The following is a 72,089-nucleotide window of genomic DNA, read 5'->3' as shown; positions in this document are numbered from 1 at the left end:
ATTTTGATCCCTAGAATACGATTTTCACAGAGCAATGAGCGATTTTTAAATCGACCCGCCCTAATGTATATATGTATATGTATCTATAAATATGGTAAATGTGCATAAATATGAACATATGTAAGCCGATACGTATAGTTTATATACATATTAGGGATATCACTATTTTTGTAGAGTTTCTTCGTATATTCATGGCGGCTGGCGGTACTCAACTGGTTTAGTGCGACTCTGCTGCTCAATATGGTCAGGAAAAAGTTTTTTCTAAATGGCTGGACTGGCACTCCTCAAGTAGCACTGAAGCCGTTTTGATACCATTATGCGACCTCCAACAGGCAGATATCTACAGCCATCTAAAGCTGTTGATATAATGGAGAAGATTGATGGGATTTAGGTTGGCGCACTGCCCCATGCTGTCGAAGAATGGAGGACCCAGTGATCCTAATCGTCTAGCTGCCAAGCCCGGACATTTTCTTTTCTGAAAGGTCCCCACAGCTTCTGTTATGGTGTTAGATGGTAAACCTAACTTTTCCGCGAGTTTGCCGATCGTCCAGTGACCGCTAAACACAGCAATGAGTTTGGAAATTGAATGGCGTGGAGTCCAGGCCTTTGCATCCTCCCAATTTTAGTGATATTATAGCCTTTCCTTTCAGAGCTTTCCACCAAATTAGGCATCCATACGTTAAAATTGGCAAAATTACTGTGTTGTACATCCACAGCACGACCTGTGGCTTCAGTCCCCATTTTTTACCGAACATATGTAGATTTACATCAGTAGAAGGCCATACTGGTCTTCTTTACCCGATTTTCAATTTGTAGCTTTCAATGGAACTTGGAGTCAAGTATCACTCCAAGATACCTAACTTCCGATGAAAGCGGGAGAAAGTGGTTGTTTAGTGTGGGAAGTCAAAAGGGTGGACGTTTATATTTTCTGGTAAATAGCACCAGCTCCCTTTTGTCAGAGTTGACTCGGAGCACGCATCTGATAGCGCAGCGACTGAGTGCAGACTGAGTGACCTTTCCAAATCTCAGTCATGACTGAGGGAAACGGTCCCTATACCATTAGGACCAAGTTATCGGCATATGAAAATACCTTAACCCCACCCTTATTTAGCATTATCAGAACTTCGTCAATAGCAACTAGTCAAAGTAGGGGCGAAAGAACACCAACCTGCGACGTCCCCCTGTGAACGAATCTAGTGACTTTAGTCCCTCTTGCCACCGCATTAACTTCCCTGCAGCCAAGTAGGAACGAGTTCCAGAGACAGATAGGTATTTCCTCCTCTAGTCTATCTAACGCAGTGACAATTGACTCCGTCCTGATGTTATTAAAAGCACCCTCTATATCTATGAAGGCATCCAAAGTGAATTGTTTGCCTTCTAGAGATTTTTCCACAGTCCCTACCACGTGTAAAGCTGATTCCATGGATTTCCCTCTCAGGTAACATTGTTGCACGGGAGATAATTTGGATTCGATGTGCTCTCGGATATGATAATCAATCAATCTTTCAAACACCCTTGAATAAATGAAGTAAGCCTTATAGGCCTAAAGTCCTTGGCCGAGTCGTGGCCCCTCCTCCCTGCCTTGGATATGAAAGCAACCTTCGTTTTCTTCCAGTTGGCGGGGACGTAATTAAGAGCGATACACGCCTAGTAGATTTCTTGCAGGACAGGAACCACCGAGGTACTTGTTTTCTGAAGCATCACAGGCAAGACATCCTCGGAACCAGGAAATTTAAAGCGGGAAAAACTATTAATTGCCCACGTGATTCTGTCAGGATAGATTTCAGCGAAACATCTAAGTAAATCTTTGCACTTTTAACGAAGTGAAGAATATCCTTTAGTGATCCTCTATGACTCCGTTAAGAGTTTGTACAAGGTTTGCCATTTAAATTAAAAAAAAAATATATTGATTAATTTGCCGATAAACCATCCATTTATCATTTAGAAATTTTGCTGCATATCGTAGTACTTGTAGATAAATGTATGCCTGCTTTTGCTTCAGAATAATTTGTGTAGTGCTGCCATATGATTTTAAATAACTTATTGATTAATTTGTTATAAAACGTTCACGGTTAATAAATAATTTTTCTCCATGCAAGATGATAGATAAATGTATGGCCGGTTTTACTACAAAACAAAAGGGTACAGGGATGCCATATGATATTAAGAAAGATTATATTTGATTGTATCATTATTTAATAGTACATTCGTTATTTTAAAATTTCACTAAAATTTTTAAGCAAAAATATGCTTGGAATATTTCACAAAGATAAAAAGCAGATATTTTAAAAAGTAAAAAAAAAGTTTTAAAAGTAAAAAAAAGTGAAGTAAGAAGTTAAGATATTTGACTTAAAAAAGCTGCATACCAAAATTTTCAACATAGAATAAATCTTCAAACAATTTTTTTTCAAAATTTTTTTGAATTTACTTTTTATTATACTCAAGCCTACTAATAAACCAAGTTTCAGAAAACTATCTTCGGAACCTCCGGACCCCTTGACATTGAATTACTTATATTTTATGCTTGATTTTATAGAAATTGACTTTTACAGAGTTGCCATGGAATTTAAAAAACTTATTAACTACTCTAAAATATTCATTATAAATCGGTAATTATTCTACATGCGAAAAACTACTAGACAGACATATGCCTACTTTTACGATAGAAATCTAATAAAGAGGGTTGCCAAATTACCTTAAATTCACCATTAGTAAATGTGAAGGTTCTTAAATAAGTTAAATAAAAAATATTTGCAGCGGCAAATAAATTTTTGCCAGCTTTTGCCTTCAAATAATTTGCTCACAGGGTTGCCAAATGGTTTTACATAAATAATAACAATTATAATAGTCAATAATTCCTTCCAAGCCTTCACTGTAAATTAGCAATGATGCTACATGCGAAACATGATTAGAAAATCTATAGCTGCTTTTACTTACAGGGATGCCACAGGGATTTAAACAAATAAATAACTATATTATTTAATTTATAAATGTGTTATAAGGCAAAAATACTAGTGGATAATTTTGTTTCTGATTTTTTGTAGAATAATATTGTACAGGGTTGCCATGTATGTTTAAATAAAAATTAATTTTTTTAAATAATTATTTTATTTTTAAATTAAATTTTTATTAAATTTACATTTTGAAGCACTTTGGCTTACACTTTTTAACACAAGGTTGCCACATGGGTTTAAATAACTAATTGTTTATTCCGAAATGTTTACTATAAATCAGTAATTATCTTAAAAGCAAAACATAAGCGGAAAATCAACGTCTCTTTTATATCAAAATAATATTAAACAGGGTTGCCACATTAATTGAAATAAAGCCAATATTAGTTTGGTGCTGCTTAATTAATTAATTCATTCATTTGTTTAAAAATGCCAAAAATTACACTCTTTAATAATCATAACTAAAGAATTATGTTGCACAGGATTGCCATATATGTTTAAATAGAAAATTTATTTTTATTATGAATAAGTAGTGTTACACATTTTGAATACTATCGAATAAACTTTGGCTTGTTCTTAATACGAACTAATATTGTATAGGGTTGCCATAACATTTTGAACAATCGCGAGGCCTTAAAAATGCAATTTAGTAGATAGAATGGCTTAAATGTGTAGTCAACTGCAATATTTTTTTTATTATTTTTTTTTATTTTTTGCAAAGCGTTGCCACGTGATTTATTTCGTGAAATATTTGAGTAAATAACTTGTTTAGTCAAATACAATAACATCCAATGCTTCTTTTGAAAAATTGTATTACCTTATTCAAATAGAGACTCTGAATAAACTTATCAGCGCCGCCATAAAATTTAACATTAAAAAAAAAAAATTGAGCATTTTTTAACATAGATGTTATATAAAAATTACTAGGTGTACATATATTGTACATACCAAAACAAGCATGAAACAAAAAAACAAAAACTAGCGACACTTTGGGAAATAACCCTAAAAATAAAATTTGCCGTTTTATAATCATAAAAAAATCAGTTTCAGTGCCATAAAATCATTTATAATCTATCATTGATCCATCGAATAACCTAATACTACTTCCATTCCACTTAAATTTACGCGATGTACCCGCGTTCCCCATTTCCCGTCCAGCAATTGAATACCTACAAAATTATGCGCGCCGTGGCAAACTTCACTGGTGTCAAATAGCGCGTTTCCATCGCACTCGCATGCATGCCTTGCATGATGGCTTCACGTCTTACATCTTAATGCGCTTTATCACTGCACCTTTTGTGCCTTTTATTTACACTGTGGTGTATAATTTCGGGCGCTTGCACCTTTCTGTGCGCCAATCCATGCGAGAGTGTGTGAGAGTGCGGGTTAGTGCACGCCGTCCGTACGCTACCGATGTGAGCACACAATGCCTTTTTTGCCTGCACCTCATGTCTGTTTGTGTGATTGGCTGTGTGTGTGTGTTTGCGTTTGTATGTAGTAGTGCAACTGTACACATTGTTTGCAGCAGTTAATTAAGGATTTTGTGGATAAGCATTTTATTTTCGCTCATTACAATTCTTTTCTTTTTTCACTACTTGGCTGCCAGTTCCCTCCTTTGTCACTTTTGCGGTCTGCTACTTTAAAAAAAATATTGCACAAAACCATTTTATTTGACTCCTTTGTGTCACAACTCTGTTACTTTTACTGGGTGGATGCAACGCGTTTAAGCATAATTTGCTGTTATCCGAGCACCGAAAGCGAGCGATTTATCCGTCGCTCGTCTGCTCCTTTTTCATGGTGGCTGCGGCTAATTACCTTGACGACAATCGCTTAAGTGTGTAGAGGTAATAATAAGGTCACGGGAGACAAAGCTCACCAGGCGGTCTCGCACACACAGCGGGCGTTAACGTCAATAACTATGCATGCAATGCCAGCCTTTGAGCAACCGAAAACTATTAATTTATTTGCTGCAAATACATTTAATTTCGGCAAATCTCATTTTACATACAAAAGCTGAGGCAAGCCGTTTTGTGTGGCTTCTCGTGTTACACCACAGCGAAGCTAATAAATCACAATTTTCTTCACCTCTAATTATTATGCCTTAATGGTAATTTAGTGGTCATTGAAAACATTTTCAGATTGCCGGAAAAAATTATAGTTTGGAAAAATTTCTTATACTCATTGGTTCCGAGAAGAAGTCTGAAGTTTGAAAAAGCCCTTATTATTTTCCAAGACGCAGTCTCGAAGCATCCAATTTTTAAAGTGCATGGTGTGCACGGATTTATCGATTTGGTTCATGCTAAGAGAATAACTTTAGCACCTAAGAATAAATCTTTATTTTAATTTAGCGCACCCATAAAGAGGTATATTTTGTGGAGAAACTAGGCCGTTGACAACGAAAACTGATGAAAACATCAATAAAGTGAAAGAAAAGTTGATTAGTAACCGCAGATTAACCATCAAGGGTGGCTTTCTGTAATTCGATATCGAGCAAAAACGATAGTCGAAGTATCGTTTTTGCTTTCTCTAACAAAAAATGTCGTAGCGTTACATCGAACGTTCGATAGATACAGCTCGACACCACTTTTGCTCTCGTTTTCATTTTCTCAGCTGTTTATTTCTTCAAAATGTAAGTTAAAAATTTAAATTTATTTTTAATTGTAAGTTTTATATAGTTGTTTGCATAGGTCTCAACAAACAAACGCTGCTCAACTAAAGATAATGGAGGAATATATGGAAAAGCACGATTCATTAGCTAAAAATAGCTTACAGAGTGCAGCTAATGGCCGTTCGAAAAAGAAAGAGTTATGGGATAAGCTAACGGAATTGTTAAACAGTAACGGACCTCCCATGAAGCCAACAAAAGCATGGCAGAAAGTTTGTATTAACACTTACCATTACTTTTAAACATTTTCATTTGTGGTAATAAATTCTTGTAATATCCCTAGGTATGGACTGACTACAAATACAATGGAGGAACGGATAGTTGCCGCAACCAAAATAAGCGAGCATATATCGGGAGTACCAGGCACAACTTCATATGGTTGCCATCAGTGTTGCCAGAACCAATCGCAGCAGCGTACTAAAGCGATGATCAAAAAAGTAATAGATTGCTGTACTCCGTAATAGGAGTCTAAGCAAAATTAAAAAAAAAAAAAAAACATTTTTCTAATAGCGGTTGCCCCTCGGCGGGCAATGGCAAACCTCCGAGTGTATTTCAGCCATGAAAAAGCTCCTCATAAAAAATATCTGCCGTTCGGATTCGGCTTGAAACTGTAGGTCCTTCCATTTGTGGAACAACGTCAAGACGCACACCACAAATAGGAGGAGGAGCTCGGCCAAACACCTAACAGAAGTCTAATTTTCGTTTAATAATAAATCTGCAAGACAAAATACGGATTCCTTCTTATACATACATGTAGATATTATTTTATATTAAATTCTTGTTCATGGTCCATTGAAAAAATAATCCGCAATTATTTCACGTGAGAAAATGTTCAGAAACACTCACCTTTCCATACTGATGTATCAACAGGATTTAATTGACTAAAACGAAAACAAAACACTCACTATCACACTGACATGCTCATCACAGTGACAATTCTCGAACTGCATAAACTTCTAACAAAGCAGTAAAGCTCATTCAGAAAGGCAGAGTCAAATAAACGTCATAACACAGTCAGTAACACAGGATATCACGAATTAACATATATTCTACCAACATTAGCGGGTTTAATATTTTAAGCCTTTATGGCCAATGCGCACGTTGCAAGTTGCAACGTGTTGTATCGTGTTGTTATACATATTCAAAATTGACGATGTGCAGTAGCGGAGAAATTATTGTCAAAAGGGCGAATGAAACAAAAATATCTCCAGACATATGTCCTTTTAGTATACATCATGTTTACTTTTATGGCTGCTGCTCGCCCTCTCTCGTTAACAATGGGACTTACATAAGCAGCGATGGATAAAGAAGGTTTCCCAATACGTCTTTTATAAAACATTTTTTTCAAAATTTGGCTGAAATTGTAATTTAAAACATGAACAATTTTTTCCCTGTTTCCTCTTAGAATTGGAAATTGTAATAGATTTCATATGAAGTGTAATAGCGTAATAAACTGAGAACAAATGTAATAGATCTATTACAATTGTAATAGACTGGCAACACTGGGTGCCATACAGACGGACCCAGCTGTTCTACTGCGGCTCCTCAGGCAGACGATACTTTCGTTTGTGAATATTTGAGTCAAATCTCGAGCGCCGATAATTCTTCTAGTGACGACGAAGGCAAAACATCAAGTAAGTCTGAGCCTCCAAAAATTAATATACACGAGGAAGGGGGAATCGACGAGGTACAACCTGCTAAAACGAAAATATATTCAGACCCCAAAATCAAAATAATTGAAAAAGAGATTGAAAAGCAAGAAAAATTTCAAAGTGAAGTGCTGAGTGTTCTATTTATTCAAGAGTTTTCTTCATTAAAATCTTCCAAAATTTAAAAATAACGCCAATTGTACATATTTACTTTTAGTTTTTATTGTTTTCATGCACTTTTTGACACCTATAAACCTTTTTTCAAACACTTCCGGAAATATGAAAACGATAGTACAAATATCGAAATACGGGAACCAAAATGGGATCGTCGCGTATTCGATATCTAATTAAAGTGTCGAGCAAACGAGTGTCGACTATCGAATTATAGAAAGTCACCCCAGAGTATCAGAGAACTGGCAGAGGACTTGAACATTGCTTATGAATCCGTTCAGGGCGTTGTACTAAATGATTTAGGCTTGCGTCGTGTTGCTGCAAAGTTGGTCCCAAAGGACCTGAATTTCATGGAAAAAAGGGACCATGTTGGCATCAGCAAAAAAATGATTTCGACGGCTGAATCCGACCCAACATTCATAAAACACATCATTACTAGAGACGAGACGGGGGTACGCCGCGCAATCCGTACATCAGGCGAGTGAGTGGAGAGCTCCGAGTGAACCAAAACAAAAAACAACAAATCACGACTTTTTCAGTCAAAAAGGAAGATGATGCGCACGGTTTTTATGAATTACAACAGAATTGTAGACCACGAATTTTTGCCAGAGGGTCAAACAGTTAATAAGGCTTATTAATTGGGCGGTTTGAGACGTTTTATGGTTACGTGAAGCAATTTGCAAGAAAGGATTTGTGGGAGAACAACTTCTGGTTTTGGCACATTAATAGGCCCCGGTCGCACAATACAATCGTTATCTAATTAATTTTTGACCGAGAACGAAACGAACACCATCCAACAGCCATCGAATTCACCTGATATTGGCTTCCTGCAATGTATTTCGGTATAAGTGCGTTGCAGTTGATGGGGAGTGTGATCAATGCTCTCTGCACGAACTTTGCGACATTTGTATAGCATGAGGGGCTTATGTAAGAGAAGGTTAATGTTGTTGTCTAACATTAGAGAAAAACCGTGCTTTTTGTTGAATTTAACCTAACCTCAACTTCATCATTACTGAACTAAGAGTTTGTCTTTACATTCAATATTACACTCAAACTCAATCTTACTATGAGCTTGCGAATACATTTTTCTCGAAGCAATAGAGCGTTCAGCATTATACCCAAGTCTTGGTTACTTAGGGCAAAAATGGCTCTATAACAGGAGCTGTATTTTGACGCGTAGAATTGCAGTTTTATTGTAGTCTACTACCTCTTGATAATTTCATCCAAGTGCACGCTTTGAAGACCATCTACAGCCTGAAACACAATGGGAACTGGTACGGACTGTCTGGCATTGGACAACAGAGAAGGCATGGACTTCGATCCAATGATCATCTCTATGCCCCTTGACTCCATGCCATCAAGATTCGTACTTGAAAAGAGCAGTGTGGTGCTGCCAGAGGCTAATTGTAGTCAAATTCTGAAAATTAGCCTGGCAAACACTGTTTTCGCATTTTCACGGATGTCTCCAACACCGAGCACGGTTCCAGCTCTGGTGTCTACGTGGAATCCAGCGGGACAAAACTACACTTTGCTCTTGGAAAGTACTCATCTGCTCATCCAGCAGCAACAAAGCCTTATACAGCCCTCCAACCACTTTAAGGGTAGTGGAGTACTGTAAATTCATGTTGAACTATGTCGGTAGACATGATATCCTAATGCTAACATGGGTCCCGGCATATGTGGGCAACGCGGATAACGAGATCTCTGACTCTTTAGCTAGGATGGGCTCTGAGGCCAACTTCCCGTATCCTTCCGCATTTCGAATCCGCTTTGCTGTAGTCCATCTTTGCGAATGCATTGTTGCTTGGTCAAACCCTGGTCGACTGTGTCGGCTACAATAATAGCAAGCGATTTTGATTCTTGACAAAGCCATTGAGCCAAAAATGGGCATCATCTGAAAGGATATCTCCGAAACTCCATTTCGATATCAATGGAAATGTCCAGTTGTGCTCAGAAGGAGGTGTACTTAACTTACCCACAAAGGCGCATAAAAAGTCGATTGTTATTGAAGTTCTGCTAATTTGACCTCATCATAAATGGAATCCAATATACTTATACTTGTACGAGTACATATATGAATTCACGCCATAAACGAAAGCATCCTATTTGTGAATAGGAAGTTGAAAGCTGCCAGGTACACGTTGAAATGAAAAGCTCAACCTGAGTATGTGGCAACGTCGTATAATTGCATTACATAATCATTATTATTATTAGTAATTGAATAGCCATTTACTCTAATAACAGCAATACTAATTTTATGAAACCGCCCAATAAGTACCCCACATGAAATGGGATGTATTATGCACTAACCTGCTATTTGCGCTGCTGGCCATTCATAGGTAATGATTGCGAAAAGAGGCAACCGAAAAAGAGAACACATAATAATTTCAACATGAAACAGAATTGTTAATCGAATAATGTGCTAAGCTGCTAACAAAACACAAAACTATATCAGCCGAAACTAATTTGATGAAAATACGGATTTGATGCTCATAGGAGTATGCGGCAGGTATGTATTATATTCTCATAAATATGTAAGTAAGTACGCGTATTTAGTAAAGCAAAATATAGAGCCTGTTAGCAGGATTAATGAACTTGACGTGTGTTTACGTGCATATGGACTTCTATATATATAAATATTTGTATTTACATATATACTTACATTTAGGTAGCTACAGAGCGGAATATAGTAGCTCACTCATATATACTCATACATACTCGTGTTAACAAATAGTTTAATTGCAATTGAAGGCCTAAACAGTATTTTGGTACCCACATAATAATTTTTCTGACTATAAATAAAGGAACTACGTTTCGAGTTAACCCTCTAGTGCATAACAGTGCCTTTAGGCAATGCTTGCTTTGCAACAGAATTTTGACTTATTATGTAACTTTTTTATTTTAAAAGTTAAACGGGCATATTTTATACAATTATATAATGAATGGCAGTTGTCCGCGAGAAACTGAGTATTGAGTATGCATAAAATAGTTGTGTGAAAAGTGTAAACTTTCAAGTATTTGTTTGCTGGTAATTTATATAAAGAAAGTGATAAAAAAATTCAGGTAAGTTATTTCATGTATTTTGAATGATATTCAGTTGTCAAAAGTGTTAGCTTTATGTATACTTCATTAGGGTGATTTTTCAAAGTTTCAATGCCTAAAGGCACCAACATGCAGTTACCATGTGAATACTCTTTTGTAACGAACTTCTCTCTTTTGAAAATTTTAAAGTTAAAATGAATGGTTGGAAAGAAAAAATGCAAACAAGGTTTCAAGTTTGACTGAAAAAGAAATTGAGGAGTTTCTGAACACTATTGATATTATAGATGAGGAAGGCAGTGATGACGTGGTCTCAACGGATGATGCAGATATAGATGGCGGTATCAACTTGGTTGACAAATTCAGTTTTGGCTATGGCGAACTGGGCATAAGTGTATCAGATCTAAATTTAACTTTGGTTACGCCTACAGCTTCCGTATCCAGGGAAGAATCAAGTGTAAATTTACATGGTGACAGTACACCACCAGCTCCTCCAAAAAGACCTAAGACGTGCGCAGGGGTCAGTAGTTATATACTCAAGAGATTTGATGGAAATGTTGTCCAGATGCGACAGAAGGATGAGAAAATAAGCAAAATAGTTTGGAAAAAGAAAAGCATGAAAGTTCATGAAGATCAAATCAAATTCCAATGCCCGGATATGTTTGATTTCGTACAATTAAACTACTCCATATAAGTGTTTTTGCTACTTTGCTGATGAACATTTTTTTTCTACTATTGTAAGTGAAGCGAACTTATACGCGAGGCAGAAACAGAAAGATACATCTTTTGTATGTACGGCTAATGATATTCGGCGCTATATTGGAATACTTATTTTTATGTCAGTTTATAAATATCCAAGTGTTCGGTCGAATGCCTGTAAACCATTTAGAAGAGATAAATATATTCATACACTTCGCTTATAATGCACAACAACAATGCATTTATAACGTGAAAAGGGTCATTGATCATTTCAATATAAAGTTTTCTTCTATTGCAATGCCTCAAAGATTATGCGTTGATGAACAAATGTGCGCAACCAAAATGACGAAAACAAGCATTACGCAATATATGCCTAATAAGCCACATAAATGGGGGTTTAAACTATTTGTTTTATGTGATACTAGTGGGTTTTCATATCAGTTTGAATTATATTCCGGCGCTGGCGATAATAAAATGGAGGAAGAAGTTCCAGATTTAGGCGCCTCATCGAATGTGATTGTAAGGTTAACAAAAAAACGATATATCAACGGTATTGTGGAATGATAACAAAAGCGTCCGTTTTGCTTGCGTGGGTATACAACCACACGGATCCAGTACAGATACATGTTTGCAAAAATCTCGTCGATGGAATCGACGACAAAAATCTTACGAATACATTGATTGCCCACAAATTGTCCAATACTATAATAAACACATGGGCGGTGTCGACCTGATGGATAGCCTGATTGGCCGATATAAGATCCGCATGAAGACCCAGAAGTGGACGACCTGTGTTTTTTATCATTTGTTAGACATGACATTAGTTAATCCGTACATTCTTTACAATCATATTAATTCATTGCAACACGAATGCTTGACTCTGGCCGAATTTCGATGTGAAGTGGCAGAAGCTCTCACTAAAATAGGGCAGGATTCAGCCAAAGGCAGAGGAAGGCCAACAAACTCAAGCAAAGTGGAAAGTTTTGTTGTCGGTAAAAAAAAGGTTATATGCCAATATCAGATGTACGTTTTGATAACGTTGATCACTGGTGTCAATTTCGAGATCGGTCTGCAAAATTGCATTGTAAAAATAAACCTTGTAATTCGCAGACGCAATCTTATTGTGAAAAATGCGATATTCCATTATGTAATTCATCCACAAAGAACTGTTTCAAAGAATTTCATACCAAGAAATAACTAATTCAAATACAAGTACATACATACATAAGTAAGTCAAACCAATCATATATAATTATAATATATATACATATATATATTTATAAATATATGTATTTATATATCTAATGTACATCTTAATGCAGGCAAAGATACAAACGAATTAAATTATTAAAAAAAATTAATAAAAAAAATATAACTGATCGATCAAAAACGAAAATATGTGTACTTATTTGGATACGGTACAATGATACCTTAACTGCATGGCAGTGCCTTTTGGCAAAAATTTCTTTTCCTAATTTTTGGCAAAACTGTAGATAAAATATCAAAAGCGATGTCGGATTCATATTCTCTGATGCTGAATTAAGCGAAGAAAATTTTTAAATTAAAAATTAAAAAAGTATGCACTAGAGGGTTAACGCCACAGTTCTCAAGTTAAACAGAGTAAAACAAATTTATACTTTTGGCGCTTACACGCTTTCTGGGTGTTTGGCCGAGCTTGGCCTCCTATTTGTAGATGATTTTCTTAACTTTTATGCCACCTCCGAACGGTGGGTGGTACTGTTTTATTGTATTTTGTATTGTATTTTTTTGGTTATGGAGTTTTTTCTAGGAGATTTTGCATTGCCTGCCGAGTGGTCACCGCTATTAGGAAACACTTTTTTTATCAATTGGTGTTTATTAGTGTCCGGCGTTTCGAACCGCGAGGATCACATTTGCCCAATTGAATTTTCCTTAGCCCGTGCCAAGTCGTTTTTTTTTAATTTGCCTTGTTTTGTTTTCCTTTGTGTTTTTGCTTAGTTATTGCCCAAACATTTCATAGGGTTGGCATCAGGCGACTGTGAAGGCCAATCCAATACTTCACACCCATTTTGCTGTTTCCACTCTACACACCTTTGTCTTCGATGCTTTAGATCAGAGCTTCTTAAACTGTGGGTCACGACCCCCAGGGGGGTCGCGAGACTACTGAAAGGGGGTCGCAAAGATCTGATACTTTTCAATCATCTTATATATATAAAATTCAAATTATGTATGTATCTATAGATCGACTTGCGTTCTAAACGCATAAACCGATCGTAACCAAATTTGAAACACGAACTGGATACCTTACCGGGATGGTCATAGGCTAAAAAATATTTTGATATATATAGGGGGCGTGGCACCTCCCATACAAATGGAGTTTTTAACAGTCCGTATTTCTGAAAGTATTTACGTTAGACCACTGAAATTTGGTAAGGGGTTATATGACATTAATCCTTACCACATCCACAAAAACTTTGTATAACGAAAAAGGGGGCGTGGCACCTCCCATACAAATGGAGTTTTTAACAGTCCGTATTTCTGAAAGTATTTACGTTAGACTACTGAAATTTGGTAAGGGGTTATATGACATTAATCCTGTCCACATCCAGAAAAACTGCGTATAACGAAAAAGGGGGCGTGGCACCTCCCATACAACTGGAATTTTTTATAGTCCATATATCTGGAAGTATTTAGGCTAGGCCCATGAAATTTGGGAAGGGGTTATATGAGGTTAATCCCTAACACCTCCAAGAAAATTGAGAAAAAGGATAAAGGGGGCTTATCACCTCCCATATAAATGCAATTTTTCATTGTCCGTATATAAAATAATCTTATCTGGTAAAGCGAATGATTAGAGGCCTTAGAGTCGAAACGATTTTAACCTATTCTCAAACTTTAAATGGGTAAGAACCTCACCTTTCTTGATATGAAGTATTTGGGCTAGACAACTAAAATTTGGTAAGAGATTATATAAGGTTAATACCTAACACCTGCATGAAAACTGGTGATAGCTAGAAATGGGACGTGACACCTCCTATACAAATGGGATTTTTCATGCTGCATATCACTGGACGCATTTATGGTAGAATACCAAAAATTGGTAAAAAGTTTAATGAAGTTAGTATTTAGTACTCCTAGAAAAAATATGAGCTTAGAGAAAAATGGGGGTTAGACCATTTGATATAGAAAAGAATTTATATTATCAACGATAGAGGTATTGCTGAATTGAATGCATTCTCTTATTGGTAAAGCTTTATCGGTAAGTAAACAGTCTAGCAATCTAATCAACTCATGGCCAATTATATGTAGCCTGCTCCAGAGTTGGCGCACCGAAAACCCTTTTTATTTATACTCAAAATAATATAAAAAAAAATTTCGTGACTTAAAAAAGTTAAAGTTGTTTTATTTACATAGCATACTTTTTGATAGATATGTGGGGTGAAACCCACGGGTATAAGCTAGTTATAAATAAAATTTTAAAATTAGTATACACACTAAGTACAAATATAAATACAAATAAAAATCATACAAAATACTATTGTAGTTTTATTATAACTATTTTTTGAAAAAAGTGGCAATGCAAAACTGTTATGTAGGGCCATAAATGAAAATATGGAAGTAGCATTTAAAATAATAAATACAACGCGCTCCTCGATTTTCAACTGAACGTTAGACATTGATGTCTGGCTGCCGGCGTCAGTGTTTGCAAGATACACTGAGGGGCAAAAATGGAACATAAATAACATAAGTTACGTTTAGTACCATATCTACTCAAACAAGCTTGTTTATTTGAATCCAATTGTACATGTATTATATAATTAGTGTGTAAGCTTTCAAATGAGCCCATAACGGTTAAATTCTAACAACAACAACTACTCATTGGAAGAGCTGAAAATAAAAACACAAAAGTTCCAATTATGCACCGCTTATTTATATATAAAAAAAAAACAAATTATTTTAATATTTCGTCCAAAGCCCCTTCGATTTTTTTAATGCCTTTATACGGTTTGGCATACTTTCTGTATATTTAGCCGCAGTTTGTGGCGAAATGGAGTACCACACATCCTTAACTCGCTCCCAGACCTCATTCATCCCTTTTGGCGGGTTTTTATAGTGTACGAGCTTTTATTTTACGAGAATCCACAAATTCTCAATGGGGTTCATGTGAGGGCTTTGTGCTGGCCACTGCATAACCGAAAATTTTTGGGACTTCAGCCAGTTTATTTTTTCTATTGAATAAATATATATATAGTTTTATGTCATTCTATTTATTGTGTTTTATTACGACCGATATCCCGTCAACATTTCCAATTATATATATGTGAAATGAATGGGTACGTATTCTTTAATCCTTATTTTATTTACATTGTAAAATAATGCGATATTACATCTACATCTACGGTTAATATATATTTCATTATATGGAGGAGGGGGTCGTTTAAAATTTCCTAAGCTTGAAGGGGGTCGCTATATAAAAAAGTTTAAGAAGCCCTGCTTTAGATCGTTGCCTTCTTGTCAAAGTGAAGGTTGCCTAGTTCTTTCAAACATCTTCGCAGCTAATGGTAATAATGCTTTTTGGTAAATTTTATGCATCAAATTTGCATTCGAATTGGCGGTAAACACAAAAACACAAATAAACAAAATAATAAAAAAGGAAGAAAATTGCGTTTGCCAATTTCGTTTTGAATTTTCCTTAGCCCATGCAAGTTTTTTTTTCGATGTGTTGCGACGAGAGCAGCGGTTTTTTCAATGTGCTCCGGAATTTGCGGTCTTCTTCACGTAAACATCCTCGAGTCGTGTGTGTGGATACATTAACATCACTTTTACTTCATATTGCTTCAGCTTCTCGCAACGATTTGTCACAAACAAATCAATGATTTTCTGATGTTGCTTTGGAGAGGTATTTTTTTTTCTTTTTGGACCTCGTCCGGCGATATCGTTAACGTTTTTAACTTCGACATACCACTCAATTCGCGGCCACAGTAGCCAAAATAATTAGTGTGTACCATTCGGGAGTGCGTAGGCTCGAATCTCCGTGCTTGAAACCGCAAGATGATAGAAAAAGTCTCTCGGCAGGCAATGGCAAACGTCCGGGTGTATTTCTGCCATGAAAAAAAAAAACATTTGTCGTTCGGAGTTGGTTTGAAACAGTGGGTCCCTCCTTTTGTGAAACAAATGGGAGGAGGAACTCGGACAAACACCCCAAAATGGTTTAAGCGCCATTTCTATATATAATATATATATTTAATTATAAATTTATATAAATCTCCGCCCATCCATTCACCTGATATTATTTTATCTGCCTATATGTTTTTTATCCCAAAAATTAACAGCCACTCCAAGTTAGATTTTAATAAAATATGCGCGTGCATATAAAGCTCGGTCCGGACAAAATTGGGCCTGCCTTAAATGTTTGAAATCATTTCATTATTGCGTTTCAAAGCATGACTTACTGCAGCAGTACTAAATGAACGCAAGTAACACGAATGCGCTAAACGGAAAAAAAAAATTGAAGAATGAATGGTTGAGATATGGCAATATGGCAGTATGAATGCGTCCACTGGCATTGGCTACGTTCAGTGTGGTACTAAATATTTACAGATAATTCAAATATTCGGCTTGAGCAGAAAATGCAATTAACTCATGAAAATTCTCGAATGATGATTTTCTTTGACTTTAAAGGTGGATCAAACCAACGCATGAACGTGCTTTGACTTTTGATATTGAAGCGCCATATCGAGCCAACCCACGCATGTTCTGAGGAATATTTCATATTTTATGTGTTCATTTTAACGTTCCGCACGATGTGCACGTTCAAAACTCACGCCGCACGACTTTCCGATAAAAGTAATTACCTCAGTTGCTTAGACCGAGTTTACTATATAAACCCCGTATTGTGGAACTTTTTCATACAGTTCTAAATTGTATACCAGCAATCGTGTGTTACAAAATGTTGAAGATTTTTCAATATTTCGCTTTGCTGATTGGAGGTAGGCTTTGCGACTTTATACGACTTTTAAGAAATCGAGTGAAATATGCAAAATATATTTATAAATAATTTTCTTTTACAGTATTTACACTCCTCGGCAGATTTCCAAGTGCCATTGGGCTAGCTCCACCAGACTTAGATGACTTGGGTTTGGCACAAAGGGCTCCAAGACCACCTCCTGGGCCAATGGGAATTCCATGGAGGGACTTAGATACAACAACCACTCCAGAACCGGATAGTTCAACATCACCTGCATAGAAAGCTGATTAAAAACTGGCAAAAGCTATTTTACATCCATATTCTGGTGGTTCTTATTAGAGTCCTTTGCTAAATTTCAAGACATAAAAAAGTATGAAGTATTTGTTTTCAATTATTAAATAAATATTTATGGGTCGTATCAGCAAATAAAAACTTTTGAACAGGCAACAATTTGGTTTTCCAGAGCGGAATGCATCTTATACTTCAAAATTACCGGAACTGAATCGACGAAACCGAAGCATTAATATCACATTTTCAGCCGCCTGGCTGGCATTTTCATATTTATCGAAGAAAAACTGTAAAGTACGCTGCAAGTGGTCTAGCACAAACCAGATAATCAATAATCAGATAAAAAAAATGCAAAATTTTGCTCATGAAAAAATTATGTAAATTTCCGTTTAACAAAACTTTAAAATCCACAAGAATTGGTAGGGAGCTCTAAGCAGGTTTCAAGTATAGTTACTCTACAGTGCGAATACTTAAAATTGATTACTTAAAGTGCAATTTACGCTGCACCATTAAATTGCTTAGATATTCTTTCTAGAAAAACGTGAGGACTTTAGCGCGCGTTGGCGATGTCACTACAGCCAGACATAACCACTTCGCAACCAAAATTAATAGGTTTATTGACGTAGGCAAGCAGGAAAGTATCGTCATCCATTTTTATTCCGTTGTGTTTGCCCTTTGTAACCGATTGATGCCAAAATTGCACGCGAGTGCGTTCTTCGCACCGAGGTGACGGAACTCAAGGAGCCAGTATACACTCTGACTCGACTGCCACGAAAAGCCAAAAAAAAAAAATAAATGATTGCCGATTGTCAGCGCAGTAAGATGAAGAACACCATATGAGGGCATAAACATACACGGATGGCTCGTAGACTTTTACCCTCATCTTGCTAGAAAGGATGCAGTGGCTACAATAACTATCGTTTTTCGTTTTTCCATCAGTCAAAAAAAAAAACATTAGCTGTGACACCTGTAATTCGCGAATGTGGGAGGAATATGATGGGTTGCCGTTGCACCTTTTCGTAGCATACCGCCTGTGGTAAATTTCCTATGAACTCTAGTACAATTTACCGGTTGAGATATGACTGGTGACATCGTCTACTAGCCTCACCACAGCGCTGCAAGCCTCTACGTCCTTTCCATGGTAGAGATCTACAACTATTCCTTTCGGTCATGAGTTCCTTTTCGCATTGCTGTAGACGATAACTAAGACGTCGTTTATTTCAAATGGACAAATTGGCGGATGGTACGATTTACAGCATCTGGACACTGAACTCTGGAGATATGCGTGGATCTAACGCTTCACGAATTTATTAGCTAGCTAGTTTGAAATTTGGAAGCATTGACGGAGAGCTGATCCGATGTCAGCTTCGTATTCTGATTCGGGAATTTCGCTTGAGTTTCCTATCAGAAAATGATTGAACATAAGTGAAACACAGTCGTCTGAGGTCTTAAACTGAGAATATTTTCAATGTGAGCGAGAGTAGTCCCTAGAACTTTTCAGCCCTAATTTCTTAAAATGGATTTTGTTGGTCGTAGGAGTCTACCTCGCTGATAAGCGCTCGGCTGGCTCCGGGAAGATTATGCCGTTTTCTGACACAATGCGCTTCGGGACTCCTCTGCGGCAAACGAACTGTTTCAGCGTCAGTACGAATGACTCCGTCGACCACGACGTCGCGATCTCAATGTGAACGACACGACTAGTCAAGCTTGTAATAGCACACCACAGTGTTTTTGACGGCGCCGCTCAACCAATAAGTAAAAAACAAAATAAGTTAATCACATACGATTGCATCGACTCTTATTTCTAAAAAAAAAAATCCTTAATCACTTCCTACTACTCGTTAAATAAATAAATAACCGTCTACTTTTTTCCACGTGAGATCAAAATTTAGCTGTAGTGGCTTCACATCTTTATATTTTGTGTTAATTTCTGCGCAAGTTATAGGCGTTGGCAGATCGTTGCGTTCTTGTGAAAGTGAAGGCTGTCTAGTTCTTCCAAACAGCTAACGGTAATAATGTTTTTTCGTAAATTTTGTCCATCAAAACTGCATTCGAATTGGCGGTAAGCATAAATAAACAGACAAATCCTTTCTCGGAGAAGCACCCACAAACATGAATCTTACGTAGATGGTTAACAGTTCGCTGAACTTATCGATTATCAGCTGTAAGACAGGACTGACGTATGCAACTATTTACTCAAAAAGAAGATTCATCCGTGAATATTAGGTTTGCCCATTTCCGTTCTGAATTTTTCTTAGCCCACGCAAATCTTTTTTCGATGTGTTGCGATGAGAGCACCGGTTTTTCGCTGTGCTCCGAATTTGAGGTCTTCTTCACGTAAACATCCTCGAGTCGTGTGTGTGGATACATTAACATCACTTTTACTTCATATTGCTTCAGCTTCTCGCAACGATTTGTCACAAACAAATCAATGATTTTCTGATGTTGCTTTAGAGAGGTACTTTTTCTTTTTGGACCTCGTCCGGCGATATCGTTAACGTTTTTAACTTCGACATACCACTCAATTCGCGGCCACAGTAGCCAAAAGAGTTAGGGTGTGGCTACCATTCGGGAGTGCATAGGTTCGAATCTCCGTGCATGAAACAGCAAGATGATAGAAAAAGCTTCTTCTAATAGCGATCGCCCCTCGGCAGGCAATGGAAAATCTCCGAGTGTGTTTCTACATTGAAAAAGCTCCTCATAAAAAATCATCTTCCGGGAGGAGGAGCTCGGCCAATGGGTTAGTAAGGTATACGCGCCAATTATTTGTATTTATTCATTTATTTATTTATTTTTTTATACAATTGCACTAATTTTTTTATGAACGTCTTCAAATATTTTGCTGCAGATGCATGCCCGTGACTTGCTTGTAGGTACATAGAAAGACTGCTTCAAATAGTTTTTCATATGCGGAACTCGGCGCACGCTGCCTAAATTTCTCGCAAAACTAACAAACAAGCAGACTGTAAGTACAGGGTTGGCCATATTAAACTGACCCATTGAGTAACCCTATAACTTTTTACTGTAATTTGAAATCTAAGGTTTACGTCAACAAGCCAAAGACACTAGGCGCACTTAAGGCCAATATCCGACGGGAAATAGCCGCCATATCGGCCGAGACGCTGGCCAAAACTAAGGGCGACCACTTGCGCGATATCATATTCAAAAAGTGATGTAAACGAATCTCCTTGAACTAAATTAAATGTTTTTCACAATGAAACACAAAAAAATGTTTCTTTTTCCATATTTTTTTAATAATCACATGGGTCAGTTTAAGATGGCCAACCCTGTACATATCCAAATACGTGCTAAGGGCGACCACTTGCGCGATATCATATTCAAAAAGTGATGTAAACGAATCTCCTTGAACTAAATTAAATGTTTTTCACAATGAAACACAAAAAAATGTTTCTTTTTCCATATTTTTTTAATAATCACATGGGTCAGTTTAATATGGCCAACCCTGTATTATGAGAGAAATATTCAGTAATACTTTGCTCGTATTCGCACTTATTTATGCTAGTAAGTTCCCGATTTCAGGAGTAAACCTGTTTGATCGAATTATTTCGGTTTCCTCTTCTCATTACAACCAGTCTTGCTTTGATCTAATAATTAAATTACCTTTGGTTTCATGTATCTGTTTTTTTATGTACAGCTCAAGCAGTCGAGCTGCCAATAAAGACATTCAATCACCTTTTTCCCTTTTTGCTATCCTTGCCGAACACATTGCCCACATTTTTTTTTCAGTTTTTGCGCCTTTCCTTTGTTTCCCATAATTTTGGCTACTTTTCAGCTGTAATGATCTTACCCGTACATGGAAGCCGCTGAGGACCATAGCAAATTTCATTAACGGATAAGAGCAGTGGCAGGTGCGTAACAACTATGATTCCAGAAGACAAAGGCGGTATGGATGAAGTTGTTAAATAATTTAGGAAAATAAAAAAAAGTTTCCAGCGAAATTCGTAATTATAAATTCGTTTATTGTGTGGAAGCAGAATGACCTTTTGAATCGAATTGACGCTTGCGATTTCTTGCCAGAATGCAAGAAAGTCAACGGTATCATTTATGATTGCGATGGTATCTGACGCTGAAAAATTAGTCATAGACGGGAGCAACAATCGCAAGAAAATGACTGACTTGGGACATTCTACTGCATCCGCGGTATGCGTGCTTGTAAGGTATTTAGCACAAGCAGCTCCTTCAACCCAACAAGTGTATTTATGATGTTTCAAAAATGAAAGTTAAGTAATTTTTGTGTGAAAATTTTGAATATTTCATATCGAAGGCCATAAGGAGTATGCTCTAGGAGTATTTCTAGATATATCAGGGGCCTTTAACAACTTGACAAAAGATGTTTTTTTTAAATAGCATAGAGTCACTTAAAGTGCAACCCGCGGTTTATCTATGGATAAGGCAGCTATTAGCTAGCAGAAAGATAAGAGCGGAGTGGAACGATGCAAGCGTCACCAAATAGGCATGCAGAGGTACTCCGCAAGGTGGGGTACTATCGCCGCTATTATGGTTACTTGTAGCAAATGAAATGCTTAAGAAACTTGACCGAGGGGCACCAAAACTAGTGGCATATGCCGATGACATAGCTATAGTAGTTACGGGACAGTACCTGGACACCATCAGTAATGTGATGAACAACACTCTCAAAACGATACACCAATGGGCATCTCGCGCAGGGCTAGGGATAAACGCGAGAAAAACGGACATGGTACTTTTTACCAGGAAGTACAAAGTTCCGGCGTGGAACCTCCCAAAGCTAGGCAACAACGAACTACTTCTCAAAGATTATGCGAGATACCTCAGAGTAATACTGGACAGCAAATTGCTGTGGAAGCACAACGTTGAGGAGAGGGTGAAAAAGGCCAGTAATGCGTTGCACGCATGTAAAAGAATGCTGGGCGTTACTTGGGCGTTACAGTAGTAGTTAGACCGATGTTGCTGTATGGAGCCTTAGTATGGGCTGCGACAAGAAAACTGACATACTTAATGTCACTGGAAAGGATTCAACGACTCGCTGCTCTGTGCATAACAGGAGCGATGAAAACCACTCCAACGGCGGCGCTGGAAATGATACTCAGCATGCCACCTATTGACCTCATGGCGGAAAACCTGGCAGCGAAATCCGCGAGGAGGCTAATGGCTGCGGGGGTATTCACCTGCATAACCTTCGGTCACAGCTCAATAAGAAAGTGGACCTCAGGTGGCACGGACTACATGACTCCGTACTTTAATTGAGAGAGAAGGTTTCGCACTACCATTGAAGAGGAAGGATGGCACAAAGGCATGAAGCCTGGCCATAGACTTTTCACATCTATACAGACGGCTCGAAAACTCTAGATGGAGTGGGAGCGGGTTTTTACTGCTCAAACCTAGGAATAAAGCAGCCTATCAAGCTGCCAGACCACAGCAGTATTTTCCAAGCGGAAGTTTTTGCTGTGGGGAAAGCCGCGGAGCTAGTCTACACTAGAACAAGAAAGAACTTAACAATTAATATATACGTGGATCGTCAAGCAGCAATAAGAGCAATAAGCTCATATTGTATTAAGTCCAAAAATGTTCGACGGAGCAGGGAGGCCATTGAAAGGCTAGTCGGAAACAGTAGGCTGCATATCTACTGGGTACCTGGTCACAAAGGCATTATGGGGAACGAAATAGTAGATGAGATAGCAAAAAGTGCTGTGAGACTACCTTTTGAGCAAGATAATGACATACCAAAACCGCTACACACAATATACAACGAAATGGACGACCACATGAAAAGGCAAGTAGAAGCTAGGTGGACTAACCTGACCACATGCAAAACAGCAAAAGTCATGTGAAGAACTAACGACAAAAAACTGACTCAATTCGTACTTACACTCTCGCGAAAGGAATGCAGAACTATCATAGGTATGCTAACAGGTCACAATCTATTGGCTGCACATGCGTACAAGATAGGGATTGCTAGCACGGACAAATGCAGAAAATGCAGAGAGGATGATGATGAACACCTTCTGTGCGTTTGTCCGGCATTATCAAAAACGCGACTAAGATGCCTGGGAGCCCCACTGTTTGAGGGTCTGGAAGACGTCTCAAAAGCGGAGCTCCCTGCTCTACTTAGATTCGCCAAAAGCACTGACATTCTACATGATGTCTACTTTAGGTATTCATAGAGGTCGGTCTCCATCTGGTATCGCTAGGGGCGTGGCTTATTGCCAACCAGGCTAACCTAACCTAACCTATATCGAAGGCCAGTCCTAAGGCTGGTATGTCACACACACAAAAACACTGGTTAGTTAAAACATTTAAAATTAAAAGCCATTCAATACCCTTTGTAAGCTACCTCTTAGAAGATCAAATGCATTCATTAATCGTATGTTGCGTAATAAATCAACTACAGCACCTATAAATAATAAAACATTTATAACGAAACTATTAAAAAACCATTTATAATTTAACTTCAACAAAAGGTAAACAAAAGGCCTTGAACTCTTTTGAGCTGCGGTACAAACAAAGAAGCGCAAATACAAAGAAAGTGAAGGCATAGATAGCATGCTAACAAAACAGCAAATAAAGTTGTTGTTGCAGACAGTAAGGAAATTAATTTATCATTTTTGCTAAAGAATAAAAATGTATGAAAGGAAAGTTGACGAACGAAGTGTGAATGTGTGTGTGTGCTGTGTGACAGAAAAGAAGATTTTTGTGTATGCTTTTTTGGGAAGAATTAAATTTGTCTTAAGAAAATGTATACATGTAAAAATACACGAAATGCATTTACAGTGACGGGCAACTAAACGGAGACAGCACTATATGAGACACTTTCCAATGTAACGATCGGTTTTAAGGGTACCCGGTGGTGTAGAAATTTCAAAACATCAATTTGGTTTTTTCGATATTTCGAAAATATAGTGCCTTAAGAATATACTGTGAAACTTTCATGCGGAAATTTCCAATATTATAGCTTCTACAGCCCATTAACCCTTTCGCGCCTACTGGGACAATGTGTCCCAGCCTCGTATAAAGTTATTTATTAGTTTTGTTATTCAGTAAAACTTCCATCTTAACTGTCCCAATAAAAGTTCTTGGATTCATTTATAAAAAAAATCCCAAAAAAATTCATAATTATAATATACGTGGCACCACTGATCCAGTTAACAAGCACGTGTTGAGAAATTTTGACGATATTGCAAGACAAACGATGTCAAAAACATATGTTCACCGATCGTCATTGCGTTAGCATCGAATCAGTAAACAGTGCACTTAGAATTCTCCCTATATTGCATCGAATACATTCTTAGAATATCAGTAAAGGTGAGACAAAATTATATTTGTATGTCTTGGGATCTATTGTCCCAGTTTGCATTTTACATGAGACTTATTTGTACCAATATGGTTTTTCCCAGATGTCGAAGAAAAAGTACACTGTAGAAGAGGTTGCAGATATTTTATATGAAAGCTCTGAAGAAGAAAATTTTAGTCCATCTGAGAGTAGCTACAAACCATCGTCAAACTCTGGGAACAGCAAAGCAGATGGAGATAATACTTATGAAGGATGAAGAGTGATGCTTTCTATTCCGAATCAGACGAAGAATATGCTGCCGATGACATAAATTCGAGTGTGGATGAGGAAGAAGAATTATGCGAGAATGAGGTGAGTGAAGCACCTGCCATTGCCACCTGGACTAACATCACAGAAGATGGATGTTTCGAACCCAAATTTCGAATGCCATTAGAAAGAGATTCTCAAGTTCTGGTAGATCTTCCCAGAGGGTCTACCGAGTTCCGTGTATTCAGAGAATTTTTTCCAAAAAGTTTGTGTATTTTTATTGCACAATGCACAAATCAGCGACTAAAAAACTTAATAAAGAGAAGAAAACTAATAGAGCATTAACCGATGAACATGAAATAATGGTGTTTTTAGGCGTGGCTATGATTATGCACTACAACCATTTGCCATCATTACATGATTATTGGAGCAAACACGCATCAATGGGAAACGAAATGATAAAGCAAAGTATCTCTCGCGATTGGTTCACTCTACTTTCTTCGAAACTATATTTAAATGATTGTGACAAGCCTGATAATGCTCCGAAAGATTACTATATTTCCGAAGTCGTTTCATGTATGAAAGAAAAATTCATGCGAATACGAAGTGATAGTCCTTCTCAATCAATCGATGAATGTATGGCAAAATTCAAAGGTAGGTCCAGTCTAAAGCAGTACATGCCTATGAAACCAATCAAACGCGGTGTTAAAATTTGGTTGCGATGTGATGTAAAAACCGGATATACATACGATTTGAATGTATACACTAGTAAAGATGCCACCACTAATCTTTCTGGAATTCTTGGAGAAAGAGTGGTTTTGAAATTAGCAGGTACTATCCGTGATAATGATGTGGCTGTTGCATTCGATCGATTTTTCACATCAATAACATTGATGAAATCCATTCCATTTCCTACTATTGGTACATACAGGGCCCGTCATCTATCGTTACGGATTTGAACTAGGTATTATTTGAAGAATTGTAACTCTTAGCTGTCATCTGATTTGACAGAAAATTAGTTTTATTCTTCCGCTGAACGAAAATGGTTGTGTATACGCTCAAAGGACCGACCACCCAATGCGTTTTCGCTTTGCTTCATGGGCTTGGGATCGACTTGAAGAAGATGAAGACTTTTACTGAAAAATCATCTTTTCGGATGAAGCTCATTTCCATCTCGACGGGTATGTTAACAAGCAAAATTGTCGTATTTGGGGCTCAGAAAACCCGCACGCACTCGAAGAAAAGCCGATGCATTCACAACGAGTCACTGTTTGGTGCGGATTTTGGTCGAGAGGCATCATTGGTCCATTTTTCTTCGAAAATGAGCGAGGAGTGGACGTAACCGTCAATGGAGAGCGTTACCGGGCCATGTTGAACGAATTTTTGTCCCGAGAAATTGAAGAGGAGGATATTGGTGGCATTTGGTTCCATCAAGATGGCGCTACTTGCCACACAGCGAATGCTACGATCAATCTTTCGCGCACTGTCTTCGAAGATCGCATTATCTGCCGAAATTCTGATATCGTTTGGCCGCCTCGGAGCTGCGATTTGACGCCGTTGGATTATTATCTTTGGGGTGCCGTCAAAGACCAGTGTTATGCCAACAAACCAGCAACAATTGATGCACTGAAGACCAACATACGCGATATCATAGCTGAAATACAGCCGCATACAATCGAAAATGTGTTGAAAAATTGGACCGATCGTATGGGATGGTGCATGGCTAGCCGAGGCAGCCATATGAATAAAGTTGTGTTCCATCATTAACAGGAAAAATATTGAGTAGTTTCTTTTTTTATAGCATTTTTATTCCGTAAAGTTATATGGCGGACCCTTATATGAGAAATCGAAAAGAAACACCAGAGTTCGGGTCGCGACTAGAACGTGGGCAAAGCCAGTTCCAAATAAACTGCGATGGTCTACTAGCTACTCGTTGGATGGACTCGAAAGAAGTACTTGTTGTCTCCAACTGTCACAAGCCGAGCATAGGAGTAGATATGAAGCAAAAGGACGGTAAGAAGAAAAAAGTTGCCTGCCGGGGGCGTAGATCCAGCTGATCAGAAAGCAGTGGTATACAATATCAACTTGAAATCCCAAAAGTGGTGAAAAAAGGGTTTTTCCAAGATTCTGATGCTTTCAATTGTTAATACTTGGATTGTGCATAACGACCTGAACCGTAAGAAATCAACACTGCTACAGTTCATAGTCCCATTAGCAGAGTCCCTTATTGCGGAAGGAACTAAGCACAAGGAGTTAAAAACTCGGCGAACTGGTGGAAGACCATCTACCGAGCTCTTGAATATAGGTGATCATTTACCATTAAAAGGTAGTTCGCGACGTCATTGCGTACGATGCACTTCCCTGCAAAAAGAAACGAGAACAAATTACGTTTGCTCTGGATGCAACAATGCACTTTGTTTCAAATGTTTTGCCTCTTACCATACGTAAATACTTTTTCTGTAATAAAACACAAAAATACTAAATTTTTCAAATACATTTTTTAAAACTAAATTCGACGGTTTATTAAATCCTCCCAATATAAATCCAATATGTCCCAGGATAATGCAAGGAATTAAGGACTTTTTAAGTATGCAGAACATATTCTTTCTATTATATTGTATTTTTCGTCTTTTTTGAGTATTCGTACAAGAAGTATTCCGGTAGCGATAATAAAACTCCGGCGCGAAGGGGTTAACTACGTAGAGAGCGGTTCGCGCATTTCTGTACCTCAAACTTGAAACTCATTTATCCCGAAACGACTTTTTTCGGCCGGGTGCTGTCAAGAAAAACAAAACTATTCAAGTAAACTACAAAAAAAACCGATATTTAGAGTGTCAAATTCAATACCGCGTCATTTTGTCCAGTCCCGTTCTAGTACAGGACATAGCTACAGTCATACTGATTAATAATTTTTTTGGGTTTTGTGTTTCAGATAAATATAAGAGCCAAATGGATAGCACCGTCCAGGTCCAATTTTTCGAGAGGGTCAACTTCAGCGCCATTTTTTAAATAAAAAATTTAAATAAAAAGCCAAAAAAATGTAAATATCGTTTTTCATTTTTTTATTGTAAAAAAAATTCCTGATAATACCCTAAATCTTCGAGCTCCAGACCACCGGGCCCCTTAAGTTAAGCGAATGCAATTTGAAGGATGTGCAAAGGCTACTTTTTAATATTTAATTCAATAATTATTTATAAATACCAGGTGTTTTTTAAGAGCTTGAAAACTTAAAATATTAATACAAAACAGAAAAATTGTTGGAATGCAATTTTTCAATTATAATCTGGTGGATAATTTCATTGCATTTAATTTTTTAATATTATATGATACACGGCATTTATCCGCTGCGGCTACAAGTTATATGGTGCATTCGGTCTTACTTACTTACCTTTATGGCCTGATCACACGGATTACAAGCCGTTACGGGTTAAGGCTGACTACAACAAGTCTCGCCACACGTTTTTGCTTTGCGCGCGCCTTTTCCAATTTGTTATATCAAGCGATGATAGGGTTCCCTTGACTTGGTCCTCTCCTCGGAGACATGGTCGTCCCTTACATCGTTTTCCTCTAACTTGCCATCTGAATACCTTCTTTGCTGGAGCGTCTGCATCCATACGCTCGACATGGCCCAGCCAGCGCAAGTGCTGAATACAGGGTTTGAGTGAAAAGTAATGAGCCTTATTTTTTAAGCAGTTTTATTAAACCTATTTTCTTATACAACTAATATTCCTCAAAATAGGACGCTTGAGCGTCAATACACCGCTGGTAGCGGTCCTCCCACTGCAGGAAACCATTTTTAAACTCATCCGCCGGAATCGCGTTCAATTCGGCAGTCACAGGTTTTTGGATCTCCTCGATAGAGGCGAAACGCCTCCCCTTCAACTTTATTTTCAGGCGCGGGAACAAGAAGAAGTCCGGAGGGGATAGGTCTGGGCTGTAGGGAGGGTGGGGAAGCACCGGAACCCCCAACTTGGCCAATGTAGAGCTGCAGAGGAAGGCGGTGTGCGCCAGCGCATTGTCGTGATGAAGGGTCCAATTGTTGACGAGGTCGGGCCGTACCCGGGCGACGCGGTTTTTCAGCCGAGGGAGCACTTCTTTGTAAAATGCCGCGTTTACAGTGCTTCCTGGAGGTACAAACTCCTTGTGAACGATGCCTCGAGAGTCGAAAAAGATGATCAGCATGCAAAACCCTAACACACTTTTAAAACAGCTTTCACGCGTGGAGCGATGTTGACTGCACCGCTGTTGCCAGCAAACTGGGACCGGTTTCTAGTGGAAGGGGAAGGTCCAACGATCATTTTCACCCACCAGCCGATTCGGTTGATCGCTTAGCAGACGCCCCGCGTGGCAAGGCTCATTACTTTTCAATCAAACCCTCTATTGATGCGCTTCATTTTGTTCACATCGTGTCTAGTTCATGCAGTTATTGCCAACACGAAGAGGACCGAAGGTTTTCCGAAGTATCTTTCTCTCGAGTGCACCAAGAGCGGGGGCATCAGTCTGCGACACAACCCATGCTTCAGCGCCAGCACTTGCTTGAATCGCCTATGGTTTTCCAGTACATACTTCGCTTTAAGTTTACACCAATCAGTAATGATTAATTGGCATGACCATCATTCAAACCATATAATCGATATCGCAGAGGTTAAATACTCTGGAAAGCATTAGTGTGTTTTACTGCCAGAATCTGAATTATATCAGAGCACTTTTAAATAAGATAAAAACGTTCGATTAGAGAAATACCGCCATTTGTTAATCTGAAAATAAAAATATTGACCTTGCTGATGGGCATTCCAATCAAATATAATGGAGTCCCAGTAGCTGCGTATTCAAGAGACACCAGGTAATAATTATTATTAATGCCGGAATTTCAGTTGATCAGTATTCAGTACACTGAGGAAGTACTAAGGAAGCAAAGTTGGCTGAAATGGCAACGGATCCAAGAGCAGCCTTCAGAAGAAGTAGCCTACTGCTAATATCCCCACCGACAAAGAACGCATCCATTTTGAATGCAGCTGGAAGCGGACCAGCCCACACTACGTTCAAAAATTCCAAACGCCAACCAGCACTCTTGCAGTGGCAGAACGGCTAGTCACCCCCACCCCAGCCAATGGCAGCACAGTATCGATCGCCACAAAAGAGAGCGCGTCAATCGACGCAATTGAAATGTCTCCCTAATTTAAGCTGATCAAAAACATGAGGAGGATGGAGGAATATGCAATCTCATGATGATGCAAGCTGGTGATAAGTTTTATACGGCAGGTGTTCAGATGTCAAATAACATCAGCAACGACGTTAAGGTAGTAGTCTGGTAACTTATTTTGAAAATTTCGAATTTCGGTTTTTTACATATTCTGAAAGTGCGATATATTGGTAACATACTGTACAAATTTTAGACTGAAATTCGAAATATTGACGAAATTATAGCACATACATGAGAGCGGCTCGTACTTGCGCGCGCTAAGCCGCTAAAACTTTAACCCTAGAAGGGTACTGTGAGTAAAATTTACTCACATAAGGAATAGATTTGTTCGTCAATCTGCAGGTTGGCCACACTGAAAGTCAAGCCACTAGCAGTGCTTGGCCCACTCTGTCATTAATCGGCTGCCGCAAGTATTGAATGGTGTTGTTTGATTTATCGCGCTTGTGGACAATTTAAAAAAAGTTAGTGAGTAAAATTTACTCATCGGTACCCTTTACGTACTAAATTGTGTGAGTCAAATTTATTTATCAGTAACTTAGTACGTGTCTAAAAAATATATTTTGTGCTGAATTATGACAATTATGTTTATGTTACCGTAAAGAAAACTACAGAGCATACAAATGGCAGGTCGCGGGCTATCAGAACAACATATTTTGGATGCAATACTTGAACTAGAATCTGAGGAAGAAGACAATTTGGAGTTGGAGCTTTGTAACTTTGATGAGGATTCTTGGGACAGTGTTGCAGATCCGGAATATCAACCAGAACCGAAAGAATTAAATGATGTCGAAGAAAATTTGATACACGAAATCATAAATGCAGAAGAAGCTGAAAAGGAAGAAAGGGAGGAAACACCTGGAAGCAGCAAACGTAAAAAACAGAAACTTATTGAGGGGAGAAGAAATGAAAGATCAGCTGCCCAAGAATTTCGTGTAACAGAAGAGGTAATTACAATTATTACACCTAGTAACAACAATCTGATCGGAAAAGATGGAAATTTTAGTTGGAGTAAGGAACCTGTTGCTGCGCTAGGTCAAAAAACTCCCTCAAAAAATATTGTTCACATTCGCCCTGGCCCAACAGCAAATGCTAAAAATTCGTTGTGTCCTGCCAGCTGCTTCAAACTGTTTTTTACCGCAGACATATTGGAAGAGATTTTGGTTTATACAAATAAAGAAATAAACATTCAAAGGGAGAACTATACGATAAATCTCACGCGGTTTTGTCAAATTTGGAAATGGACGAACTTGAAGCATTTCTTGGTTTGTTAGTCTTGTCCGCTGCTCTCAAAGATAATCACTTGGCAACACATATGATGTTTGACACTACCTACTGTGGGGAAAGGTACAAGGCAACCATGCCTGAGAGAAGGTTCAAATTTATCCTAAATTGTCTAAGGTTCGATGACAAAGAAACAAGAACAGCTAGAAGAGAAATGACCAAACTAGCTCCAGTTTGCAGAGCGAACTATAAGGCTGGAAGCTATATAACCATTGATGAGCAACTAGTTGGATTTAGAGGCAAATGCCCATTTAGGATGTATATTCCCTCTAAACCCAACAAGTATGGCATCAAAATTGTCATGTCTTGTGATAGCGGAACAAAGTATATGTTGGATGCCATTGTTTACCTTGGAAAAGGAAGTGTTCCACCTGCAATGGCTGCTGGTGAATATTAAGTTCTTGAACTGCTGAAAAATGTAAAGGGCACCAATCGAAATGTCACGATAGACAATTGGTTTACGAGTGTACTTTTCATTCAACGTCTCCGCCATGAATACAAAACAACAACTGTTGGCACAATAAAAAAAAATATACCACAATTGCCTATTGAAGCTACAGATATAAAGTTTCAAAAAACGAGCCGCATCCACTTCATTGTTTATATTTCATGAGGATTTGACAGTTGTATCATACAAGCCCAATAATAATAAACTTGTATTATTGGCGTCTAGTATGCACAGTACGGGTAGTATTCATGAGACCACTGGAAAACCAGAAATAGTGCATGTGTACAACTCAACAAAAGGAGGAGTTGACAGTTTTGACCAGATGTGCCAAAACATTAACCATGTCAGGAAAACCAGAAGGTGGCCTCTAGCATTTTTCCAAAATATGATGAACATAGCTGCAATAAACGCATACATCATTTACGCGCACAACATGTGTAGCCGTGGGAAAACCCCAGAATCTCGACTATAATTTTATGTTATCTCTACACAAGGAGTTAACGGAAGGATTTCAAAATAAAAGATTAGCAACTAATACAAACATGAACCTCGCGTTGAAAAAATCCATTCAGAATATTGTAGGCGCAAGCCAAGAGGCTTAGCTATTTGCGGTGAACATGCACAAAAAAAGTGTCCTGACTCAATAATAAAGTATTATTTTTGCTTATTTTACATATTATAATAAAAAATTACATTTATATTATATGCTGGCTTTAAATTTTTTTCATTTAAAACTACTATTTTACAAAATAAATTAGATAATAACGACAAAATTCTGAAGTGAGTAAAATTTACTCATCGGTACCTATAAGCGCCTACAATTTAACCGTACCCTTCTAGGGTTAAACGCGTTTTTCTCAAAGCAACGTTTTTCCGGATGGCCGTCGTGAAAACAAATTTTCTGTCTAACGGATTGAGCTGAAATTTAGATATGTTTTTCTTCAATAGTTCTGGCGGGTAGTAGATTTAATTTATTTCGTCCCTAACTTTCCATTTTTTAGTCCGATTTCCACTTTAAAAAAGGCAATTTTTTTACGAAGTCCGCCATTTTGTTATTTTTTGTCAAAATCATTTGATCTTACTACCCGCCAGAACCACAAGCACACTGATTATTAAGCAATTTGTTTTTTCTATTTCAGATGACCACAAGACGAAATCACGCCGGCCAGCCACTGTACCTCTTTTTTTTGCGGCTTGCTGCAGTGTACAAAAATAGTATCAAAACATTAAAAAAAAAAAAATTTTTTTTTGTACACCTTCTGATACCTTTAATAACATATCAGAAAATCAGACTGATTGAATTTTATTTTCCCTTCCAAAAAATGTCCCAAACATGGCCTCAAAAAACGTGTAAGTTACCAGACTACTACCTTAAAGGATGGGTGTCTTGCCAGAAGGAGAGGGAAGACGACGGTCGCTGTAAGTGCTAAGGCATTTTGAACCCTACCTCACCTACCAAAAAAAAAAATATTAAAAAAACGAAAAGTGAATGCCTTAAGTCAGCGAAGTACATTTCTTAAGCAACTGGTCTTATTAAGTTGTTCACAGCTGTACATTTGTATTTTCTTACCTGCTCTCACACTTTTTCTTCAGCGCGCTTGTCACATTTTGACAGATTGAAAATTAATTGAAATGCTTCCTTTGGTTTATGATAAATAAAAAAAATATATATATTTACATGGAACTGGGACTTGGGTACAGGAACTCACTTGTTTGGCTGTTGCAGGACTGAAAGTGCCAATCAAATGTGAATTTACGCATGAAAACATGCCCAACAAAACTTTGTATGAATTTTAAACATACCAGCAGCTGTTTCAACTGCACGCTTTGTGTATGTATGTATGCGTATATGTACTCGTATGTGTGCGTAAACATATTGCAAGTAACTATATCAATTTTTTCCGGTAGAATCAGAAACCATAAAGTTTTTAGTTTCTGGCTACTTAACAGCGAACATATCAAAATTGGGCTGTTTCAAATTTCCAATTTTCTTTCTTTCACATAAAAAACAGCTTCTCATTGCTTGTCCACGCAGCCGTCCAACCTGTCAATGGCCAGCTGACAGCCATATCACAAAAATAGCGGATGCGCGTAAACGACTAAACGTATCATTAACACATTTCCTTAGTGACTGAATGGCTATTGTAAAAATAATGACTCCTGCTCTTAGTGCTCGCGCATATATTCTGCGCAAAAAGTGCCGGAAATTCGATAATAATATATTATAATATCTGTCTATTGCGTTCGCCGCAGTCGAATGGATTAGTGTGCGATTGTCATTCGGTCGTGTACAGATTCGCAATCCCTAACATGAGACACCAAAAGAAAGAAAAAGTTTTTTCTAACAGCGGATGCCCCTCGACAGGCAATGGCAAACCTCTGATCATATTTCTGCCATTTGATATTTGTATTGTTCGGAGGCGACACTAAGCTGTGAAATTTGTGGAAAAACCTCTAGTAGCATAGCACAAAAAAATGGAGAAGCTCCGCCAATCACCCAAAAGGGGAAGTTTCACTCCACTATCAGCGGGTCCATGCAATCAGCGTTTAGAAACTCTCTAAGTGGGCGACCCTAAATGGTCTAATGATTAATCCAGCCAGTACCAAACTAGTCTGTTGACTAGAAGATATAGAATACCGAGTTTTCAGTTACCTCCAATTGACTACGAGGGGTGCCTTTTATATGTCGGGATTAGAGAACAAAAACAAATTTTAATCATCGAAAATCACTTTATTGTTTTTCAAAATATTCTCCATGAAGATCTATACACTTTTGCATGGGTTTGAACCAATTGTCGAAGCACTTTTGCCACTCTGAATGAGGTACCTCCAAAACATGCATTCTGAATGCCGCAACCGCTTCTTTAAGTGTCGAAAAACGTTCACCTCTCAGTTTGTTTTTTACGTACGCGAATAAAAAGAAATCATTCGGTGCCAAGTCAGGACTATACGGCGGATGACCCATTAATTCGATGTTTTGGGTGCTCAAAAATGCAGTTGTTTGAGCCGATGTGTGAGAGCTCGCATTGTCCTGGTGAAGAGTGATCCGTCTTTGGCGATTGGTTTTCCTAATTTCTTGGAAGACAACTGGCAAACAAATGGTTGTGTACGAGTACCACTCAGAATTTACTGTTCTGCGTTCTTCTAGTGGTACGGTTGCGACATGTCCAGTTTTTCCGAAAAAACAGGCCACCATTTGCTTGGAAGTGCTTCGTGCGCGAACAACTTTTGTTGGATATGGCTCATTTTGAAACACCCATACAGTCGACTGCTGTTTACTTTCGGGCTCATACGCGTAAATCCATGATTCATCACCTGTCACGATGTCACAGACGCGTTTCGAAGCTCCGCGATCGTATTTTCTGAGCATTTCCTTCGACCAATCGACACGAGTCTTTTTTTGGGCGATTGACAAATTGTGTAGGATCCAACGCGAAGACATTTTTTTGACAGTCAAATGTTTATGCAATATTGAATGGCTGGTCCCACTAATGCCTAAGATTGTCTCAATCTCACGATAGGTCACATGACGATCTTGCAATATCAGTTCGCGCACAGCATCAATGGTTTTCGGAACAACAACTGATTTTGGACGACCTTCACGAAATTCGTCTTGGAGTGAACTACGACCACGATTGAATTCACCATACCAGCGATAAACACTGGTCCTTGATGGAGCTTCATCGCCAAAAAATGAATTAAGTTCATCCATGCAATGTTGCTGAGTTAATCCACGTCGAAAGTTGTAAAAAATAATCGCACGAAAATGTTCACGATTTAATTCCATTTTTGGACCGAGATGAATCTTTTATGTTACTGTAAACAACACAAATAGCGCTGGTATTTCAAAACGTTCTGAGTATGTAAAAGCCAAAAAAATGTCAAACTTTGCAATACAGCTGTCAGTTGCCAGATTGCCAGATTGCAACTCCAGGGTTGCCAAATCCCGACATATAAAAGGCACCCCTCGTATTAACACTAACCCTAACAAACGAAGCCAAGTATTTGGGTATAATTCTGAACTCAAAGCTTTCTTGGAAAAGGAGCATTAAGGAAAGGATGAAGAACGCTTTTAATGGTCTCTTTATCTGTAATAAAGGGTCTGAAACCGTATTAAGCCAATGGGTTCCCACAAAAGATCTGAAAAAAGACTATAAAATCTGACGGGTAAGAAATGATTGGCGGACCACAGTCATATCAGATGATAGTGGTCGCCATATTCATACTACAGCTCAAATACTGACTCGGAACAATTATACATAAACCGGTGTAGCGTGTAGCAAACGTTTTTTCTAATAGCGGTCACCCCTCGACAGGCAATGGCTAAACTCCGAGTGTATTTCTGCCATGAAAAAGGTCCTCATAAAAATATCTGCCGCTCGGAGTGGGCTTGAAACTGTAGGTCCCTCAAGACGCATACCACAAATAGGAGGATGTTGTTCCACAAATGGAACATACTATAGATATATATATAAAGACGAAAAGCTGTTGGACTTACTTCCAGCACACCTTATCATTTTTGTTGTTAGTCAAGTAGCGACCAAGGCACTAGCCTCAACGCACATCAACTTAAGATGTGTTAAATAATGCAGGAGGTCGCTCTTGCTTATGCAACAACACAACACTACACTTTGTTGGGAGCCCGTCCACTCTGCAGTGAAGGGAAATGAAAGAGCGGTTGACTGTGCAAGGAAAGGCTCTGAGCTTGACCTTCAGTAAGTACTAGGGCGGAAACCAATAGAAGGTGGTCTCTAACTAACTAACTGCAAACCAGAATCTTAAAATTACAAAACGTCTAATTATATAAGTATAACATACGAGTAACTGCACTATTGGCACCCAAGCCAGTAGAATGGGTGTACCGCACATAGACTTCTGCTGGAGTTGTGGAGATGAAGAAGAAATTGAGTCGGTTCAACACCTCCTCTGTGGTTAATATTCTGCGCTTCAAAGAAGCTGTGATAAATATCTTATGTATTTAAAGACCTGGGAAATTTGGAAAATGCCTCACCAGAGGGACTAGTTATCTTCTAAGCAGTTTAAGATCTAAGTGGTTTAAGCAACTTAGTTAGGGGATGGAAAACACATGCAGGTATCACAATGGGCCTTGGGGCCACCGAGTGTCTTGTCTTAGACAAGCAAACTGGCTAACCTAACTTAAACACCTAAAAAGAGTGTAAGCGCCAATTATCCACCAGCCCAAAATCCATAGCATGCAGTGAACCGTTGTGGGTCATAGTTTTTTCTTCAATGCGATGTGGATTTTCGGAACCCTAAATGCGCCAGTTTTGCTTGTTAACGAAACTTTTTGAACAGAAGTTCAACATAAATGCTTAGTTGCATAATTATCTACTATGTATGTAGCAGTGGATACGTTCAAAATAATATAGTTATTTTGAAACTTAGAATAAGGGCAGTTGCATACGCATTTACTTGCATTCTCCCACATTGTCATTATCAAAAACAGAAAAAAAATTAGAAAAAAAACTATTATATTTTCAAATCGAAAGAAAATTGTTGACGAAATTACCAAACGGCTGGCACGCATAAAAGCCAATTGTCTATATAAGAAGAAAACAAAAACAAAACTCAAACAAAACATCACTACCACAACAAAAAAAGGTATGAAATTTCATACCTTAACTGCTGCTACCTTTGTTCCTTTAGCCCTTAAGGTAATTGTGCACTTGTAATGGGTCCTTTCTTACATTTCTTAATAATTTTGTTTCTCTATTGAAGGCGTATAGAACAAAGTGTATTTATTGTGATATGCTTTGCAGTACGACGCCATTTCGATAGCTCAAATCTTTAAAATAAACACCAGTCGCAAGTGGATTATAACTCAATTTGCTCTCCTTCATCATCCATAACCGCTACCTGTGCTGACTGACTGACTTGCTTGTGTACTCTACTCGTAATACGCCAGCAGTCAGACAACCGTAGCCGAAATCAAAGTCAAGCGGTGTGCGGAGTGCTCTTGGCAAGAGTATTTCAAAGTGGATGAACACGCAGCTGGAAGGTGAAAGAAGTGAATGAGATCGCAATGGTAGATAGAAAAAATAGTGTATGGTTTTTAATTGCCGATCTCCTAGGAAGATAAACGAAAAAGGAAGCGCATTTGCTCATTTTGTGTTGGGTTTACTTTTTGCTGTTGGGTTTACTTTTTTAACTATACGAGGACTTCAGAAAACATCAAATGTATTCCAAAAACGGGAAATGTACTTCATAGAGCGTGAAATTCACTTTCAAGGAAGTCAAGTGTTTTTCGGAATATATGAATATAGATAAAATATAAAAGATAAAAACAAGAATACGGAATGGTGGGTAAAAAAGTATTATTATTATTATTTATTCCGAACTCCCTTAGGAGCTTAAGGATTCAACAAAAGTTTTCCAAACATGTTTATTTCTAAAGGTTGATTTTTTAGCAAATATCTTTTTAAACAGTTGGTTTAAACAGCTGACACACGTTTCGTGTTTTGTTTCACTGTCAAACATCTTCAGTTTGGTCTATAATTTAACCATGAATCGTCTTACAAACGAACAACGCTTGCAAATCATTGAATTTTATTATAAAAATGGGTGTTCTGTTAAGAAAGTTTATCGCGCGCTTCTTCCATTTTATGGTCAGTTTAATCGACCCACTGAACCGGCTATTCGAGCTATTGTGACTAAATTTAGAACCAAATTTACATTATTGGACATCAAACCACCAACACACTTACGTAGAGTGCGAACTGAGGAAAATATCGCAGCTGTATCGGCCAGTGTTAATGATGACCATCAATTATCGAGTCGTCGCCGTTCGCAGCAATTGGGCTTCTGTTACTCAACAACGTGGAACATTTTGCGAAAGGATTTAGGTGTGAAGGTTTTCAAAATACAGCTGGTGCAAGAATTGAAGCCGAACGACCTACCGCAATGCAGAATTTTTGGTGGCTCTTGGAAAGTTGGCCGAAGATCCACTTTTTTATCGAAAAATTATGTTCAGCGACGAAGCTCATTTTTGGATCAATGGGTACGTAAATAAGCAGAATTGTCGATTTTGGAGTGAAGATCAGCCAGAAGAGTTGCAAGAGCTACCAATGTATCCAAAAAAGGTCACAGTTTGGTGCGGTTTATGGGCTGGAGGTATCATTGGACCGTACTTCTTCAAAGATGCTACGAATCGTAACGTAACTGTGAATGGCGAGCGCTACCGTGAAATGATATCCAAGATTTTTGCCCAAAATGCAAGAGCTTGACTTACATGACATGTGGTTTCAGCAAGACGGTGCCACATGCACACAGCACGCGTAACAATGGACTTGTTGAGAGGCGAGTTCGGTGAACATTTTATTTCACGTTCGGGACCTGACAATTGGCCACCCAGATCGTGCGATATAACGCCTTTAGATTATTTTTTGTGGGGCTATGTTAAAGCTCATGTCTATTCAGACAAGCCTGCTTCAATTAACGCATTGGAAGACAACATTAAAGCATTTATATGTGAGATACTGGCCGAAACATTGGAAAGAGTATGCCAAAATTGGACTAAGCGGATGGACCATTTGAAGCGCAGTCGCGGTCAACATTTGCTTAAAATAATCTCCAAACATTAAATTATATGGACTGTACTACCGATTTAAATAAAAATTTAATGCATTTTTCTGAATTTTGCGTATGTTTACTTGAAAAACTTTCCTATAGCTCTTAAAAAATCACCCTTTAGTTATAGGTCTCAGTTAATTAAACGATTTTCCAGTTTCATTTTCAATAGTCCTTTGCCAAGTCATCAGTGCTCAGCATCTTCTTTTCGTTCATTGCGGATTCAAGGTGGTATAAAATATGGCATGTAAAATGTGCTGCACTTCGGATCGTATTAAATTATGAGCAAATAACTTTATTCTATCAACAAATAAATCTCAGTTGCTGCTTCCTTCAAGGCATGGAAAAAAGTTTGAATCAGCACATTAGAGAGGTGAATCTGAAGGGCCGACTTCTATGTATGAAACAGTTTGCCTATCAGCTAATGCATAGCCTCACTAAGAACTAGAAAAGGCTGTGGAGCCTAAAAATAAGGTATTGTGCGCGTTTATTTGCATCTCGGTGGCTTTTGACAATAATGCATTGCAGACTGCGTAACAGGCCATACAAAGCGGGTGTTACGGCGTAGTGCATTTAGAGTCGCGCGCGCATTCAGGATCATCTTTGACGACGCGATGAGACATCAAACGAGAGAAAAAATGTGCATAACGTCTTCAATCTTAGAAGAATGGCAGCATAGATGGGATCTATTAGTCAACGGGCGTTGGACATTTAGATTTATACCTGAAATTGCACCATGGATGTCCGGCTAATCAGCAGACATGGTTGCTTTCGGACGTATCTTTACCCCTTTAAGCTGGGAAATGTGGCCAATAGTCGCAAACGCAGCACAGATAGGACATAAGAAGAGGAGGCTATAGCAAGAAACTGGCTACAAGTATGGAGGACCCAGACGTGGGTGAATCGAAGTAGTCCACTTCGTGCTCGTCGTTCTGGTCTCTCCCGAAGTAATGCGGAAAGTAATTCCGGGAAGGGAATCTCACCAGAAGAGGAGGAGCGATTGGTTTAGTGCCCACACCCCTTAACACAGTAAACGATGGTCGCTGGCATTTTTAACTCTGCCTCACCCACCAAGAAAAAAGCATAACTCTAATAACGAGGCTATAGCATGAAGCTGGTTACAAGTATGGAGGACTCAGAAGTGAGTGAATCGAAGTAGTCCACTTTGTGGACATCGTTCTGGGCTCTCCCGAAGTAATGCAGAATGTAGTTCCGGGAAGGAAATCTTCTCTGAAAGGAAGGAAGGATTGTTTTAGTGTCTAAACCCCTCAACGCAGTAGACGATGGTCGCTGTAAGTAAGAAGGCATTTTGAACCCTACCTCACCCACCAGAAAAAGGGCATAAATCCAATGATTGGTCCCCCCAAGGCTTAGCCCCTTTTAATCTCCTCTTTCTTTGATCTTGCTTATAGGCGTACACCTACTGAATGGCCTCGGTTGATGCAAACGATTTGGTGAGTGGCGTCCCAGGAAAGCCCGAGGAAATACTATTGAAGCTCAGACAACGAGCCCTGAGCATCACTTAAAACTGATGCGCTAATAGAGAACCTTCTACAAATCCAAAAAAACGTAGTTCATAGAAGGAAACTATCTTTGATGGAACCTGCTCAAGGGAGCACAAAGAAAATGTGCTTGTGCTTGAGAGAACCTTCACTGGGAACGCTCACTCAGATGCCTGTGGCAACGAGACGAAGGGGGCCTTCTTTGCTTGCCCATGTCTTTTTGGTAAAAAAAGGTGTATTCGTATATTTCTCAGAATGACTTATCATTCATTCACTACTGTTGTAAAAACAACCTCAGGATGGATGTCTGAACCTTAATTAAGTAAATTGCTTCAATTGGTCTATGTCGATATAACTCGGGCAATGAGAACCTGTCTCACGGATGCCCACACTGCATTTGTGGGAACACCTCTCCTTCCTATCATGATTGAAACGGAAGCTATTTTAGGGGTACTAAGACTTAACAATATTCCCAAACAAAGAATAGGAAGAGTTGTCGTCGCACAGTCGCTGAAGCAAAGATCTTTGGCAGAGAATATCTTCGAAGAGGTAATAAATTGAATTTTGGCAGATATCCAGGTAACCTTATTTGCACAGCAGTCTCACATAATAACGTCCAAACTCATTGAGGAGTGCTTCACTGACCTCTATTCGCTTAGAGCAAGAAACACTATTTGGTTGGGTTAGTTACGAGGACTAAAATGCCATGAAAACGGCGAACAGGTGAACTTACTTACTTACTTATATAGCCTGATCAAGAATCACAACCCGTTAACGAATTAAGGCCCACTGCAACAAGTTTCGCCTGTCTCTGCTTTGCGCGCGCCTCCTTCAATTCGTTACATCAATCGATGATAGAGTTCTCTCGGCTTGGAAACTCTCCTATGCCGTTGTCCTCTAACTTGCCATCTGAACACCTTCTTTGCTGGAGCTTCTGCATCCGTATGCTCAACGTGGCCCAGCCACGTGCTAAACTATGTCCATATCATCCTAGAGCTCATGCAGCTCGTGCTGCATTCGACGGTAGTAGTTATCGCCAACACGAAGAGGACCGAAGATTTTCCGAAGTATCTTTCTCTCGAATATCCCAAGAGCGGCCGCATCTATCTGGGTGATAATTTCACGACCAGGGTAAGCAAAGTAGAAGACCAACCATCGTGAGAAGACCATCAGTTAGGCGTCTACATCTAGATAAAGAGAGCTTATGATAATTTTTTCGTATATCACAAACACATCCTCTGTTACGTTAATGTTAATCGAGAGGAGATGGAGCGGGAAACAGATTGGAGTCTTCAGTGACAGTGAGGCTGCATTGAAGGCCCTGAAGAACGCGAAGTAAACCTCAAAGATTGTAAGAAGAAGCTTAATTCTGTCGCAAGACAAAACAGGCTTGTACTTATATGGGTTCCGGGACACTCCGGTGTTCAAGGAAACGAAATTGCCGACGAATTGGCCAACCGTGGATCAGCGGTGCCCCCACAGGGGCCAGAGCCAATAATCGGAATCAGTCCCGCAGGAATCAAGAATTGGATCAGCGATTATGTAGGCAATCTACATAAAGAGCGATGGTCCGGTCTAGAACGCTGCAGAACTGCAAAGTGTTTTGTGACAAGTCCGAACAGGAAACTGTCAAATTTTCTACTAAAACTTAGAACGAAAGATATTCGGTTGATGGTTGGCATCATTACAGGACACAACCCATGGGGTCAGCACATGACCACCATTGGAATCATCGAGAGCCCGGTATGCCTGTCATGCTTGTAGGAGGCGGATAGGACCGAGCACTTTCTCTGTGAGTGTCCTGCCTTTGCTAAAGCAAGGCTACGAGTTTTGGGTTCCGATGTCATGAGAATGAGTAATATTCGTTCTCTAAAACTGGAGGATATTTACAGATTTACCAAAGAATCTGGAAAATTCTCACAGGACTAACTATCTCTATCTCTGTCTCTATTCTTTCCTATCTCTTTCTCTGATACTTTTCTCCTTCCCTCCTTAACTATCCACCCCCCTTTCCAGAGCTATAAATACAATGGGCTCTTTAGCCTGAGTGTTTTAGGAGACACCAAATCTCCTGGTGCTCCTTGGCTCGACCTTTTCAAATTCAATTCAATTCGTCTGTTACGTCAGCCCATCAGCTGATTCTGTTAAATTCCCTTGGAGCCGACAAACGGCTTGTTATTGAGCACACCTTCTCAATTATTTTCACCAAAACACGTCTTCTGCGAATGCGTAGCCCTCTCAAGACGAAGACTCATACACAAGGCTAAGATTCAAAATCTATTGGTGATGTGGCACAAAAGGCCTGAGGAAGTTTCAAACTCATCAGAAGCCTGCAATTATAGGTTCGCGGTCAAGCAATATAATTTATATTAGGCGTCGCAGTGTACTTGGAAAAACAAAATACAGAAATTATAAGTTGGCGAATTCCGTTTCAAGTTATTCCCAGAAATATGTAATATCTGCACTTAATGAAATTTGAAGCTCATATTTTAATTGAAATGAAATCTAATACTTAAATGAATCCTCTTTTCGATATTTTCAAATCCTATTTAATTACACAAACAATTTATCTTATTAAAAAAAATAGTTTTCCCTTTAGGGAAGAAGCAATAATTCTGACCCTCCTAACCTTCGTAATTTATGCGCATCTCAACCTACCGGAGACCATTTGAATAGAAATTGCTAGCTTTGTGTAATATTTAAATGTGCTGGGCGTAAATTTTAAAGAATTTTAATACAATTAAAAACCAGTAAATGCGCTTACACTTCAACCAAACCAGCAGCAACAACGAAGAAGGGCTAACCAAATAGAGAAACCAAAAGTGATTGGGAAGCAAATCGCCCTCTGGTGAAAGGGATGAGCTTAGCAGTGAGTTCGTGCGCGTGTGTATGTGTGTATATTGGGATAGTTGTGGCGAAAATGTATGTATGTATGTGTGTATACTATAAACATTCTTCGTCAGTATTTGTGACATCTGCAGGTATTTGTAGGTATGCACGAATATTCGTTTATCTCCGAATCTGGCGAATATTTGCAAAGTAAGGCTAAGGGATATGCAACCCCAAAGAAATCCTTTTATAAAATTAACAGGCGCATAAATCCTTTTTAATTGAATAAATGCTGGCACCCTGCCGTGAGAGTTTAACCACTCGCTGTTGCTGTGCGCTTGTTTGTGTGGCTGTGTGTTTGTTTTTCCACGCATCCATTTAGCTGGCCACGAGCCAAAGGTCAACAATGTAGGCATGCACGAGTGTGTGTGTGGGGATGTGCGGTAGCCATGCGGAAAGTTGGCAGAACGTGCGCGGACCACACGCTTGAGGGGTGCTCGCTGACCAAAGACTTGATGACTGGAACTGTTTTTAAAAACTATTAATTTTAAAAATTGCCAACCATGCAACAGGAAGTGGGCATTCATTCGTGGGCAGAAATGCAGTGAGGGGTGTCGCCGAGGCGGTCGACGCGAATATGGTTGGCGAGTGACGCCCACATCCAAAGAGCTCACTTTAAATAAATCAATGATTCAATAAAACAATAAATAGTTGAATTGCTGAACCGCCGAATAGTTGCTGCCTATAAAATGACCAGAGACAATTTTTCGTTTTTTTTGGTTTATTATAAAATCGAATTTTTCGAACATTATTGAATTTTGTGGCCAATCATTAAAGACCTGCAAATGGTTGTCACAACAAAGCTGCAAGCACGAAAGAAGCATAAATTCTTACGCTGACAAGCATAACAAAGTGAAAATAGCAACCAGACAAAGGTTATGTCCAAATTGCTGCAAAAGCGTAGCGATCATTTAGGCGCCCAACCGTTTACCGAGCATGCAATGGCAATGTTGTTCTCACCAAAGTTTAGATATCTTTCCACAATGCATGCAGTTAGTTAGTCAATAGTCGTCTCCGCTTGCAGGGGCACGGTTTTGTGGTTTGCATGCAACTTTTCGCAGCTGCCGCTTATCGTGCAACACATTAATGCACAGTTGACGCTGATGCAGTGTATCATTGTTTTAGCGAATTTCACGCACAGCACGTGCAAATCTATCGGAAAATGTTATGCGTTTACGTTGCTGTAAATTTATTCGCATTCGGTGCGAAATTATTCATTGTAGAGATGCCAAGTTTCGAAACTGAATAGAATAGGGGAAAAAGGTAGCAATTTTGTTTATAAAAAATGTTAAAATATTGGATATGAAATAAATATTATAAAATGTACAATAAAAAAACATAGAATATTAAACATTGAAAAATGCATAAACTTTAATTTTTGGAGCTAAGCCGCCGAAGAAACATTGCGCCATTCTGTTGGAGCTAATGAACCTCCAACTGATTTTCCTCGATCAATTATCGCAATCAAGAGAGAGAATGCAAGAACTTTGATAGGTGTATTAACCAGTCATTGCGTAACCTGTCTTGTCTTCCTAAACACCTCCGGAATATACACGTTTGATTGTAGTAGATGGCGCTCCATAATTGACTTAGCCTTTGCAGACTGAGTAACGGCGAGAAGTATCAAATGGAGAGTAGACGAATCTATATACACGCATAGTGATCATCTAGCTATAGTTATTGAAATAGGCAGGGAGACGCAGCAGTTTGTGAAATCAAAGTGGCAGCAAAAATGTAAACGAACGGCATTCGACCCCATAGCGTTTAAATCAGTTTGGGAGAACGCCTCCCTTTCCTGCGGGAGTGCAGAAAATATGGCGGAACAAATGGCCGCATAAACAGAACTCGCATGTGATGCGTCGATGCCGAGGTGTCGATACAACAACAAACGGAAACCTGCTTACTGGTGGACTAACGAAATAGCCGACCTTCGGAAAGCCTGCAACAAAGCACGAACAAAGACACAAAGAGCGCGCCATCGACCAAACTATAACGAGCGGCACGCAGAATATCGTACACAAAAAATTCATCTTAAGAAGGCAATTCGGAATAGCAAAAACAATTCAAAAAAAAAAAAAAAAAAATAAATAATTGGCGCGTACACTTCTCTTAGGTGTTTGGCCGAGCTCCTCCTCCTATTTTTGGTGTGCGTCTTGATGTTGTTCCACAAATGGAGGGACCTACAGTTTCAAGCCGACTCCGAACGGCAGATATTTATATGAGGAGCTTTTTCATGGCAGAAGTACACTCGGAGGTTTGCCATTGCCTGCCGAGGGGCGACCGCTATTAGAAAAATGTTTTTCTTAATTTTGATGTTTTCACCGAGATTCGAACCAACGTTCTCTCTGTGAATTCCGAATGGTAGTCGCGCACCAACCCATTCGGCTACGGCGGCAAAAACAATTGCTTTAAGGAAATGCGCGACAGTGCAGACGACGATCCCTGGGACATGGCATATAAAACTGTGATGCGAAACGTCAGAGGGCCAAGACCACCACAGCCAACGTGTCCGATTCTTTTAGAGCAAATATGTAGTAGTGGCACTATTTCCCCCACAAAGTAGTGATCAGGAATATGCTGTCAACACAAGCAGAAACGTTCCACCAGTATCAACAGACGTTATTTTGCAAACGCTGAAACGCATAAAAGACTGCAAGGCTCTTGGTCCCGACGGCGTGCCAAATAATGCACTAAAGGTAGCTATACGGGCAAACCCGCAAATATTTGCGGACTTATATACCACATGCCTAGAACAAGGAACCTTTCCAACGAGATGGAAGCTACAGCGCTTAATTTTGCTACTTAAGCCAGGAAAACAACATGATCACCCAGCCGCATACAGAGCTTTATGCATGTTGGACACAACAGGGAAAATATTAGAACGTATCATATGTGATCGGCTCCAGGAATACTTAGAAAGCCCTGGTGGTGGAAAAAGGCGACCATGAAACTCTCCGTTGGTGGACACGAGATACTCTCAAAGGAGGCAATAAAATACCTACGAGTAATGATCGACACGAAATTGAGCTTTAAGCAACATCTAGCAGCAGTTAATAACAAAGCAGCGGCGGTAATGGGCGCTCTCACAAAAATACTACCGAATATAGGTGGTCCACAAGGGGAAAGAAGGAAATTATTATCAACAGCCGCGGACTCAATCACAGTCTACGCGACACCGGTATGGGCTGAAGCAAAGAACATTCACATGCGTGAAGTGGTGCGCACACACAGGCGGAGTGCATTACGGGTTTCATGTGCATATAGAACGGTATCAGACGATGCAATATGTGTTGTAGCCGGAAAATTGTCAGTTGATATTCACGCAAGAGAGCTTCGCCGCCTTTATAGCGAGCAAGGAGCTAAACCAACGGCAACAGAAAAAGCCATCGAACGAGAGCGATCTATGTATGAGTGGCAAAGAAGATGGGAAGAGTCACTTAAAGGGCGCTGCACGTACAAGTTAATATCACATCTCGAGCAGTGGGTAAATAGAAAGCATGGTGAAACTGATTATTACCTTACGCAGATACTCACCGGTCATGGCTGCTTTATGGAATATCTCCACCGCTTTCAGCTGGCAGAAAGCCCATTCTACGACTCCAATTCATCGAATGGGAGCGCAAGACCCAGCAACAGCAGCTACAGTTGCAATTACGAAATGGAGATGAACTGTTTCCGGACAGAATGACGACAAACACAGATACTTGAGTGAATCACTCACAATAATGTCAGACGGAAGATAAGACGCTATCGCAAATTTTCCGATGTTCCATTTCCTCCAGAACCACACATGAAAACAGTGGGGGAAGTGGATACCATCGCTGACGTAAGATCTCCATACGTCTACAAGAGAAGGGCCTGGACGCAGGTACCTGGTTGTGTCAATAGACATAAACGCGGGTCCACCTTGATGAAATGTTTACAGCGGTCCCACGGTGGAAATCACCCGAGGAGGAGGAATGTTATAGTGTTAGTGGGAGAGAAGGATTAGCTACAAGAAGTCTTTCCATGCTTAGTAGTGTATTTTAAGTAGATGTAGCGTATATGGCACATTTTAAACTAACGAAGTTAAACTCATTTATAAAAGCTGCAGGATGGCTTAAAAGGGATTCCATAGTGTAAGGCGAAGTTCCAGTGGTTTCACAGCGCACCCAAAACTGATCTAAGTGTGTCATATTGGTAGCCACCAGACCTACCTACCTATCTATGGCTGCGAAAACTCGGTGATCATAGATCGATACCGGCCATCATTGACAGTTACGTTATTCGTTTTTCTCGAAAAATAATTACCTGACAATGTTCCTGCGCACCCACCACACCAAGCAGTGACTTGAACATCATAAAGAGGTTGTTCAAGTACGATTCGAGGATTTTCAGTGAACCATAACTGACAATTTTGTGTTTCCTCTTCCACTGTGAACGAAATGTGCCTCACTCTGGTGGTGCTGTCTGAGTGACACAGCCCAAGCCCAATTAGCTCAAAAGATGTCATTTTGATACATCACTTGTAGAACCATTGCTTTTTCTTTGTCCCAGATTTGGGCACTCACACAACACGAATTATTATTAGGCTACAATAGATCTATTGAGCAAAGCCTGCTGAGGTGTTCTAAATTTTAAGGATTTTTATAAATTTTAGCACATTCTGGGGTTTATTATTCCATAGTTTAATGGAGGCACAGCAGTACCACCAAGGTGCTGTAGCCGTTTTCTGCCTAATGTAGGACATTTACAAAGACTGTGTTCTGAATTTTCAATGTCCATTTCATAGAATCGGCTGATGATGTTCTGAGAGAGGCCAATTTTGTTTAAGTGATATCTCAGGCTACATTGACCTGTGAGGTAACCAGTTAAAAGTTTTAAGTACACTTTGCCAAGTAAAGGTAGCTTATCAGGAATTTCTCTGTCCCACGTTAGGAATTGTTTCGCTTTTCGCTCACCGATAGAGTCTCGCCAGTATTCAACGAACTTCTTCACATCCCACCTTCAAGAGTTGCGTTGATATGACCTTTTATAAGTCCACAGAAAAGTTCAGGACCTTGCCCCTAACAGGTCCTGCCCCTTTTTTGCTAGATGTTCCGCTATTCAATTTCCCTCGTCTCCTCCGTGTCCAGGAACCCAACCCAGTAAGAATGTATTGAAGTTCCCTAACGTATTGAGAAGATTCAGGCAGGTATGTACCATTTCTGAGGTGATTGTAGTTGATAGAAGGGCTTTCAAAGCCGCCTGACTATCTGAAAGTATGTGGATGTGAGTTCCTCTCGTTCGTCTACGGAAACATTCCCTCACACATTTCTCAAAGGCATACATTCCTGCTTGGAAAATAGATGGGTAGAGACCCATTGGAATCGATTTTTTTTGATTTTAGGCCCATTGATTCCCGCCCCTGTTCTACCATCTTCTAATTGCGGACCACTAGTGTATCATACCTGGGATTCGGGTTTGAAGGTGATAGAATTATTTTGCCAGGCCGCACGTTCATTAATGAGACGCACGATACGGATAGTGAAATAATGTTTCCTTAGATTCTTCTTGATTACAGCATATATTGTTGTACGGCCACCCATCTCCCAGGTAGGATCTTCCAAAAGTGATTGCTGTTCACGTACCAACTCTTCAATTTTGGATTTGTTGAAGTTGGGCCACATTTATGGTGTTATTTTGCACGTATCGATGTTAGTCCATCTGTCAACGGCCTGCTTCTGAAACAACAAGAAGATATCCCTTTTGCGCAAACCTTCGAGACAGCCTATTTCTACCGCTTTGAACTGTCTTGCCAGTTCATCGCTCACAGTGAGTCGCTTACTTTTCGAAAAGCTCCTCCATGATTAAAATTTACTGCAAGTCAAAGTAAAACAAGTCGAAAACCAATTGCCAAAGTTATTCAAAGTTCTTATGTTCCTTCTTTCCTTTTATAGCGGAGTTTAAGCCTTCTTCTTTTCGCTTATTCTTTTTAGCTTAATTAGGAAAATTCCTGTTTACAACAATATATTTGGATAACTTTTACCGTAGTTCAGTGTATTCGGATGCCCAGCATTCGTACCACTTCTTCGGTGGCCGTCCGGGTGGTCTAATGTGTCTTATTCCGCCCTTCATCGCCATACTTGTCAAGCGTTCACTCCACATTCTGATGTCATTACTTGCCATGGGTTCTCCATATTCATTCATGATCTCTCCTCATTTTTTTCCCCTCCTCTTATACAGCGTCTGTTATATCAGAAATCTCTCTAATTTCGTCATTTGATCTTCTGCCATGCAATGTGTATCCTGTTGCTGTCCGTGGTGCTTTCATTCCGACAGTGCTAATATACTGCTGGGTCACGGAAGGTTATGATCTTGTTTTCGCCACAAACGTTAGAATCAAGTAGTCATAGTTCTCTCGCCATCCCAACAAACGGACGCCATAATCTTTCTTGCAAAGCTTCAAGCCTTTAATATCTAGCGGTCGCTAATGAAGGTCTCTTTCAGGTCATGGACTGTTGGAGGGATGTAGCTTCCAAATCAACTTGGAAAACTACAAGATTTGCTATTGAAATGCGAAGCCACTCGTTCTTGTGTGCTACCGTTAACATTATCGGTATTTTATTGCGTATAAACCTTCTTCGTGTCAAACATTTCTTTGAGAATACTTTGCATGCTGATAAATGAGATCCGTATGATTTCAGCCTACTGATTGATGGCCAGCTAATATAATTTCTTTAATCCTCAGTAAGAGACATGGGTGGATGAAATGGTTTTCATTCTCAGTCGTTGTTTTATCCAGCTTCATTAGAGCTGTAGAATATAAAGAAGTAAAACGTCTAGATTCGTCCAGTTTAGCTAGAGTGGAGCAAAGATACAATATCTTGTTCAACTCTTCTATCTTCTCATATTCTGTTATCTTCGTATGGAGTATGGAGTTTCTTGTGTGGCTCTAGAATCCTTGGTAAACTTAGACTCAGACAAGTACCTCATTAAGAGCATCTCTCCTCCAGGAAGTTCATTTAGTTATTCCGTACGCATTTTCTTTCGTTGTTTGACACGAAAAATATCTTCAACGGTGCCTTGACGTCTAAAAGGGTAATTTGTCCCTGGTAGCCCTTCTTCTTTTTCTTCTTACTTAGCGCGATTCTGACCGAGTTAACAAAGCGCGCCTGTCGTTTCCAGCCAAGTCCTGTCGTTTCCAGCCAAGTCTCTTCATCTTTATCCGCTGTACTATGTCTATGCCGCCGTAAAGCTCATATAGTTTATTGTTTCGTCGCCTGCGATACTCGCCGTCCCCAACGTGCAAATGTCCAAAAGTCTTCCGCAAAATCTTTTTCTCAAATACTCCAAAGGACACCTCATCGGATATTGTCATCGTCCAAGCGCCATACGTATGGTTTTTATTGACAGAGTTTTAAATGTAAATCGACGATTAGCGTTCAAAACCTGCTGATTCTATCCGCATTGAGTAACCATCGAGTCTTTACCCTTCGATTTACTTCGAGTTTGCCCTACTTTTTTGTGACAAAGGGTTGCAAAGATAGCTCCTTGGTAACTCTGGGAACTCTGGCTTAACTATGCACTTGTCGCGTATGTACTCATAGTAGCTATTTCACACAGAACAGGCGAACCAACAGTGAGACTCGTGCCATTCAGACAACATACAAGCCAACGGACCAGCGAAGCAGTTCGTGACACGCAACAACGTTTCAATTGCAATTCGATGTGGTGCAAAATTTGCTTCGGGCAAAAAGTTGACAGGAACACGATTTACTCCACAGTGGTAGCAATAACTGCAACAGCAACAAAAACATCGGTGCAGGCAGACTGCAATTGACGATAAGCGGCCCAACGAAGATGCAACCAACAAACCAAACGACACGCCGATAGACACATCAATGAAACAAGCGACGAACTACTGTACAGGGAGCTGAATGACTGTTGCAGAGACGGATGGGTAGGCAAAAAACCGTATGTGACAAAGATGAGAAGAAAGTCGCGAGGCACTTGCTCGTTTAACATTTATCTGCCGGATGCGTTGTGCGAACATGCTGCCACTTGGCAACAATAACGACTATTTCAACAACAACATACACGGCTACAGTGCTAACGATTGCCGCGGCTTGACTTGGGTGGCATAACGAAAGGATTTTCTTTTATTTATGAACTATCGCATTGTTGCTGCTCATTCGCATTCATAGCGCCGCTGCCAAGTGCACACGCGCGTTACTTGATTGTTATTGCTATTGTTGTTATCCCTGTTGTTGACGCTGGAAAATATTTATTAATAATATAAATTGTGCAGCTGAAAGCGAAACGAGAAGTACGCAGGCACACATGCACATACACATACACTTGCAAGCACGTAAAAGGAATGCTGAGGGAGAAGCGGAGAAGATGCCAGATGCTTGCTGAAGAAAATGGGGCAGGAAAAATGAAATCGTTATACAAATCGAAAATGAATTGGTTGGGCGCGCAGAGCGTGTGCTTTCACACACACACACATACACACTTACCTTTGAACATAAATTGATGCGTCGCGTGCACGCATTGCAAAAATCAGTCAGAATAAATGCAGCAGGATGCTGTAGGATGCAGCAACAAGGAGATATGCGATAATGTATCAGGAAAACGTCGATAATATTGATATATTGATAATGTATGGGCGGATCGGGGTGCACAGTGACTAACGGAAATGCACGTATTTCGATGTTCACATCGAGTTTAAACTCGAACCTTCAGTTCCGAGTGTCACACACAGGCAATGAGAGTTTAAGAAAGTTAAATTTTAATCCATAGTGACGCTAGGGTAACAAAGATGTTGACTATACCTTTGTCTAACACCCGACTGTCAATCAGGTTTCCCGGATTTGGATACCGGGACACGAGAAATGCGAAGGAAACGAGAAGGCAGACTTTGGTGCCAGATGACTCTGTGGAGCACTTACAAGTCACTTTGCCTGCAATAAACATTTCAATAAAATAAGACGATCTAGCACTGGTTTATGCAGGTTCTGCTGTGGTAAAGTGGAATCCATGGCACACTTAATCACCAATTGTAAGGTATTAGGTCACAGGAGACACAGAATCCTTGGCTCATACCTACTAGAGGATGAAGACTTACAAATACTCCCTCCGAAGGAGCTGCTTCGATTCCTCGCAATACTGCAATACTAATAGATCCATCTGGTCGCAGTGCATAAAGTCCTTAGCCTAACACGTACAACCGTTATCCATTACCAACACCCAGTTTTTAATAGAAAAAAAAACATCCATAAATATTTTGAATACAAAATAATCTTGCCTCTTAAATTTAAATAAACAAATTTAATTAAAAAATGGTGCCTAAATTTCTTTGAAAGAGTGTTAGCGTGGCTGCCCTTAAGGGGGGAGCCTGGTTAATGAGGTTTAAAAATTGCATCTCTTTGCGATTTTTTTTTTTAAGGAAAAAATTAATTTAGCACTGCTATCTTTCTTTTCTTTCTATCTTTTAATGAACATTTAAAAAGTATAAAAAATTTTTGTACTGGTGAAAATAAGTTGAAAAAAATGTTTAACATAGAAATTGGTAGAGCGCTGCAACGCTGAAGTTTCCAACTGGCGTACAAGATACAGCTCCTAATTATTATCTAAAGCAAAAAAATCAAATAGATTTCTAATTATCATGATTTTTATTCTATATGAACTAAGAAAACTGAGTGAAATTCCAAAATTTGAACTTTTTGGAGGTTTTAAAGAAAAAAATGTCTTTCTATAAAAAAAAAAATTCACTTCAACTTGGTATAAAAATCTTGAAAAAATTTTTTTTATCTATTTTGTTAGTTCAAATAGAAGAGAATTTAATACTGAAGGGAACAAGCTATGATTCATTTCAAAAGGTTCATTAGTTTTTTTTCATTCATGTACGCCAATTCAAAGAAATCATAAAAATGAAAAGTCGAGAAAAGAAGATAAAGTTTGTACTATAGCTGTCCGGTCACAGCGTAACTATTTACCTAACGCTCGCCTACATTTGGCTTTGTATCTACGGAAATATTGAGAATTAGGCTCTGTAACTTTGTGCGAATATTCTGAAATATATTAGGAATCGCTTAAAATGAAAAAAAAAAATAATTTTTTTAACCTATAAACCAGGCTCCCCCTTTAAGAGCCAAAGGAATACCAGAGCAATACATCAACCTGATTCAAGACATCTACCACGAAGCCACCACGTAAGTATGTACACCTGGCTCCCAGTTATGGTCGGAGTGCACCAGCCCGTTGATTTTTAACATTGTTATGGATCATCTAAATGTTGAAGGCAAACCGCCATGAAATACCCGTTACGCCATGCAATATCCTTTGTCTTAATTAATAAGGACCTCGCTTGCCTGGAAAAATATTATTGAAATAGAGAAATATTATGAAATATTAACAAACAACGGAACGCGCATAAATGTGAAGAAAACCGAATACCTACAAGTGTTTTGCAACTGGTCCGGAACTAGTTGCTCTGGAGCTAGTAGCATTTCTAGAAATAGAATTCATGTTGAATTGATTCCTTTTGCACTGCAGAGATCTAATTGGTGAATTGTACACTAGTCCGATTCTAGTCACTCTGGCACTAGTAACACTTTTTCCATCAAATACGCGTTCATGAACTAAACAAAAAACAAAACAGAATCTCTTCTCAATAGTTTGTGCACAGCAAGCATATAATTGGTCGTTTTAAACTGATCCGAAACTAGTCACTCTGGATCTAGTAACACTTCCACAAAGAAAATTCACGCCGAATTGTTTCGTTTTCCACTACAAACATCAAATTGGTCAGTTTGCAACTGAACCGGTTCTACCCACTATGGATTTTTTAGCACTTCGTCCATCAAATACTTGTTCATGAAAAAAAAATATAAAAAAAAATAAAAATATGATGTCTGCTGTATAGTTTCGTTTTCCACAGCAAACATATAATTGAACGTTTTGCAACAGGTCCGTAACTAGTTACCCTGCAACTAGTAGGACTTCTACAAATAGAATTCACTTTGAATTGATTAATTTTTTACTGCATGAATCTAAGTAGTCAATCTACAACTGGTCCGATTCTAGTCACTCTTTCCATCAAATACCTGCTCATGAACTACCAATAGAATTTCTGTTATATATGTACATACATATTTCTTTTGGTTTTTCACAGCATACATATATGATTGCTTAACTTTTGCAACTGTTCCGGAACTAGTAGCATTTCTAGAAATAGAATTCAAGTTTAATTGTTTCGTTTTCACTGCAGGGAGTCATATTCTAGACACTCTGTAACTATCAACACTTTTTCCATTAAATATCTGCTCATGAACTGAACTAAAAATAGAATGTCTCCTGAATACTTTGGTTTTTCACAGGAAGCATATAATTGAACATTTGGAATAGAAGTGCTTCCACAAATAAAATTCACGCTGAATTGTTGCATTTTTCAGTGCAGACATTTAACTGATAAATTTGCAACTGGTCCGATTCTAGTCACTTTGGAACTAGTGACACTTTTTTCCTCGAATACTAGTACATACTTAAACTAGAATATTCGACGAGTAATTTGGTTGTCCACTGCAGCTATCTTCATGACGTAAAGTGCTTCACACATTCACATACTATATATTTATGTATTTGTGCGCCTTTCTGCACGGCAAGTGCAATTTATCACGCTCGCACGCAGCGTTTGTATTGTGAAGCCGGCAATTTACCAAGCGAAGCCGATATGTGATTTATATGCGAGGGGATAAACGTTTGTCTATTGCAACATATATCCATATCCATATCATATCATGCATGCATTCATACATACGCGCATATATACATACATACATATTTTTATATCTCTCTTCTACTTACCACCATGCAGAACTGTCAACGCTGCAACTCGATGCTCAGTGGTACTGTTGCGATTTTGTTTTCTTTTCTTGTTTTTTTGTTTTTTTTTTTTGCCAGCTCTCATTATTGTTATTGTTATTGCCTTTGTTGCTTCCCACTGCCTTTGTGCTTAATGTGGTTTTTGTAACCCTTACTACGCTTGTTATCTGCTCGTATTCGCTCCTTTCGAGCCGCTTAAGCTTAAGGTTGAAGAAAAGCGCTTGTAAACAGTAGCAAAGAAGCGGAAAGTGGGAAGCGTACGCCTGTGGTGTTTAAGCGAATACTACTAACTTCCACTTGCAATGCTTGCAATGTCCTTAAATGCGTGCTGCTCATTTCCTTTTTTAGTTTATTGTTAATATTTTTTGTTATGATTTTTCGCTACTTTGTTATGCGCTCATATCTTACTCAACAATATTTTTCTTCTCCTTTGCCTGCACTTTCCTGTCTACTGACACTTTTTTATTTGTTTTATCACCCCAAAAGTCCTTTTATTATTTATTGCATTTCCTTAACTTCTTATATTTCGTTATGTGTAGTTTTTCGCAAATTTATTTTCTTGTTTTTTTTGTCTTAAATTTTGTTTCCTTTGCATCATAAATTAAATTGTTTCATTACGTTGTGTGGTTGTGTTGCAGTTGTCCTGCGGCGCTTCTTTTACTCACATAACGGTCATTGTTTATCACCACCGCCATTGTTAAAACGTAATAGTTTTCATTATTCCACCTTTTTGCTTATTCTGTTTTTGTTGTGCGAAATGGAATTGATGCGATTTTCCACAAACTGATTTATGGTTGCATGGATGCATGCAATACTGCAATTAATTCGTTTACCTATGTAGTACGCATTACAACAAATATTTCTAAGTGGGAATATTAAAATGAAAATATGAAATGGCAATGCTGCACGAACCCTTTTGATGTTATGATATACATAAGTATACCTATATGTATGTGAGTATGGTTGTATTGGTGATAAATATTCTATACTAGTTTTTTGCTGCCTACTAAACCGCTGTGTGTGAAGAGAAACGCATGAGATGACCTATACTATTTAAAGCACCATCCGAAGATAGACTTTCCTAATCTTATTTATTCATCGTTGCCTGTTTAAGCGGCCTCTGAAACCGAGTGAGTTTGTGCGTCACTTCAATTCGGTTTGCCCCAAATTGGACGCGTTCTGGAACATGAAGCGTCGAATGGTCGAAAAAGTTAGTTCTTGTAACTATCATCCCTCGGGAGGCAATGGAAACAAGAAGATGGTCATAAAAATCAGCCAACTCGTACGTCACAAATAACACCAGATAAGCTGGGAACATTGCTTTGGCCTATGAAGATAGATAGTTAATTACGCGCCAAGTATAAGTACGCGGCTATTTGTACCACGCCTAATTGGCGCGATAACCGCTTACGCGATTTTGGCCGAGTTTAACAAAGCGCGCCAGTCGTTTCTTTCTCGTGCTAACCGGCGCCAATTGGACACACCAAGTGAAGCCAAGTCCTTCTCCACCTAATCTTTCCAACGCAGAGGAGACCTTCCTCTTCCTCTGCCACCACCAGCTGGTACCGCATCGAGTACTTTCAGAGCCGGAGCGTTTGTATCCATTCGGACAACATGACCCAGCCAACGTAGCCGCTGGATCTTTATTCGCTGCGCTATGTCTATGTCGTCGTAAAGCTCATAAAACTCATCGTTCCATCGTCTGCGATATTCGCCGTTGCCAACATGCAAAGGTCCAAAAATCTTACGCAGAATCTTTTTCTCGAACACTCCAAGCGTCGCTTCATCGGATGTTGTCTTGTAGAGTGTTAGTTTTGTTCGTCCAGAGAGGACTTTACTACACAATTGCCTACTTAGTCCAAAGTAGCACTTGTTGGCAAGAGAGATTCTACGTTGGATTTCAAGGTTGACATTGTTAGCGGTGTTAATGCTGGTTCCTAAATAAACGAAGTATTTTACAACCTCGATCATAACTGTCCACAGTGACGTGAGTGCCGATGCGCGAGTGCGCCGACTGTTTGTTTGAAGACAGGAGGTACCTCGTTTTGTCCTCGTTCAGCACCAGACCCATTCGCTTTGCCTCCTTATCCAGTTTGGAGAAGGCAGAACTAACAGCGCGGTTGTTAAGGCCGATGATGTCGATATCATCGGCATACGCTAACAATTGTTCGCTCTTATAAAATATTGTGCCTGAGCGATTAAGTTCTGCGGCTCGTACGATGCTCTCCAACATCAGGTTAAAGAAGTCACACGACAGTGAGTCACCCTGTCTGAAACCTCGTTTGGTATCAAACGGCTCGGAGAGGTCCTTCCCAATTCTGACGGCACTGCTAGTGTTGAGCAACGTCATCTTGAAAAGCCGTATTAGTTTTGTGGAGATACCAAATTCAGACATCGCGGTATACACATAACTCCTCTTCGTACTGTCGAATGCAACTTTGAAATCGACGAAAAGATGGTGTGTGTCGATTCTCCTTTCGTGGGTCTTTTCCAAGATTTGGCGTATTGTAAATATTTGGTCGATGGTAGACTTTCCAGGTCTAAAGCCACACTGATAAGGTCCAATCAGTTGGTTGACGGTGGGCTTCAGCCTTTCACACAATACGCTCGCTAGACCCTTATAGACGATATTTAGTAGACTTATCCCGCGGTAATTGGCACAAATTGCAGGATCGCCCTTCTTATGGATTGGGTAGAGCACACTTAAATTCCAATCGGCAGGCATGCTTTCATCCAACCATATTTTGCATAGAAGCTGATGCATGCACCTTACCAGCTCCTCGCCGCATGTTTGAATAGCTCAGCCGGCAGTCCGTCGGCGCCCGCGGCTTTGTTGTTCTTCAGACGCGTTATCGCTTTTCTCACCTCGTCATGGTCGGGTAGCGGAACGTCAATTCCGTCATCGTCGATTGGGGTATCGGGATCTTCACATTCTCTGTGACATGCGCAGCTGTCACTGTTTAACAGGTTCGAGAAGTGTTCCCTCCATAATTTAAGATTGCTCTGTACATCAGTCACCAGTTCGCCGTCTTTGTTCTTACAGGAAAACGTCCCGGTCTTAAAACCTTCTGTAAGCCGCCGAACTTCCTATTGGCCAGCATCTCAAGCTCTTCGCACTCACGTATTTCGGTCTCTCGTTTCTTCTTTCGTATAATACGTCACTCTTCCTTTTTTAGCTCTCTGTAGCGATCCTACATGGCTCGCGTTGCGCCCGATCGCAGCGTGGCTCTATAGGGGGCACCCTTTCTTTCTGCGGCAGCATGATATTCCTCGTCGTACCAATTGTTTTTTCGGGCTCGCCGGAATCCGATTTCGGCACCACGCCTTTATCCGTATATGATCCAACTGAGTTGGGATATATATGACACTCCAATCATTCCCCTCCTATCGCATGACGCAGAAGCTTGCACGATGACAACATCCAATGAGGCATCCCTGGGAGTGCTCGAGAGAAAAATTCTGCGAAAGATTTTTTTGCCTTTGCACGTTGCTGACGGCGAGTATTGTAGGCGACGGAACAATAAACTGCATGAGCTTTATGATGACATAGTCATAGCTTAGCGAATAAAGATACAGTGACTTCGTTGGCTATGTCATGTCATCCGAATGAATATAAACGCTCCGGCTCTGAAAGTATTCGATGCGGTACCAGCTGGTGGTAGCAGACGAAAAGGAATATCTCCTCTGCATTGGAAAGATCAGGTTGGGAAAAACTTGGCTTCACTTGGTGTTTTCATCTGGCGCCGGTTAGCACAAGGTAGAAATGGCTGGCGCGCTATGTTAAACTCGGCCAATATCGCGTAAGCGGTTATCGCGCCAATCAAGAACCGAAGAAGGAGAATTAGAAGGTCAAATCCGAGGACCATAGAGAGCGCGGTGTGTTAGCTGACTGACCTTCAGACCGTTTAGAAGAGGACTCTTACTTCACACAAGACTCGCGAGGTGTTAATGTATTGACAAAAAGTTACTTTTTGGTGCGAATTTCAGGCAGATGGGGTCACTAGTTCCTAGCGCACTGAAAACGTTGTTAATAAGGTTATACATATATTATATATATGTATTAGGCCAGGTCGATTTGTGGGGAGGCAAAAAAATCGTAAATTGCTCTGTGAAAATCATATTCTAAGGATCAAAATAAGTAACTTTGCCGAAGGAACCATACCTCTAAAACGAATTCTGATGTCCCCCAATTTGGGTCAACTTTTTAGTTTCTTTTCTCATGTAAAGGCCAAAAATGGTGATATTTTGAAATGATTGTATGGGGAACCCCCCAGGGGAGTTCCAGGGGGTGTACCACTGGCATGGGTGGATCGGCCGTCCAAAGCTAGTGGGGGTCGGTCATACATTTGGACTCGATTGGAGCACTCTAAATGGGTCAAAGTGGGATTTTTCGTTCGACCCAAATTGGGGGACATCAGAATTCGTTTTAGAGGTATGGTTCCTTCGGCAAAGTTTCTTATTTTGATCCCTAGAATACGATTTTCACAGAGCAATGAGCGATTTTTAAATCTACCCGCCCTAATATATATATATTAATGGCAATCAATTTTTTTACCCAAATTTAACGATATTAATTTGGATGTCGAGTGTATTCAGCAGGACAGCGCTACTTGCCATATAGCGAAAGCTCAGATGAGACTTCTGCATGAAAGATCTTAGTGCAGAGTTGTCGTGAATTGACTTTCAAGATCTTGCGGTTCAACCCTGAATTTTGCTTTCTTGTGGACTTTTCTGAAATGGCAAATCCATGCCAATAAACCACAATGATCGATGATCGCAAAGTGGGCACAACCCAGGTCATTATTGAAATCGAGCCGTATCTATGCAGCGGAGTTATTAAATCTTGCACATCTCGGATATGTACCAATCTCGAGGATATACAAAGCTGCGGTCGATATTTGAAAGTTGTCATATTCTATACCCCTACCGGAATGATAACGTTCTATAAACGGTTAAAGATTATCAATCTCGTTACATTCCTTAAAACGATTGCAGTCTTCTGGTGTTATATCAACAGCAACAGCAATACATCCTTCCTCAAAAGCAACCGAAAGGCAGCGCCAATCTTAAAGTTATAATAACTTCTTAAAGTTATTTTTAACCTAACCGACTTTTAACTACTAACCTAGAAAATGGTCGTCAGTAATTTTTTTTATTTTTTGGCGAGGAAACTGATGCCAGTAAAATATGAAGTGTGACCAACTCTTTCTTTGCTTGTGTTATAAATTCGCAAGGAAGCTATCGCCTTCCTCTGGTCTATCGAGGAACAAGCAGGCGAAATGGGTACTTCTCAATCCACACTTTGTCACAGTTGGAACCGATTTTCCACTTCCTTTAATTTCCTTAAATGCCCTGCTTTATGGAAGGAGCAAATATAAATCCTTGACAAACCACCGTTCAAGAGTCTCGAACAAATCCCTGGCTTAGATGTCAACAACCTAATAAGATTCTTAAACCACACAGACTGGATATATTAGTAGTCACTCTATAAATAACCGTTCAATGAGTTGATCACGAGGATGTGGCAACAAAATGGTGCGGATGCGTTAGTTGGATTCTGGATGAATCACCACTCTAACCAACCAAGCATCTATGTATTTCCTCTGACACCACAAGTAGACACTGCAGATACTGAACATACGTGAAGAGCTAAGTTAGGTGGAAACTAAGGACTTTCTGTTCTTATGTTTAATTAAAAATAAATTAATAATAGGCGCATACACTTCTGTTAGGTGTTTGTACTGTTAGATGTGCGTGCGCCTTGATGTTGTTCTACAAGTGGAGGGACCTACAGTTTTAAGCCCACTCGGAGGTTTGCCATCGCTTACGGAGAGGCGCCCGATATTGTTCTATTTGAGCTTCATGCACGGATACTCGAACCGAAGCACTCCCGAATGGTTGTCACGCACAAGCCCATTCGGCTACGGCGGCATTATGTTTAATTACTATTTTTTTTAGGCCTGCAGGCTCATTGTTCACCAACTTTGCTGCTACAATATGCAAATCCGCATATTTTCTTCTAACACTCGTAAGCTCGTCATTGACTTCGGTGCATGATATAAGCGAGCAGTGGGCCACACTAGGCGGAACTTCTGTGACATCGCTGGTGACTATTCGAAAAGAACATCTCACTCGACGAACTGCAAATATACCTACATATTTTAAAATATGAAACTCGGACTCATACTGAGGCAGCGTATGAGGTTATGTGGTATGAGGATAGTTTCTGCGACCAATCCCAGGAGACTTCAATGCACCTTCTCCTTGAATGCGTCGCTACAGAGCGGAGAAGATTGAGGTATCTCCGCCAATTGCAGCCAGACGAAAGGCACTTAAGCTGAATCGAACTCAGCTTTATCCTGGGTTTAATAAGGAAACTGGCTCTGAATGAGGAACTGTGATAAGTAAAGGGCATAAAAGGCCATGACGTCAAAGTGCAAACGAATCTAATTTAAATCAATATGTCTATGAGGTTACAGAGTTAATTGCTCGCGCGATAATAGCCAGAGTGCTGGAGTACTCAATTAAAAAAGATAGGGCCAGATCCAGCGTCTTCTGAAATGTATTTTTTTCGTGAACAAAGAAGTTGCTCTAACCATCAGTGAAAGTCTAAACCACAAATAAATATTTTAGAAATATTTTGACACCAGCGAAATCTGAAATTAAAAAAGTGGTATATACCTTCGTTCAATAATGTGTGTGACTAATTAATTAAAAAACAATTTTATTGCCAAAATTCGTTTTTATTCATCAACATAGTCCCCTTTTAGGGAGATACAATCATTCCAACGCTTTTCCAATCTTTCGATACCGCCTTTGTAAAACGATTTTTCTTTGCCTTCAAAATAGGCCTCAGTTTCGGCGATTACTTCATCATTTGAGCCAAATCTCTTACCACGGAGCATCTTTTTGAGGTCTGCGAAGAGCCAGTAGTCGCTGGGGGACAAATCTGGAGAATACGGTGGATGGGGAAGCAATTCGAAGCCCGATTCGTTCAATTTTGCCATGGTTTTCATTGATTTGTGACTCGCCATATGAGGCCGTTTCTTTGCGATTTCGTCTTTCAAACGCTCCAATAACGCTATATAATAGTCGCTGTTGATGGTCTGCCCCTTGTGGAGATAGTCGATGAATATTATTCCATGCGCATCCCAAAATACAGACGCCATAATCTTGCCAGCCGACTGCTGCGTCTTTGGTCGCTTTGGGCGGCTTTCACCGGCTGCATGCCACTCAGCAGACTGCCGATTTGACTCTGGAGTGAAATGGTGGATCCATGTTTCATCCATTGTGATGTACCGATGCAAAAACTCCGACTTCTTGCGCGTAAACATGTCCAAACAGCTCTTTGAATCATCGATTCGTTGTTGTTTTTGCTCCGGTGTGAGCAAACGCGGCACCCATTTGGAAAACACCATTTTTATACCCAAATGTTCGCGTATTATGGTGTGCACACTGCCTGCTGATATCTTTAGAACGTCAGCAATCTCCCTCACTTTCACTTTACGGTCGGACATAATGATTTTCAGTGTTTTTTCAACGTTTTCCGGAATAACAGCGTCATTTGGCCTTCCAGTAGATGGAATGTCATCGGTGTCTGTACGACCACGTTTGAATTCGGCATACCAATAACAAATGCTTCTTTTTGATGGAGCAGAGTCCGAATAATGTCATTCCTGGCATTGAACAGTATTTTTTTTCATTAAAAAACAATGATAAATCAGCACACGGAATTGCTTTGAATTCATTTTTTTTTAACTCAAAAGTAGCGTCACTTAAAGCAATGTAACTTGTTAACAAATGGTCGGATTAACATATGATTTTGACACTAAGCCTAGAAAGGTTGCCAACTTTCGAAAAAAATATTGATTTAGTACTAGTGCCGCCATCTATGTGTCAGTCACACACATTATTGAACGTCCTGTTAACTTGTTTACAAATCTCCTTTTTAAGAATGTACCATAAAATTCGGTTCATCTGTGACATAGAAAGTTTTTCGAAATGGTTTTATTATGTTCTGTTGTGCTCCCTACATTATCCACAATCACTTTTTTAATATTTTCACGTCAATTTTCTACATTTAGTATCAGCCAGTGTAGATATCACTCAGCCATTTAGTTTTAAATGCGAAGCTTAGACTGGCGGTGTTTAATTCTGGTGAAGTTACAGATAGCATTTTCTATATTTTTGTAAAGGTCAAAAATTCCACTTTAATCAAGTTGGCGTAAGCCACTTTGACATAAACCGATATCGGTATTGAGTCAATTAACTTTACCTTTGTCTGAGACGGCGATAACTTTGGCGGCAATTTAACTGCCTTCTCATTCCGTTAACCGCAGTAGACAATTAACATCCGTACTGATAGGCTTAAAATTTTTATGAAATTAAAAAAACAAAACCCATTCTGAAATTTATGAAAGCAGTGTCTTCATAAGTCACAGTTTGTAAGAAAATTTTGCTTCCACTTGCTGCTCTTACTCGTACCCCAGCGATACAGGATATTAACAACTGCAATGACCGAATGTAGGGTAAATGAACAGTAAGAAACATGTTGTGGCAACAGAAGTATCTACACAATAATGAAGCTGCTCACCATCTAAGCGTAGATACATTTTACTAGAATGTTCTCCCACAGAAAACTCCAATTGGAAGTTCGAAAAGTTGCACGCAAAATAATTTCTCTTGATAAAACCTGTTTCTGAAGCATTTACTGTGCAATAGTTGGAACAACAACAGCATGAATGTGTGTATATTACAAACTCACACACCAACCCCCATTTCTTTGCCGAATGCCGGCAATGTTGCTGGCCATTCGAATGTGTTGCAAAGCGCGCGAAGGTAACAATGCGCTCTGAAATGATGTCATCAAACTTAGAGCACAATGACACCAATTTTTCGAATATACACACCTGTTGAGCGTTGCTAATAGGTATTTATATGAGTGTGTGTGGTGGCAACATTCAATGGGCTGTGAAAAATAAATAAGGTGGTGGTGCATGGAGGCAGCATGTTGCTCGTGCACGAATGAAAATGTTGCTGAATGCAGTTACACATGGGTTTGAAGTATTCAATGTAAGTAGGCAAATATCTTTTACTATGAAGAAATGTATATGCTATTACACTGAACAAACAAAAATTCAAAAAAACGTGTATATAAATAATAAAATAAAAATAATGTATATATAAATAATAATTAATATCCCAGATGGGACATAGGGCCCCTACAAAATGCTTGCAACAGTCACGATCCTTCGCGAAGACTTTGTCTTCTTTGAAAGATTTCCCTGCGGCTTTGAGTTCCTTTTCGAGAGTACTCTTCCAAGTGCACCAGGGCGACCTTCTTTTTTCTTCTACCTTGCGGGCTTCAATCGAGCGCTTGGCTGCATATATCCGTGGGATCCTTTCGAAGAGTATGGGAATCAACCTCCACTTTCTCTATTTTATTTCAATCTGGATGGGTCTCTGCTTACAATTCGCCCAAACCTCACTGCTGTTGATTGTTCTGGGCCACCAAATCCGTAAACATTTTTTGACAAAAACTGCAGCTTATTTGCGAGCGAGTCTGTCATGAGACAGGTCTCACAGCCATACAAAAGGACCTATTTCACATTTGAGTTGAAAATACGCAGCTGTGTCTGTGTGAAAATCGATGTAGAATTCCATAACTTGTTCACCTGAGCAAACGCGCTGTTTTGTATGTCGTCTGCGGCACCTCCGTCCGTGGAAATTACACTTCCCAGGTAAGTATATTTTCCACGGACGGACGTTTTGAATGCTGGAATTCATAACACTACAGCTACTGCTTGTATTTAGTTTTTTCCCCGTTAATCTTCAGTATGACTTTCTTTGATTGCTTCACCAAAACATCGAGCTTCTGCAGCATATTGCAATGCTTTGCTGACAAGGCAGAAGTCATCAGCGTAATCAAAGTCTTCAAATTCTTCGTTGAAATTCCATTATATGCCACAGCGGCATCCGTCTACAGATCTTGAAAGCACGTCATCGAGCACGATTAGGAACAGCATAGAAAGAATTAGGCAACCTTGCTGAACACCAGATATAGAGTCAAAGGTGGACGATAGACTTCCATTATGTTGAACCATGGGGTTTAATTAGCTGGATGATTTTCGACGCAATGTCTCGACGATATAGGGCGTCCCAGATGTTTCCTTTATTAATGCTGTCGAAAACGGTACTGTAGTCAACGAAAACGAGGTGTAACGCCACCGCGCCATTCTGCCGACTGCTCAACAATTATTCTTAACGTGTTGATTTCGTCGATACAAGAACAGTGTGACCGGAACCCTGCTTGTTGCCTGCGCATTGCTGTGACGAGCTTCTTGCATATGCGGTAGTAATACCAGCTTTGAAATCCTCTGGATACTCTTTCCAACACAAACAAGGGCTACTCTGAGCTTACTAGGCAAATTAGAAGTAAAGACCTCGCTCGGCAAGCAGAAAACACTCTATATGAACCTTTCATCATACTCTTTCTATTATACATAAGTCACAGAAGCAGGGACGATGACAACAATTGATGAGGCGGCACTTGGAGTGTTTAAAAGAAGATTTACCCAACTTTGTGCCTCAACAACAGCGAATATCGCAGGCGATAGAATGACGAGCTGTCCAGCGAATATGGGTACATTACCCCGCTACACAGTGCGGCCGATTCCCGAAAAGCTGCCCAAAACTAAAAAAATTAAGTAATTGATTCAAAATTTCTTACTCGGGGGTTGTCGGGGTCGCTGATTACGAATTTGATCTTAAAATTTTGAAAATCCGCCCCCTTCCACCCCTATTGGCCACCCCCTCACGTGAAATATCGTATATTCTAGAACATAATCAAGATGCATGTTAATTTATGTTTTCAGAGAAGATGATTCCATTTGGTTTTGTTCAATTTACTCCATTACAAAATCTTTCAAATGTGTACAACTTTCACTATTCATCGACAGTAATACGATGCTCAAACGAAGGCCACGTTGCGACTGAAAATACAGAGGATATTTAGGGTACAGGACGTTGCTATGAACCGTTTTCACTACTCAAGGCATTACTGTAGCCAACCCAAAGACAAAAAAACTCTATCTAGGAACTGTTTTTTTTTCGACTTTTGGCCAGCTTTTTGGGAATCGGCCGCACTGTGCGCTAGGTAGGTCTCATACATGTGGCGACAATTAGTTCGAGTAGGAAGAAATAATTTGTGTGCTTTTAATGAATTGGGAAATTGGCATACAATCAAAAAAACCTTTATAACAAATACATTTTTTAATTTTCATTGTCCACAGTGAGCAATGTCTATATAATTGGCGCCTACATACTTTACTGAATGTTTGGCCGGGCTTCTCCTACAATTTGTGGCATCCCTCTTGGCATTTTCCCACAAATTCAGAGATCTTCCAGTTTGTGCCGCCTTGTAATGGCAGATGGCTTTTTGTGAGGAGCTTTTCTATCCTCCTCGTTCCTCACGTGCAGCCTACTGGACAAATTTTAAATGCTCGTGAAACTTTTTTAAAACAGTTATTGGGCTAGTAACCATTTGTATAGCCAGCTGCACATATTGTTTGTACCAAAATGTAAACACTTTTTCTCAAAGCTGGTAATACTGTAAAATAAAGCACATTGAGTCTCATCACCTGAACGAAAAACATTTTTAGTAAAGTAGTAAGCCAAAATATTTCAAATTTTCAAAATTGTGAAGCAGAAAAAATCGAAATAATATTTAATATTATTGTTTAAACTATAGTTAACAAGGTAATCTATAAATTCTTTCAATTACTTTCTTCTAATACCGTTATTTTTGGCAATTTTTCTCATGACCAGCCAGCTGCACATTTGTAACGTATTAGTATAAATATGGCAAGTAAACTTTCAGAGCAGCAAATTTTCGATATACTCTTGGAAAGTGATGTTGAGGGAATGTCAGATGATGAAGACGATATGAAGGGGCAAATTGGGCTAGATTTGGAGGAGGAAACAACCTCGGAATTATTCGATGAAGAAGAACCTTCCATACCCGAAGTTCGGCAGCAAACACAAAACAGAAAATTTAAATGGTTTTCAAAAAACGTTAACAATTCTTCTGATTGTCCTGACGAACTTGAATGGGATGTTGAAAATAGACAGATGTGGACACCTTATAATTATTTTTGTGAATATTTCAACGACGATTTCTGGAGTTTGGTTTCAGAAAAAAGTAATATATATGCTCATCAAAACAACAACCGTTTAAACGCAACTCCTTCTGAGTACAAAAAGCTTGTAGGCGCTCATATTATAGCGGGGTGCATGAAACTTCAGAGGATACGTATGTATGTATTATCGACCTCAAATAAAAGTTGCAGCTATCACCCAAATCCCTAGAGATCGATTTTTCAAGTTGAGAAATGCCATGCATTTTGTTGACAATATGTCAGTTACCGAAGAGGATAAAAAAGATAAACTTTGGAGAATTCGACCAGTACTAGACGTTTTGTTGGGAAAGTGTAGATCGGTACCTAAGCCCAATAAATGTAGCATCGACGAGCAAATGATTCCATTTTCAGGAAAAACGAGTCTTAAACAATACGTAAAAGGTAAACCAAATCCAGTGGGATTGAAAAACTTTGTTTTAGCATCGACTGATGGTTTGATACTGGACTTTTTTATATACCAAGGGGCAAATACATGGTCCGACGGAAAGCCTGATAAATATTTGGGAATTGGTGGTACGGTAGTAAAAAAACTTTCTACACACCTCAATAAAGGTTGTGAGATATACATTCACCGCTATTTTACCTCTATAGCTATTCTCGAGTATTTGTTGGATAAAGGTATATATGCAACAGGTACTATTCAACTTAACAGAGTGCCTAAGGAACTTCGGACAAAGCTATCGAACGACAAAGCGTTGTTAAAAAAGGGAAGAGGTAGCTTCGAAGAATTCATAAGAGAAGATGAGCATGAAAGATGTGCATTGTTAAGTGGATGGATAGTCGCTCTGTATTAATAGCTTCAACATCGAGTGGATCACATCCTCTTCAATCCGCTCGACGATGGGATAAAGTAGGCAGAAAATACATCAACATCGATTGTCCAAATGCGATTTTACGTTATAACCAATGCACGGGAGAAGTAGATTTAGCGGATAGGTACGTCTCCTATTACAGGATTGCTATTCGCACCAAAAAGTGGCCTTCAAAGGTATTTTGGCACTTTGTCGATGTCGCTGCATGCAACTCTTGGATTTTGTATAAAAGAGATAAATATGCATGTGGTGAAAACGAAAAAAAATATCATGGATCTGCTTGACTTCAAGTTCTATATCACAGAATGTTTAATTGCTGATGCTACCGTAGATAAGGAGGGAGAGCCCTCATCAGATATAGAGTATGAAACTCCGACAAAAAAAGTTAAAAGAAAAGTAAAACCGTTGCCGCCGAAAGATGTACGCACAACGCAGAATAAACATTTACCAATTTGTGCCGTCTCTGACAAAAACAAGTTTATTCGTTGCCGTAAAGAAGGATGCAATCAAAAGACACGTTTTAAATGCATTTCTTGTGGCATATTTCTGTGCATCAATAACGATCGGCATTGCTTCATGGAGTTTCACTCTTAAGTGCTCATTACTGTTCTATTAATACTAGAATAATTTTATAATACCATTTTAATTAACTTGGTATTGAAAGTTTACACTTATTTATGAATTTAAAAGTAATATGAATTAAATAAAATGAATGCTTTACGTTTTTGGTATTATAACGTTTTTTACTCAACTTTCGTCCTTCATATACTTAAAACAAATTTTTCTCTTAATTTTGACGCTGTGGTTATAAAAAACACATTTTTAAAGAAAGCGAATGATTTTTTTCTCGGTGCCGAGGAGGCTATGAGTTTTATTTTCGTACACTTAGATTCACTTCTGAGGCTCCACGTACCCGCAATAACTTTGATAAGAACCTGATAGTCTTCCATCAAGTCAGCTATTCTACCATCAATTTTCTGCAATAGTTGGCTGAAAGCGTTGAATTTTAAGAACAAAAATTGTTGAATTTTTTTTTTTTTTTGTAACATTCTCCATATATTACTATCCCTGTACATTTTGAACCCGTTACACCAGCCTTTAGTGCCCTAAATCGAGCGCTGGCTCCGATGCACTGACTCCAAACACCTTCTTTCTCTCTTATACACAGCGCAACATGTTGCGCAAACAAGTCTCCGCAGCTTTTTTTCCGCAACACGAAATGTTTAGAGCACAATTGGACATACTCTTCTCAACATACGCTCTCGCATGCACGAAAGAATGTTGCCAGCACTACGCCGTCACTACTACCACCAATGCGTGCTATCAACACCAGTGCACCACATTTCCAATTGTATCTGTGAGATACTTTATCGAAATAATGACGCAGTGTTGGCATTTAGTATCAACATTGGCAGCGCAGCGCTCAGTTGTGACAACGGCAAAACGCTCAAAGCCACTTGGAGTTGGATTAATCAGACAACAAAAACCAGCAGCAAAACGCGAGTAAAGCGAACAGCCGCGACGAGGAATATAGAGTAGCTAAACATTTTCGAAGATTACTGGTATCGGAATACACTTACACACAGAGTTGACGGTTGAACGCGAGTGGCCGCAACTTCAGTTGTATTTGGCATTCGATTGCGTTGAGTTCGTTTCTCTGGTAACGTTACTGGAAGAGTAAAAAAGAAAAGGAAATTACAAAATAAATATATTGAGACGAAGCGAAAAGCACGGCGCGTAGCGAACAAACGAAATTATATTTCGAAATAAAAAAAGAATTTATTTTCAATATTTGTGCAAAAACAGTGCATTTTGAGAAGAAACAAAAAAAAAAACCAACTCAAATACTTAAATAATTGGAAACTATTTTTTCCGAATATAATTAAACACATAAAGTGTGTCGCCGCCTGAGCAACTTTTGAAAATTTCCGTGCGCTGTCAAAACGCTTTTCTTTGAACGTGTGTGCGTGTGTGTTAGTGAGCGACATACAAACAGCGAGCAAGTTTGGCAAGTGTGTCAGCCAGAAATTTCCAACATTTTAGGTGCACGTGCAATTAATGGTTGGTGTTACACTAATTTTATTTGTATATAAGAAAATCAAACAAAAAAAAAGAATAAAAATAAAATACTTAAGGCAAAAGCAACTGTTCTCATTTTGGTGCTTGAGCGTTGAAAAATTAAGCAATAAAAAATTTAATCACCCGTTCTTACAAGCAAGCAGCTTTCAAAACTTGTTGCATTGTCTTCTGTCTACCTGCAACGAAGCGGCTAAAACTGGATTTAAGCTCCAAAGCCTGGCTAGAAAGATTCGCTACCATTCGCAATGTGTTCTCCACACCGGTTTGCCGGCACACCGGAACCCCTGCGTGCATGCCCAACAAGTTAATTCTGTTCTGACCAACTTCGTGCAACTCAGCGTACTCGTAATGGCCCAAAGCCAGTCAGGCACACAGCAGCAAAGCGCAAAGTAATAAAACAAATATAAAAAAGCAGCGTCGATGATTAGAGCGAATTGAGAAATAGTTTTGGTATTTTTGTATTTGTTTATACAAACAGCAGTGAAATGAGCGAAGAGCGCTATAGATTCAGCTGAAAAAAAGAAAAATATTTTATGAAAGAAATAAGCAAATAACAACAAAAATATATTATTTTTATAAATACTTAATGTTGACGCTGCTATGCTTCGCTCATATTTCTGCTGGCTTTTGACAAAATAAATTAAATTGCCTTAGCAGTTGTTGCTTTAAGATGGCTAAGTGCTCAAGTTTCATACAAAAAGTTATTATTTTTAATAAACTTTTAATAACATGGAAACCTAAGCGACAGCTGTGTAAGTAACAGCTCAAATACTGTCTTAAAATGTGGCAAATTAATGCTGAACGACTGGAAAGTGCTAAGTCGACTTAAGTTGTTTTATCAAAGCATACAAATATGAAATGAATATACCTTTTTCCCTTTGTTAGTCACTCTTAGGTGGAATTTATAGTAATTAGAAGTGGCAAAAAAAGTCATTCACTTGTATAGGGTAGTCCATTTTGCATATATTTTTTTATTTTAATTTTTTTTTTAACTGCGGCAGCTAAAATAACACGCGGGATGTGACAGAAATTTATTTTATGGTTAAAAATGTACGAGGATCGTTTGAAAAGTCAGTGAGATGGCACTACTGGCGGGTGTTGAGGCTATGTAGTAGCATCTCTCGGAAGAACAGACACCAAGATTCAGCCAGATCTGTATATTTATACTATTAAATAAAGGAATTCGATTGATTTCCCCTATCCATAACAACAACACACCAGCTCACACACCAGGAAATAGGGTTCCAACTGGTTTTACATGCCCCTAACCTTCAGACTGGGCTTCCTCGGATCCCTCG

General features: G+C 39.2%; 1 protein-coding gene across 1 annotated transcript; it reads right to left on the bottom strand.

Annotated features, from left to right (window-relative positions):
* Nucleotides 1–45,029: 45,029 nt before the first annotated feature.
* On the bottom strand, nt 45,030–63,037 carry LOC129238340 (histone-lysine N-methyltransferase SETMAR-like). The gene is made up of 2 exons (XM_054873370.1): nt 62,482–63,037; nt 45,030–45,097 (listed from the first exon to the last, which is right to left on the bottom strand). The coding sequence occupies exons 1-2, from the start codon at nt 63,035–63,037 to the stop codon at nt 45,030–45,032; spliced, it is 624 nt and encodes a 207-aa protein (XP_054729345.1).
* Nucleotides 63,038–72,089: the final 9,052 nt, after the last annotated feature.

Source organism: Anastrepha obliqua, chromosome 2, assembly GCF_027943255.1.
Source record: "Anastrepha obliqua isolate idAnaObli1 chromosome 2, idAnaObli1_1.0, whole genome shotgun sequence".
In the NCBI taxonomy this organism is placed as follows: domain Eukaryota; kingdom Metazoa; phylum Arthropoda; class Insecta; order Diptera; family Tephritidae; genus Anastrepha; species Anastrepha obliqua.
The sequence above is the reverse complement of the archived record's forward strand: the minus strand, read 5'-3'. Positions and strand labels throughout refer to the sequence as shown.

Bases quoted from the DNA above. Each gene is read 5' to 3' on its own strand.
- LOC129238340 (XM_054873370.1), bottom strand. From the start codon at position 63,037: ATGTTTACGCGCAAGAAGTCGGAGTTTTTGCATCGGTACATCACAATG. The intron at 45,098-62,481 runs GTATCTCCCTAA...TATTCTATTCAG, and splicing joins GGAAAAGCGTTGGAATGATT to TTTCGAAACTTGGCATCTCT.